Source organism: Callorhinchus milii, unplaced genomic scaffold, assembly GCF_018977255.1.
Source record: "Callorhinchus milii isolate IMCB2004 unplaced genomic scaffold, IMCB_Cmil_1.0 Scaffold21, whole genome shotgun sequence".
Lineage (NCBI taxonomy): Eukaryota > Metazoa > Chordata > Chondrichthyes > Chimaeriformes > Callorhinchidae > Callorhinchus > Callorhinchus milii.
Window position 1 is genome coordinate 5835582 of NW_024704762.1, and position 71516 is coordinate 5907097.

At 40.2% G+C, this 71516-nt stretch overlaps 2 protein-coding genes and 1 long non-coding RNA gene across 3 annotated transcripts; all 3 read right to left on the bottom strand.

Annotated features, from left to right (window-relative positions):
• Positions 1 to 5987: 5987 nt before the first annotated feature.
• On the bottom strand, positions 5988 to 57296 carry LOC103182082 (mucin-16-like). Its single transcript, XM_042342860.1, has 111 exons — positions 57257 to 57296; positions 56484 to 56596; positions 56324 to 56391; positions 55949 to 56118; positions 55755 to 55781; positions 55409 to 55560; positions 55253 to 55320; positions 54886 to 55055; positions 54692 to 54718; positions 54346 to 54497; positions 54190 to 54257; positions 53823 to 53992; positions 53629 to 53655; positions 53283 to 53434; positions 53127 to 53194; positions 52760 to 52929; positions 52566 to 52592; positions 52220 to 52371; positions 52064 to 52131; positions 51697 to 51866; positions 51503 to 51529; positions 51157 to 51308; positions 51001 to 51068; positions 50634 to 50803; positions 50440 to 50466; positions 50094 to 50245; positions 49938 to 50005; positions 49571 to 49740; positions 49377 to 49403; positions 49031 to 49182; positions 48875 to 48942; positions 48508 to 48677; positions 48314 to 48340; positions 47396 to 47547; positions 46877 to 46944; positions 46504 to 46673; positions 46294 to 46320; positions 45383 to 45534; positions 44864 to 44931; positions 44491 to 44660; positions 44281 to 44307; positions 43370 to 43521; positions 42851 to 42918; positions 42478 to 42647; positions 42268 to 42294; positions 41568 to 41728; positions 41407 to 41474; positions 41086 to 41255; positions 40876 to 40902; positions 39952 to 40103; positions 39433 to 39500; positions 39061 to 39230; positions 38850 to 38876; positions 37939 to 38090; positions 37420 to 37487; positions 37048 to 37217; positions 36839 to 36865; positions 35930 to 36081; positions 35412 to 35479; positions 35039 to 35208; positions 34829 to 34855; positions 33918 to 34069; positions 33399 to 33466; positions 33026 to 33195; positions 32816 to 32842; positions 31905 to 32056; positions 31386 to 31453; positions 31013 to 31182; positions 30803 to 30829; positions 29893 to 30044; positions 29374 to 29441; positions 29001 to 29170; positions 28790 to 28816; positions 28090 to 28250; positions 27929 to 27996; positions 27608 to 27777; positions 27398 to 27424; positions 26469 to 26620; positions 25950 to 26017; positions 25577 to 25746; positions 25368 to 25394; positions 24451 to 24602; positions 23932 to 23999; positions 23559 to 23728; positions 23348 to 23374; positions 22422 to 22573; positions 21904 to 21971; positions 21532 to 21701; positions 19518 to 19541; positions 18584 to 18744; positions 18424 to 18491; positions 17411 to 17580; positions 17231 to 17257; positions 15842 to 15996; positions 15686 to 15744; positions 15042 to 15211; positions 14912 to 14935; positions 13815 to 13963; positions 13664 to 13722; positions 13377 to 13546; positions 12866 to 13029; positions 12664 to 12731; positions 11789 to 11946; positions 11382 to 11494; positions 11219 to 11286; positions 10536 to 10696; positions 9822 to 10003; positions 8886 to 8953; positions 8518 to 8666; positions 7750 to 7862; positions 5988 to 7179 (listed from the first exon to the last, which is right to left on the bottom strand). The coding sequence occupies exons 1-111, from the start codon at positions 57294 to 57296 to the stop codon at positions 7078 to 7080; spliced, it is 11748 nt and encodes a 3915-aa protein (XP_042198794.1). The 3' UTR covers positions 5988 to 7077.
• A 79-nt stretch (positions 57297 to 57375) lies between these two features.
• On the bottom strand, positions 57376 to 58619 carry LOC121850546. Its single transcript, XR_006085647.1, has 4 exons — positions 58587 to 58619; positions 58241 to 58267; positions 57801 to 57899; positions 57376 to 57421 (listed from the first exon to the last, which is right to left on the bottom strand). It is a non-coding gene; the product is annotated as an uncharacterized LOC121850546 (long non-coding RNA).
• A 1665-nt stretch (positions 58620 to 60284) lies between these two features.
• LOC103173848 (mucin-17-like) lies at positions 60285 to 66588 on the bottom strand. Its single transcript, XM_042342861.1, has 16 exons — positions 66536 to 66588; positions 66181 to 66263; positions 65749 to 65901; positions 65331 to 65483; positions 64899 to 65051; positions 64482 to 64634; positions 64050 to 64202; positions 63633 to 63785; positions 63201 to 63353; positions 62783 to 62935; positions 62351 to 62503; positions 61933 to 62085; positions 61501 to 61653; positions 61083 to 61235; positions 60464 to 60627; positions 60285 to 60356 (listed from the first exon to the last, which is right to left on the bottom strand). The coding sequence occupies exons 1-16, from the start codon at positions 66586 to 66588 to the stop codon at positions 60285 to 60287; spliced, it is 2208 nt and encodes a 735-aa protein (XP_042198795.1).
• Between the last annotated feature and the right edge of the window lie 4928 nt (positions 66589 to 71516).

A 71516-nucleotide genomic window follows, 5' to 3' on the forward strand; every position in this document is an offset into this window, starting at 1 on the left:
ACAACAACAACAAGATTCCATTTATAAAGCGCCTTTCACGTCAGGAGGACGTCCCAAGGCGCTGCACAGTTGGGTCATGACCCGAGCAGGGGGGAAATGGTCAGGGTGAGGGGAGGGAAGGGAGGGAGCGAGGAGGGGGAAATGGTCAGGGTGAGGGGAGGGAAGGGAGGGAGCGAGGAGGGGGAAGAGAGTCGAGAGGGGAGCTGAAGGCTCGGTCAAAGAGAAAGGTTTTGAGACCGGCCTTGAAGGAGGAGAGGGTGGAAGCAAGGCGAAGGCACTGGGGGATGGAGTTCCAGAGCATGGGGGCTGAGAGGCTGAAGGCCCGACCACCGATGGTAGGGCGGTTGGGGCGGGGGACGTGGAGCAGACCGGAGCCAGAGGAACGGAGGGTACGGGCAGGTAGGTAGGGGGATAGTAGGTTGGAGAGGTAGGAGGGAGCAAGGCCGTGAATGGCCTTGTAGGTGAGGATGAGGATCTTGAAATCAATCCTCTGGGGGACGGGGAGCCAGTGGAGGCGAGCGAGGGTGGGAGTGATGTGGTCCCGAAGCCTGGTGCGGGACAGTACACGAGCTGCAGATTTCTGAATGACCTGCAGCTTGTGGAGAGAGGTGGCGGGAAGGCCGGCGAGGAGAGAGTTCCCATAGTCCAGCCTTGAGGTGACAAAGGCGTGAACCAGGGTTTCAGCAGCGTGAGGGGTGAGGTAGTGCCGTAGTCTGGCGATGTTCCGGAGGTGATGGAAGGCGGTGCCAGTTGTGGTGCGGATGTGAGGGAGAAAGGACAGCTCAGGGTCGAACAAAACGCCGAGGTTCCTGACTGGCTTTGAGAGGTGGAGAGTGCAGCCTTGGATGCTGATGGTGTCAGCGCCTGAGGTGCGGAGGCGCTGACGTGAGCCAATCAGGAGGGCCTCGGTTTTTCGCACGTTGAGCTGAAGAAAGTTGTCTCTCGTCCAGGACTCGATGTCGGACAGGCAGCTGTCAGGACATCGGTGGTCGTGGAGTTGAGAGTAGAGGAGGAAAGTTAGAGTTGGGTGTCATCCGCATACATGTGGAAGTTAACTCCATGTCTGCGGATGATGTCACCAAGGGGGAGCATATAGAGGGTGAAGAGGAGGGGACCAAGGACAGAGCCCTGAGGGACACCACATGAGACAGTGCGGGGGGTGGAGGAGAAGCCATTCGTCGAGACAAAGTGAAGACGGTGAGAAAGGTACGACCTAAACCATTCAAGGACAGTGCCTTGAAGGTTGAGGTGGGAGGACAAGCGCTGGAGTAGGATAGCGTGGTCGACCATATCGAATGCTGCCGATAGGTCGAGGAGGACGAGGAGACAGAGGGAGCCCTGGTCACAGATGGTCAGGATATCATTGGTGACCTTGACCAGGGCAGTTTCTGTGCTATGGGCAGCACGGAAACCTGACTGAAGGGGTTCGAAAAGAGAGTGGGTGGAAAGGAAAGAGCGCAGTTGGGAGGCGACGACTCTTTCCAAGACCTTGGAGAGAAATAATAATAATAATAATAATCCTTGCATTTGATATAGCGCTTTTCACGTCAGGAGGACGTCCCAAAGCGCTTCACAGAACACACTGTAAAGTGAATTGACTGTATATTTGTGGGCGAACGCGGCAGCCAATTGCGCACAGCAATGTCCCACAAACAGTCGTAGATTGAAAATGACCAATTTAATTATTGTTTTTGGTTTTTTGGAGGGATTATTATTAGGCGTGTGGAGTAAGGAAACTTGCCCAAGGTTTCGCCCTGCCTGGAATTGAACTCAGGTCTCTCACCTGCAAAGCGAGTGCTCTAACCACTGAGCTACAGGACTCCAAAAGGGGAGGTTGGAGATGGGCCGGTAGCTTGATAGCTGCGACGCATCAAGGGAGGGTTTTTTCAGGGTGGGCGTGATGATGGCAGTTTTTAATGGAATGGGGACAGAGCCAGAGGAGAGGGACAGGTTGATGATGTCAGTGATATGTGGGGCAAGAAAGTGGAGCTGGGAGATAAGGAGTGGAGTGGGGATGGGGTCAAGGGAGCAGGTGGTTGGTTTTAGGGATAGGATGAGTTCAGTGACAGAGGGTGGGGAAACGGGTACGAAGGTGTGTAGGGGAGGATGGGTAGGAGTCGGAGTGTGGGAGGGAAGGGGTGGGTGGTGGGTGGAAGTTGGAGGGGAAGTGACCGCGGAGCGGATTCCCTTGATCTTGGATTCAAGGAAATCCAGCATCTCCTCGCAGTGAAGGTTGGAGGAGATGACCTGCGCGGGGTGGCGGGGGGGACGGAGGAGTCGGGTTGTGGTGGAAAACAGTAGCCTGGGGTTGTTCTTCGCCTCCAGGATTATCCTGGAGTAGAAGGACGACTTGGCCGAGGCTAGAGTGGAGCGGTAAATTTTGAGGAGGTCCAGCCAGATTTGTCGGTGGACCGTTAGGCCAGATTTGACACAGGTGCGTTCAGCAGCCCGCACCTGGCTTTTCAGTGAGCGGAGGTGGGTGGTGTACCAGGGGGAGGAGCGGGAGTAGGAGACAGTGCGGGAAGTGATGGGGGCAAGAGTATCGAGTGTGGAGGAGAGGGTATTGTGGAGGAGGGAGAGAGGAGAAGAGGGGTCGGTGAGGGTTGAAGGCCAGAGGGAGAGGAGTTCAGAGGACTCCAAGGCATCGGTTAGGGATTGTGGGGGTAACTTCTTCCAAGGGCGGTAGAAGATGGTGGTGGGTCTGGTGGAGGTGGGGAGGGGGGTGGAGGTGGTGAAGGAGATGAAGTGGTGGTCAGAGATGGCCTTGTCGGTAATAGTGACATCCGAGACACTGAGGCCCCGGGTGATCACCAAATCGAGTGGGTGGCCGTGACTGTGAGTGGGGGAGTTTATGTGTAAGGAGAGGTTGAGTGAGGAGAGCAGGGAAGAGAAGTCTGTGGAGATGGAGCAGGAGGGGGTGAAGTGTAGGTTAAAGTCGCCCAGGATGATGAGGCGATCAGAGCAGAGGCAAAGAGATGTGAGGAGTGTTGAAATGTCAGAGATGAAGGTGGGAGAGGTTTTAGGGGGCCGGTAGAGGAGGAGGATTTTAAGGGAGAGGAATGAGGGGTGGGAGAGGGTGAGGTGCTCAAAGGAGGGGAAAGAGCCAGTGGAGTAGGGGGATAGGGCAAGTGGTGTCCTTGAGATAAGGGCAACACCACCGCCACGGCGGTTGGGGCGGGGGATGTGGTGGGAGGTGTAGCCGGGTGGCGTGGCCTCCGTGAGGGGGAAGGTGTCGCCTGGGGTGAGCCAGGTTTCTGTTAAGGCCATGATATCAACGTTCTCATCAAGGATGAGATCGTTGATGACCAGGGCCTTGTTGCAGAGGGAGCGGACATTTTGCAGTCCGATGTGGAGGGAGCGGTTGACAGAAGGGTGTGTGGGAGGGGAGGGGGTCCAGGTTGTGAGGCAGGGGTGGGGGGAATGGGGATGAGGGAGGAGAGGTTGACTCCCCGGGTCTGTGTCCGGGGTGGGTGGCGAGTGTGGTGGGGAATGGGGCAGTCGGTGTGGCTGCTGCTGGACAGCCAACGCCGAGTGCCGCGGTGAGCCCGGCGGAGGATTCCCAGACTGGAGCAGAGGGAGGTTGTGGGAGGGTCAAGTGGGGATAGAAGACGAGAGGGACGGAGAGAGAGGAGGAGAGAGCGGGAGAGATGCAGAGGGGGGAGGGTTTGGGGGAGAGAGGAGGGGGGCGGGAGGGAGGGGGTGAGGGGGCTCGGGTCAAAGCGGCAGCCATAGTGCGCACGCGGGGACCGGGAGCGAGCGGTCAGGTGGATGGCATTATCCCGTAGATTGGGGCAGCGAACCCAACAGGACCATAGTGGGCTCTGATGTGAGCCCTGGGGGGGGGGGGGGGCGCAGAGGTTTTTTTTTTTTTTTTTTTTTTGTGCGCGCGCACTCACCTGAAAACTAATCTATGACGTCGCAGTTCCCCCGCTCCGCCCCCACACCTCCCTCCCCTCCCCCTGGCTGAACTCGTTCCGGCGTCGAGTTTAAGTACCTGGGTCAGTAGGCCCAGGCTCCTCCCCGCGCTGTCCTGCCCCCGCTCCCCGACTGGCTGAACTCGCTCCGGCGTCCCAAAACGCTTCACAGAACACACTGTAACGTGAATTGACTGTATATTTGTGGGCGAACGCGGCAGCCAATTGCGCACAGCAATGTCCCACAAGCAGTTGTAGATTAAAATGTGGAGTCCTGTAGCTCAGTGGTTAGAGCACTCGCTTTGCAAGTGAGAGACCTGAGTTCAATTCCAGGCAGGGCGAAACCTTGGGCAAGTTTCCTTACTCCACACGCCTAATAATAATCCCTTCAAAACAAAAAAACAATAATAAATTGGTCATTTTCAATCTACGACTGTTTGTGGGACATTGCTGTGCGCAATTGGCTGCCGCGTTCGCCCACAAATATACAGTCAATTCACTTTACAGTCTATTCTGTGAAGCGCTTTGGGACGTCCTCCCGACGTGAAAAGCGCTATATCAAATGCAAGGATTATTATTATTATTAAAAATGACCAATTTTGTTATTGTTTTTGGTTTTGGAGGGAATATTATTAGGCTCTGTGTGGAGTAAGGAAACTTGCCCAAGGTTTCGCCCTCTGCCTGGAATTGAACTCAGGTCTCTCACTTGCAAAGCGAGTGCCCTAACCACTGAGCTACAGGACTCCACTGAGTTCTATCATTCCACCACAATCAATCGTGATAGTTCAATATGTAAAATGGCATTGTGCATTTTTCAGAGGTCACCTACATCTTAAGGCAGTTGATTATAGCCAAAGGGGAAAATTTTCAGGTGGAACTTGAAAAAGGGGAGGGAGTAGGCAAGGCGGATGGATTGAGGGAGAACATTCCAGAGTTTGGGGGCATAGTAGCTGGAAGCGCGACCTCTGATAGTGGGGCGGAGGGTGCGAGGGAGAAGCAGGAGGCCGGTGCCAGTCGAGTGGAGGCACCGGGTGGTGGATTGGGAGTGAGGAGGTCAGAGAGGTAGGGAGATGCCAGAGGGTGAAGGGATTTTTCAGAATGTGGGGCTGTTCAAAGTTGCTCTTACATCCTCCTCCTCGTTTCCAATCCACTGTTGACATGAATAGCTGCATTTAGGATCCTTTATAAGGGTTTTAATCTGAATGTTGTATTGTTCCTGCTGCTTTTAGGTCCCCTGTACTTCCTGCCCCATCATTGGCGGTCGGCCATTCAGCATCTATGCCCCCACACTCTGGAACTCTATCCCGCAATCCCTCCACCTCAACCCCTTGCTTGCTTCTTTCAAATCCCATCTAAAGACCTTCCTCTTCGACCGTGCCTTCAGCCACCTTCCCGCCTGCACCTGCCTGCCCGCCCCCCCACCCATCCTGACCCAAACTCCCAACTCAGGTACAAAAAACCCTGACTGTTCAGCACCCCGGGACGTCTTTCCGACATGAAGGGGCGCTATCCGAGGATGGAGATAGAAGGAGTCAAATTGTGATTGATTGACAGCAGACTTTAGCCATTCACAAGCGGATTCGAACTGCTTGTTTGGGTGGGGGGGGGAACGGGAAGAAACCAAAGGAGGGAATGGGAGGAGTCAAATCCCGATTGAAGAGCTCTGAGACGCCGCCCGGCATGGAGGGTGCTATATCAATCCAAGTTGTTGCTGTTGTTGTTGTAGCCTTGAGCCGTTTGTGAATAATTGGAAGGCCCGTCCATTGACAAGTGGCTGAGGGCTGTCAATCACCTTGGAGCCGGTGCTAATTGGTCCCCTTCCTGTCCAGTGGGAATGGTAATGGGAGGGAGGAGCCTTGGCCACTGCTCCTCTGCTGGGCTGGAAGAGGTAAGGCTAATGCTGTTAGCCTCGGACGCCATTTAAGCTGGATATACCCAATAATAATCATAATCCTTGCATTTGATGTTGTGTCCGGCTTAAGCGGCTTTCACTGTATTATTTGTTATGATGATGAGGCACTGTGGACTTCCCTTAGCCATAAATCAAACAGAAAAAAGCCTAAGACAACGGGATAGATTCATCATTAAATAATTTATTTGATTGCATTCAAGTATTAAGCGGATATATGGCACCACTGCATTTAAAGTAGACGCGGAACAAAGATTACAAAAATAAAGCAGATATAATTTCATATGTCAGAATTTTAAAAATGCTATAAATATGTCGATGTAGCAAAACTATATTTCTCGTTGTTAAACCACAGCAGTTAGAAGTTGATGCAAAAAAAATTTAATCAAGTGCCTCATTAAAGTGCCTCTCTCTATGTAAATTAACGTTGCAGAGATTTCAAAGCCGTATGCGTGCAATGTCATAACATGTTCGACACAAAATAACAGCAAGTCCTGCAGTGTTAATTTAAAAGAGTATTCATTGCGTTGTTCATTACTGAAGAAGATTAATTGACCTTAACTCTGCACTTATGCAAATGTGAAGATTAAAGGTTCCCTAATAGCTCCTTTAACATTTTGTCACATCAGGACTTGAAGTAAATGTGCACAAACAGTCTAAATAAATTAAACACGACTCAAAGTAAATCAATGCAAATATATCACACATACATGTCTCTTGAGAATTTTTTCTTAAATGCATTTGTTTCTAAAGTTACTACAATAAGTTACATTCATTGAGGAGTCCATAAATATCTTTGAGCAAAAATATAAGTTTCATTTTCTAATATGAAGATCATTTTAAATTTTAAAATATTTCAAAAATGTCAAGCTTTAGCTTTCCTGGTTATGCTTAGCGTAATAACATGCGGGAAGATATCCTACTCTGGGTCCTTTTGTGCAGTGCTTCAGACGATCTACAAGTTTTTCAAATTCTTAAATACAGCTTTAACTCTGAAGTTGGTTTTCTGTAAGATCTTTTAAGAATCGCAGCAAAGCGACTTCAGAGTTGAGACCGATTCCAACAATTTGTCAAATTCTGGACACGATTAAATAGAGTAAACAGAGATCCAACTGGAATGCTTCCCAATGATGATTCGTTACATTTTGTCCCCCCCCCATCCCCTTCATTTTCCCAACCTAAGTGCTGATGCGTTTTTCCCAGTTGCGCTTTACAAATGTAATCCGTTGTCGTTTGTTGCTGCTGTCGGAGTATTCAGAACAATTTCCTCCAGTTCATATGTGGAAAGTAGACACCGATAGGAGTTTGCATGATATTATAGGAACCCTGGATCTTGCTTCGCGTGCAAAGTGTTATCTGTAAGGAAAGAAGAGACTTTAACTGAATTGTTCTGTCAATCTATTAACGCATCTCTCAGTTACTGGGTGGAAATTCTACCAGTATTTGCATTTACCCTATTGACTGAAAGCAAAGCACAGTTGTTGAGATAGGTCTTAAAGACAGGTAGGAAGGGAGCAAGGCAGAGGGAGTTCCAGAGAGCAGGGATATAATGGCTGAAAGCTCGCCCATAAAAGATGGGGCAGGAGACATAAAGCAGGCTGATATTTGCTGAGGGGAGGGAGAGACTGGGTCACAAGAAGATGTTGAGGTAGGTAGGGTGGCGCAAACAGGAACCAGCCGGAAAAAGGGTTTGAAAACCATCTGTTTTAGATTCCAGGATGCTCTTTCGGGTTAAGCGATGGATAAAATGGGGAATGGTGCACACAGTAGGCTTGAGCTGTAATGCTATGGCAGATGACTGGATTCAGTGTTTGAGAAAATGAGCTGATAGCACAAGTCTTAGAATGGTTCGCAATTGATAGTTACTTATATATAATCTTGTCTTGAGAGAAAAAAGTTTATTGGGCTTTCCTTGGGTGCACTTACCACATAGCCCAAGAGGAAGAGCAGGAACACGGCAAACACACAGGCCAGTGCAATAACTATGATGGCCCAATATGGTAAACGTGAGCTGGAATTAAGGTCTGGTGTTTGAGATTCTGTAGTAAAAAGCAACACAAGACATTTATAAATGATAAAGTTCAACATAATGAATATTAAATCCAATTGTATTTGTGATTCACAATTATATATTCCTACAACGCATTGTTTATAGTTTTGGAACCAAGTCGATTTTGCTTCCCGCAGTGGCGCACTCTCGAGCGGTAAACCTGATATGTATTTCCGATCTTCATCATCGCTGCCTGGCAACTGTTAAAAAACGGATATCCGGCAGATGGGGCCACCGTTTAATGTCTCATCCGAAGGATAGCACCTCCCAAGAATGCAGCACTCCCCCCCCCCCCCCCCCAGAGCTGCACTATCCCCAGGACTATAAAATAATATAGCACTAATACAGGCCAACTAAATTGTACCACTATTTATACTCCACACAAGCCTCCACCAACTCCCAATCCGTCTTCTACACCCCTCTCTCAATTCCTTTCTCCCTATTTACTCGAATTTTGAAGTATAAAGTCACTGAACAAAAGTACTAATTGATTTACCCTGCAGATTGAACAATTTCATTTATACCCCACAAATATTCATTTTAACATCACTGAAAAATAATTTGCAGGTTTTGTTACATTCCGAGCGAGAATTTCCTTGAAAAGATGTGGAAATGAAATCAAATGCATTGCTGCCACCACGTACCTACTGACAGGCTGTCATTTTTCAGCTGAAATCCATCAAGCCAGGTCGTACTGTTTGTTCCAGCAACAAATTCGTTTTGGATTGCGACTGTACTCACGGTTTCATTTGGTTTGAAGTAGCAATTGCAGGTAACTTTGATGGATCCGAGTCTTCAGGGATAAGGAGAAAAGGTCAGAATTAATTATCTGGTATAGGTAAATTGGAGACACAGATTGTATAATTTTATTTAAAAAAGTAGAATTAATCAAATAATAATCCACGATACAGCACGTAGGAATTCCTTCCTTAATTAAGCAACTGGGGTAAATTTGAAATTTGCCAATAAAAACATTTTTGAACATCACCGCTTTAGAAACTCTTGCCCTTACCTCAAACCTGTTACTTTGCAGATTTTGTAGTTGTCCTTCAAGGTGCTTTTCTTAAACAACTTTGTGAGCTGCCAGAAAAGAAAAGCAATCACAGTGATTTTTGGTTGGAGAATAGAAATCTTGTCGCATTTAATCGAGGCGAAAGAAAGTCGCTTAACCGAGTAGGAGGAAAAATATTACGATGAAACCCACGCCTCTATAGCCCCAGTCATTTGAAAGTGGATTCAAATCGGAAACCAGCATTGTGTGTTTATTAAATTTCCATTTGATGGAGTGCCTTTCACGTCTGGAGAGCATGAAAGGATTTACTTGTGAAGTGTAATGATTGTAGATTGTATAGAGTCATAGAATTATATAGCACAGAAAGAAGTCATTCAGCCCCTTGTGTCTGTGCCAGCTCTCTAAAAAGAGCTATCCAATTCAATCCCACTCCCCCGCTCTCTCCCCATAGCCCTGCACACCTGTCCTCCTCAAATAATTATCCAATTCATTGTAGATAAATATAATAATAATAATCCTTGAATTTGATCCTTGTACCTTATCGCATCTTTGAGATGTCTGAAAGCTCTTCACAGAATGTACTGTAAAGTGAATTGACTATATTTTGTGGGCCAAATGCGGCAGCCAATTACCACAGTCGTGGATTGAGTGACCAATTATATATATTTTTTGAAGGAAATATTATCCCCAGAAAAGCGATCCATCAATCGACTAACAACCAGGTTCCTACTTACTGCTAGGTGAACAGGGGTATGTGGAGTGAGGAAACTTGCCCAACATTTCACCCTTCCTGGGAATCGAACCCAGATCTCTCGCTTGCGAGGTGAGTTCTCTAACCACTGAGCTACACGACTCCGAATTAACATGGCATGTAATTAAGTTTAATGAAATGTTGTGGGGCTTCGGTTTAAATTGGTCAACTTTAAAAAACCTCACCGTAATAGAGATTTGGTTCACAAACTGCTGATATGCAGCAGAGTTTGTATCTTGAAGCTCTGGGTCAAAATTTCGGTTTATTATTGTGAATTCAAGTTTATATCTTGAGTCGCCAAACTCTACTGTCGCTGTAGGTGAGACGAGACCCACAGTTGTAACTGTTGTTGTCACTTCTTCATAGCCTAAATCAAGGACAAAAGTAAAATTAATATAGTAATGAATCGATTGTCACCATTTAAAAATTGTACTTGGTTGGGCATTATTGCTTGCAGTTGATGTTGCATCTTTTATGTTGGGAGGTCACCTTTAAGTGCTTCACTTTACTGTAAAGTGTAGTGATTGTATATATTTAGGCGAATATGACAGCCAATTTGCACACAAGGATTGGAGTGTCAGCTGAGACCATGTGGATTCAAAGCCCTGGCTTGAATCCACATGCTTGACCTGCAACCTTCCAAATCACAGGCAAAAGGCTACCAATTGAGCCAAGCTCCAAACAATTGACAAATAAATCAGTTGTAAATCAGACTGCTTGGCCCTAAGTTTGTTATCGATGTATCTGTTTATAAACGCTGAAAGAAAACTCCCTCTCTGAGCCTTGTCACAAGGTTTTGGCCTAACTGAGTATAGATTGCTTTCAACTTGGATAAGTTTGTTTCATTTAGGCACTTGTAGACCTGTGGTTAGCTACTTCAAATTGAAGAATGAATTTACCTTCTACGGAAAGGGCGCTCAGTTGATATGGCCCCAGCTTATTCAGGTTTAAGTTGCTTTTGAACTCGCGGAATACAGCAACTTTGTCTATTTCTTGATCAGTCGAAACATTCTTGAAAGAACAGACGGATTCAATTGTAGTCCTCTCTGAATCCACGGAGCTGTCAAATTAAACAAGGAAACGCCAAGAATTAATTAAAGAGAGTCCGAGAAGCAAGAATTGCTATGGTTTCCGAGGCATTATTCACAACTTCATTTTGACAGTTACCCAAACAAGACTTCAAGTCCTAGAACCTATGTGGGTACAGCCATGAAGTGAATGTCCAACTGTATCTGGAGGAATGATGGCCAAGATTACAAAGTACTGTCCCTGTACTATAATCACACAAGGTAACATCTTGATGCACTTCACAATGGCAGAGTTAGGGGCTAAGCTACAGAGAAGAAGCCTGGCAAGGTGTCCGTAGGAGTGGTCAAAGAGATAAGTTTGAAGGTGGGGTTTGAAGATAGATAGTATAAGTATATTTTATAATAAACTCACAAAGCCAAGGTTGATAAATATAATGGCCCATGAAAGGTCAGCCTTACATTTTCAGTAGCAGTACTGAGAAGACTGAAAAAATAACAGTTTTATTATTTTAATATTTGCAAAGATAAGAGTGTCCTTGAAAGGTATTTCTTACCTGAGAGAAGTAACATTGCAATTTATGAAGGTTTCATTGAATTTGCTGTTTTCATAGAGATTGTTGAGCTGCAGGATATTAAAAAAAGTGTTTTATAATGGCAAATAACACAGACATAATAACATCTCATTGTTTCTCAAATAACTGTGCTGTGTCAGCTTACCTTATCATTAATAAGAGTCGTGTTGATATTGTTTGTGTTAATTGTATCTCTGGCAGGTAGCGGGTTGAATATAGTGAATCGCATCTTGAAAGTAAGTGGGCTTCTTTCTGGGGCTGTTTGGAAATATCAGTAAAATATCTTAAACTGAGAACGCAGAACATGGAAGAAAAGTACTACAGAGTTCACAAGGTCGCAAGACTGGTCTGGATAAAGGCCCATTTGATCTCATCCTTCCAGAACACCCCTCCTCCCATCACAGCATCAAGTTGTTTCAGGCTATTTCACTAAATTATTTTGCTTCACATTTAGAAAAATATTTTTTCATGTTCTGTTCCAGTAACTGAGCAATAATGAGCACTTTTTTAAACATTCAAATCTTTAGGTAAAAAATGTGTTCTAAAACTTACCAACATTCAGGTCGTTCCTTTTCAGTTGGAATTTTCCAAGCTGTTTAATGCCATTTGTTCCCTTAGAAAATGATGTTCTAACTGTGCCTGAGTTCACGGGTGTGTTTATCTTCTTTTCCGTGAAGAAGCATTTGCTCGCGACTTTGACTGATCCACGACTGCTCAAAGAAAGGATTCCAAAATCGAAAAACAAAAGAAAATTTGAGTTGATATTCATTAATAACTTAATGTTAGGTAAAGGCAAGTCCTCAATATATATTTGCAATTAACTCTGCTAATCCACAACTCTCCGTGACAATCTTGGTAGTCCCATTCCTGAGCCAGTGAGGTCCACAGTAATCCAAGGCTCTGCTGATGAAAAAAACGGCCAGCGTGGCTCGTCAGCAAGAATTTAAGGGACAAATTAGGGGCAGTGATTTTTCCTACTCAGCTCTTGTTAGCCCCACAATTCAAAGCCCGAATGGGAAGGTGGTCCAAGATGGACAGCAGCGGAAAGCTTGGCAAGATATATGATTTTATTGCAGTACTCCCCAAGCCTTGACTCTTGCCAACCAGCAATTAATACTTTCTGGAATTAGGTAAGCAGAGGGCATCCCTCCAGACGTAAAGTATGCATTGTGTTACAGACACAGGGAAATTGTTCTGGCGCTGTATCATTCCATGTAATTCCTTGTGAAATGGTTTGTATGTTTGTCCTATTGATTATTGCAAGCTTAACATCAATTCAGCTTTCCAGCCTATGTATCCTGTAATGTTAAACCACTATAGCGACACTATTCCATTACATCTTTTGATATACATTCTCTCAATAATGTGCTTTTCAGTCACATACCATAAAGCATGCCTCCACCCCCACCCCTGAAAAATAACATTACCTTAATCCAGTAATCTCACAGTATTTGAAGTTGTCCTTTAGTGCGCTCTGTTTAAATAACTCTGCAAGCTGCAAAATAATAGAGTAGTAAATATCAATCTCTTCTTATTTTAACATGAATTATCTTTTGGGACTTATGCCCAGATTATATAATGCAATTGCTTTTTATAGAATCAAAGCAGCTGAAAAAAAAATGTCCTTACCGAGGTAATGATATCGGTTTCTAGGCTTTTATAGTCACGTGAATCTTTGTTTGCAAGTTCTTCTGTGAACTGCCTGCTTGATATTGTAAAGTCGAGATCAAATGATTCAAGGGGAACAGAGGCTGTAACTGGCGGCTGTGTGGTTGGTTTGAATTGCTGGTAGCCTAAAATAAAAATATACATTGTACTTAACTCAGTTCCCCGCAAATAGATTTTGACAATAATTTCGCCCACAAAATACAGTCAATTCACATTACAGTATATTCTGTGAAACGTTTTGAGGCATCTCGAAGACATGTTAAGATGCTATATCAAATGCAAGGATTATTATTATTAGATGTGATGGGGTGCTAATTCTTTTTTATGCCTTTGAGGAAGCACTAAATTTTTCCAACATCTTGCTTAGTTTAAAAGCAACAGAGCAACATATTTTGTAAATATGGTAAATGTTGAAATACAAAAATATATACTTTTTGAAACCAGAGAATAATGAACTTGAACGCATAGTTACCATTCACATAGAGGCTGTTGCTGTCCAGTTTGTACATTCCTAAGGTTGAAATCTGCTCCGTGTTTTGCTTGAACTTCTCATAAACTGTGTCTCTTGTGACTTGCTGAGCAATGGGTTTTTTGTCGAAAATGCAGACCCCATTTACTGAAGTGTTGTCAACATTTGCTCGACTGTCAAAAAGGAAAAAGTTTACTTAATCACAGGAAAGACAAGAGGAAGGGAGGGGAATGTGGGTTGGATGCCAGAACACTGCGACTCATTTCAATTTTGGACCCAAAGGCTCTTACCTGAGAGATCTTATTGTACAATGTGAGAACTCCGGGCTGGTGTGGTATATATTATCAAGCTGCAGGCATTAAAAAAAAACATATTTTAGAAGAAGTGATGTTTTACAAAATGAGGGATCGCTTAACAATAATAGTGCTCGTCTAAGCTTACCCGGTTAGTAATAATGGCTAAGGCAGATTTGTGGAGTTGAGAATTTGGGTTTTGGAGGTATCGTGTGAAGGGCAGGTTGATGATGATGAAGCTCACATTGAAAATAGGCAATTCCGGCTCGGGAGTTGGTGTTACAATCGGATCTCCGCCTGCAAAGAAACTCCGTTAAAGCATTAAACTAAAAAGACATTGCAAGCCTACTTTCTTTCAATTGGCTTTGTTTTAAGTCAGGGGGATTTGTCCAAAGAGTAGCCAGAAACTAAAGCATTCCATTGATTTGTTGATCTTACATGAAAATCGTCATCTCTGCTGGCTAATGGGTGCGATCGATTCTGGTGACCTTCGAAATTCAGGTCTTTTATATCACACTGTTTTACTGTGTTATTTGTCTTGCCTCATTCAAGACACATCTCAAGACCCTCCTTTTCGACCGTGCTTTCGATCACCCTGCTTCACCCCTGCCCTCCATCCTCCCCAATCCCGACCCCCAGCTCGGGTTTGAAACACTGATTGTCCAGCCGCTTGGGACATGGAGGGCTCTATACAAATGTAATTTTATTCTTCTTGTTATTTTAAGCCTGATAAATGGGCCAGACTATCCCAAACAGCTCAGTGGGGAAATGTTGCTGAATGACTCAGAGTAGGTAAAACCCTCTTTAAATAGTATTTTCTAATGTAAAATGTCATGATTTACAATGGAGTGTAAACTCCATAATAACTAATGATAATAAGTATTGTTTGACATTGCGCCTTATGACATTGTGACGTCTCTAAACGCTACATTGGATTTACAGTAAAGTTTAGTGACTTGTGCATTTAAACACTCCAGGATGCTACCCCGTGTGAACGGCCCTATATAAATGTCGTTGCTGTTGTGTAGGTGAACAAAGCAGCCAATTTACACACAGCATTATGCCACTAACAGTCATGAAGTCAATGACTAATTTTATCCAGGACACCAGGAGAAACCTTCCTATTTTGAGAGCATTAAGATATTCTTTCGAATGCACGGTGCCACATATTATAAGTATAAAGATTGCTATGCAAATACAAAGCATGTTTTAAATATCAAAGAAAACGGACAATTTTAGACTTACCGGATGAAGTGGTTTCGTGATAATCTAAAGGAATAAAAAAGATATTTTTGGTTGATTTATTCAGTTTACTATTTCCCTTGAAATATAATCCAATTTGTAAACTTTCACTGAAGTGAAAATGTGCATTTACCGTTTACATAGAGGCTATTGCTGTCCAGTGAGTATGTTCCCAAGATTGAGATCTGCGTTGTGTTTTCCTTGAACATCTTGTAAACCATAACTTTTGTCAGGTTTGCAACAGCAGGGTTTTTGTCGAACACACAGATTGCTTCCACTGAAGTGTTGTCAACATTTGCACGACTGTCAAATAGAGAGAATAATGAGACTCTCGAATAAAATTTGCAGCCCTCACCGCTCCCCCAGAATGGATCCATTTTGTGAAAGAAGTAAGATTTGCAGATGGTAGAAAAATAGAGCTATTCAGTGATAGATCTTTATAATTCCAATTACAGAACTGTCTCTCCCACTCCATTCCCACCATTAAAATCTACCAGAAGTTGGAATTATTGAAGAAGCAGTTTGATGCTGTGATGGGAGGACATTAGGGTGTGGCATCTGGAAGGACAAGGTCAAATTGGCTTCATCCAAACTTCTCTTGTGATCCTTGCAAGATCCGTATCTTGTATACTTGTAAACACAAGTCTCAGCTATGCGGTGGATGCACATAAGATGTTTTCACAGCTGCCTAACTCTGGCAAACTTCTCTGAAGCTAGTTCATGCCTTGAAAATATCAGTGGACAATGCAGATCCTGAACTATGTGGCAATGACTTACTTGAGAGATCTTATTGTACATCCTGTGAACTTCGGGCTGCCCTTGAATACATGCTTAAGCTGCGGGGATTAAAAACAAACCTATTTTAGAACAAATGATTCGACATAAAAGGCTGAAATATTTTTTTAACCAAGCAGGGTGCTGGTTTAAGCTTACCCTATTGGTAATAATGGCTGAGGCAGATCTGAAGAGCTGAGAATTGCTGTTTTGGAGGTATAGTGTGAAGGGCAGGTTGGTGATGATGAAGGTTAGATTGAACGTAGATGTTGGCAGTTCCTGGTCTGGATTTTGTGTCACAATTGGTGCTTCCGCTGCAAAGAAACTCTGTTAAAGCTTTAAACCCCAAACACAATGCAAACCTACTTACTCTTCAAGCGCTTCAAATGCGAGGATTATTATTATTTTACATAATGGAAAAGATTGTTTTTTTTTCTTAGTCACCATGCTTAAGAGCTTCTAAAGCAGACTGAGCTTTCCAGATATGTATGCCTCCTACACGTATGAATTTCCCTGTGTCTGGAAGGGGAGTGCACACTCTCTGCCCGGAGTGAAGCATCCTGCTTGCTTAAACCCGGAAAGCATTCAGGCAAGTTAGCAAGAGCCAAGGAAAGGAAAACTCGTTCACTTTACGGCTGTTTGCTACGTGCAAATGGGCAGCCTATTTTACCTACAAATATAATGTGACCTAATTTACAGAAAAGTCTGTGAGGCACTTGGAGATATTTTGACACAATGAGGAACTGTATCAAATGTATAGATTATAATAATAATCCTTGCATCTGATTTAGCGAGTCTTCGAGACGTCTCAAAGCACTTCACAGAATATACTGCAAAGTGAACTGACTATATTTTGTGGACGAAACACGGCAGACAATTGCGCACAACAGCGTCCCACAACCAGTTGTGGATTGAGTGACTAAATTATTTTTATTTTATTACTTTTTTGGATGGATTATTACCCCGGGGAAAAGCGATCCACCAATCAACTAACAACCGCATTCCCATTTATGGCTGGCTAAACAGAAGCGTGTGGAGTAAGGAAACTTGCCTAACGCTTCGTTCTGCCTGGGCATTGAACCCAGGTCCTCTCCCTTGCGAGGCGAGTGCTCTAACCACTTAGCTCAGGACTCCATTATGTATAAAATTATAGAATAAAGGCATTTCATCAACTCTTTTTTAGTTTAAATTAAAACAATGGACTTCTGCTTCCTAACGGGTATGATCAATTTTAGTGTCCTTTAAAAACAGTGAAAGATCTCTATAGCGCACCATTTACCGTTCTGTATTAAAACTGATGTACTAAGCACTAAACTTCTATGGCAGTTCAGTGGTTGGGCATAAAGTATGATGCTCTATGCTCTGAAACTATCATAAAGATTTGAGTCAATTCCACCATTCCATTGCCAAGCACATCATCTTGGACGCAGCTCAGTTCCAAGGACACCCTGCTTACCACCTCCCTCGCCCCCTTCCAAGCAGTTCAGTCACGACCTTAAGGTGCAATGAACATTGACACACGTTTTATAAAAAAAAGGTCAGACTTACTGGGTAAAGCAGCTGATTCGTGATAATCTGAGGAATAAAGAAATTCTCTTTAGGATAATTTATCACAGTTAAGTATTTATTTTGAAAGCATTCTAAATGTTTTTGGCTCCACGCTTCTCAATCACCGGAGACTCCAGACAATTTATTGAATGCCGAGTATAATTTAACCTGAACAATTACCATTCACATAGAGGCTGTTGCTGTCCAGATCGTATCTTGCCAAGGCAGAAATATGGTTTGTCTTCTCACTGAAGGTCTTGTAAACGGTGATTCTATCCACGTCCTGAACAGTGGGGTCCTTTTTGAAAGTGCATATTGCATGCACTGAAGTGTTGTCAATATTTGCACGGCTGTCAAATAAAATGAATCAATTAACGAGAGAGCTCATGGGTGACCACAGGAACATAGAAGCAGGAGAAAGCCATTCTCCGAGGCTCTTTGAAATGTCTCAAAGACATGATCAGGCGCAATATCAAATGCAAGGATTATTTATTATGATTATTATTATTATTCAGTCTCTTGAGCCTGTTTCGCTGTTTTATTAGATCTTGGCTGATCTATACCTCAACTCCAAATACCTGTCTTTTGCCCCACGTCCCTTGATACCCTGACCTAACAAAAATCTATCCACCATATTTGAACCATTCATTCAAACATGAACAATTACAAAATGGAAACTCCAGGCTGGTGTTGACAGGTTATCGAACAGGCAGATTTGTGGAAAAATTGCTAATAATTATTACTTAATTTTATTTGGGCACCTTTTAAGTGAGAAGGGCTTCTCAAAGCACCTCAGAGGATATGTACTATAAGGAGTAGTGACTATGTAGTTCGAGATTCATTTTTGTGGTTGTGAAAATGAATCATTTCAAATAATAACCAATGTGTTCAGCCATTGAAACAAAATGAGTTTCAATCTGATAACATAATGTAATCTGAAAACTGGTGTGATGTGCATCCACTTTGCTTCCATTAGCCGAATGCATACTGTGCAGTGTAATTATCCAAAACATGTTTTCTACGACCAAGGTGGCATTATCTGAATTTATCATTTAGAAAACTACCTAAAAAATACACAATGCTTTACCACAAATCGCGAGAAGTGCTTTGAGACATCCTCCCGACATGAAGGGCGCTGTCTAAAATGCTGTCTAAACAGTTTATTTTCTTGAATTGGTGAAGAAAATTCTTACCTGAGGCTTTGTACATTGCAATTGGAAAATGTTTTGTTGATGATGCTATTGTTATACAAATTGTCGAGCTGAATGAAAGAAAACATATTACTTTAGAAGAAATAAATAACTGAATTATTTAGTATTCTTTGGTGTTGAATTGTTGCTATGACAAGCATACCCTATTAGCAATAATAGCCGATGCAGAAAGGTAGAGAACAGTGTCGGGATTTTGTAGTTGAGATGTGAATGGCAGGTTGGTGACAATGAAGGTCACATTAAACTGCAGTGTTGGTGCTCCCTGGTTTGGATTTTGTGTTACCACCACGATTGGTTCTTCCGCTGTAAGAAAAAAGGGAAATCCATTTTTATATTTGGAACAGAGAAAGATCATTTCATCCAAAATCACTCTACTTTTCTCATTTTCAAATCCCTTCACTCTCTGGCACCATATCCACTACCTCTCCCACCTCATCACTCCCCTCTACCACCCAGCACCTCAGCTCGACTGGCACCGACCTCCTGCATGTTCCTCGCGACTTTCGCTCCACCATTGTAGGTCGCGCATTCAGCCGCTACTCCCCGAAACTCTAGAACACTCTCCCTCAATCCTTCCTCCTTGCCCCCTCTCTCCCCTTTTTCGAGTCCTGCCTGAAAAGTTTCCTTTTCGACCGTGCTTACGGTCACCTTCCCCCCAACCCGGCTCGGAGTCAGGCCCTTCCACTATGAAGCTCTGAGACGCTACCATACATGCAAGACGCCATATATGTGCAAGTTGTTGTACACCATTCCTTGACACTGCTTAAAACTATTTCCGCTAATTAGCCTGGCTCGGTTAGTAGCACTCTTGCCTCTGAGGCAGATGGTGATGGGTGCCGTCTGGCTGTTCAGGTGGAAGTTAAAGATTCCATGACAATATATGAAATGGGAAGGCAGCTTCTCTCAGTATCCTGGCCAACACTCATCCGAAATTAATTCAATGACCAATTCAACTCGGGTCATTCCAAGCTATATTTAGTTAAAATATATAGTTTCAGATTTAGTTTAAATCTCCGGCAAGAACCACAATTTGTGGTGTACCCTGCATTGCAACACAAAGACAAGTCCTCACTTACTTGGCAAAGCTTCTTTGTGGAAACCTGAGAAAACAACAAAAAACAGTTAACTTGTGCTAACAAGTGCAACAGAAAGTAAACATTAAATTAACTTTTCATAATAACATCAGATGAACAAAAGTCTTCCAATACAAAATTAAGAATATTCCAATCATTTGCACGATTACCATTTACGTAGAGACTGTTGGTGTCCAGTGTATATGTTCCCAGGAGAGAGATCTGGTTTGTTTTTTCACTGAACTTCTTGTAAATGATCACCTTATCGACATTCCCAATCTCGGGGTTGTTTTTGAAAGTACAGAGAGCGTACACTGATGTGTGGTCAACCTTTGCACGACTGTCAAATAAAAAAATTAATTAATGTGGCAGGACTGAAAAGAGATTACACATTAATTAATTACTATTATGAGAAAGGGACCATTGTATAAATGTGATTTTAAAGAAAGCATTAGAATATCCACTTGAAGATGTGCTCATGAAAAGGAAAACATATTTCCAATCTAACAATGGCTGTTTGGGACTGAGAAACAAATTCTTACCTGAACGATTCTACATTGCAATGTGAGAATGCTGGGCTGATGTTGCTGTTATTAAAAATATTATCAAGCTGCAGGAAATCAAACAAAAGATTAGAAGAAATCACCAAAAAGAGTACATTCCTGATATCTCAGCGCTGTGTTAACTTGTCACTTCCCCTTAAGTCATCCTACTGTCGATGACAACATCTTCAACTTGCACTTAATAACGCCCTTCATACCGGACCTGAGAACATGAGAAATGCTACACGAAAAAAGACCAAGTTCCATCAAGTTTGCCTTCCAACTTCCTGTTACATTTTCAACAAATCTCCACATATTTACAAACTGCCATCTTACCCGATTAGCAATAACCTTTGCTGCAGAATTGTGCAGTTGAGATCCTGAATTTTCCAGCTCTGGTGTCAATGGCAGGTTGGTGATAATGAAGGTCACATTGAACGCTTCTTCCAGAGGTGGATTTGGAGTTACCTTCACAGTTGGTCCTTGTGCTGCAAAGACACACACAGATAATGTATGAGACTGATAATACAATGTCAATGTGTAACTTGATATACTTTATGCTAATGATGGGTAAAAAGTTAATATATCTGATGATGAATATCAAAGATACTTCATTGGCTTATTGTACTTAATTGAAACTAATGATCGTCTATTGAGTATTTAATACAAAATAACATTTGTAAAGCGCCTTTCATGTCGAGAGGACGTCCCAAGGCGCTGAGCAGTCAGGGATTAGGACGCAAGTTGGGATCACAGAGGGTGGAGGGAAGAGAGGGTAGGAGGGAGGCTGGAGATGCTGCCAAAGAGGAGGGTCTTGAGGCGTGTGTTGAAGGAGGCAAGGGAAGGAGCGTGCCGAAAGGGATGTCTAGTGTATATGTTTCCAAGAGAGAGATCTGGTTTGAGTTTCCACTGACATCCATTTATCCCCATCCAGAGGGTGGGGCAGAGAGGCTCAAGGCCTGACGCCGATGGTGAGGTGGGCCGGTGGGGTACATCGAGCGGGCATTTGAAATTCTGGAGGCTCTCAACATGAGGCTGACTATGTTATCCTGAGAAACTGAGCACGAATGTCGCCTAATTTCTTAGAGGATAAATGCACATTAAGCTGCACAGCCGAGACACACAAACTGTTTACTGAATTGTTAAAGTTCCCATCTCAGTTGATAAACACATATTATTGTCGTTCCGTCGAGGCAATGAAACTGTTTGCTGATTTATTTAAGACCCCATTTCCCGAAACTGCACAAAAACAGGTCAGACTTACTCGTTAAAGGAGTTGTTTCGTGATAATCTGAGGAAACAAGAAAATGCACTTAGAATGATTGAAATCAATGAAACAATCTCCTTGATATTTTCAAACACCACAATACAATTAGCTTTTTCCGTAATTTATTAAATTACACTCGATCACAAGGTTTCATATACACCCAACACAGTTTGATATAATAGAAGATTTCTTCAGAATTCATCATTACCATTTACGTAGAGACTGTTGGTGTCCAGTGTATATGTTCCCAGGAGAGAGATCTGGTTTGTTTTTTCACTGAACTTCTTGTAAATGATAACCTTATCGACATTCCCAATCTCGGGGTTGTTTTTGAAAGTACAGAGAGCGTACACTGATGTGTGGTCAACCTTTGCACGGCTGTCAAATAAAAAAATCAATTAATGCGGCAAGAATGAAAAGAGATTACACATTAATTAATTACTATTATGAGAAAGGGACTACTGTGTAAATGTGATTTTAAAGAAAGCATTAGAATGTCCACTTCAAGATGTGCTCATGAAAAGGAAAACATATTTCCAATCTAACAATGGCTGTTTGGGACTGAGAAACAAATTCTTACCTGAACGATTCTACATTGCAATGTGAGAATGCTGGGCTGATGTTGCTGTTATTAAAAATATTATCAAGCTGCAGGAAACCAAACAAAAGATGAGAAAAATCACCAAAAAGAGTACATTCCTGATATCTCAGCGCTGTGTTAACTTGTCACTTCCCCTTAAGTCATCCTACTGTCGATGACAACATCTTCAACTTGCACTTAATAACGCCCTTCATACCGGACATAAGAACATGAGAAATGCTACATGAAAAAAGACCAAGTTCCATCTAGTTTGCCTTCCAACTTCCTGCCGGTCATATACACATATGTCCCGAACTCCCTCTGTACTAAATCCCATAATGTTATTTCCTAAAAGAAAGAAATATTTGCTGCATTTATTTATTTATAACCAAAGCCTAATTTGCTACTCTGGACGGCTCATTACTGAGCCTCATCACCTGTCACTGATACAAGTTATCAGAAGTTTATTCTATTACGTTTTCAACAAATCTCTACATATTTACAAACTGCCATCTTACCCGATTAGCAATAACCTTTGCTGCAGAATTGTGCAGTTGAGATCCTGAATTTTCCAGCTCTGGTGTGAATGGCAGGTTGGTGATAATGAAGGTCACATTGAACGCTTCTTCCAGAGGTGGATTTGGAGTTACCTTCACAGTTGGTCCTTGTGCTGCAAAGACACACAGATAATGTACGAGACTGAAAATACAATGTCAATGTGTAACTTGATATACTTTACGCTAATGATGGGTAAAAAGTTAAGATATCTGATGATGAATATCAAAGATACTTCATTGGCTTATTGTACTTCATTGTAACTAATGATCGTCTATTGAGTATTTAACACAAAATAACGTTTGTAAAGCGCCTTTCACGTCGGGTGGACGTCCCAAGGCGCTGAGCAGTCAGGGATTAGGACGCAAGTTGGGATCACTGAGGGTGGAGGGTAGAGAGGGTAGGAGGGAGGCTGGAGATGCTGCCAAAGAGGAGGGTCTTGAGGCGTGTGTTGAAGGAGGCAAGGGAAGGAGCGTGCCGAAAGGGATGTCCAGTGTATATGTTTCCAAGAGAGAGATCTGGTTTGCGTTTCCACTGACATCCATTTATCCCCATCCAGAGGGTGGGGCAGAGAGGCTGAAGGCCCGACCGCCGATGGTGAGGTGGGGCGGTGGGGGACACAGAGGGGGCATTTGAAATTCTGGAGGCTCTCAACATGAGGCTGACTATGTTATCCTGAGAAACTGAACATGAATGTCGTTTGATTTCTTAGAGGATAAACGCATATTAAGCTGCACAGCCGAGACCCACAAACTGTTTACTGAATTGTTAAAGACCCCATCTCAGTTGATAAACTCATATTATTATCATTCCGTCGAGGCAATGAAACTGTTTACTGATTTATTTAAGACCCCTTCCCCGAAACTGCACAAAAACAGGTCAGACTTACTCGTGAAAGGAGTTGTTTCGTGATAACCTGATGAAACAAGAAAATGCACTTAGAATGATTGAAATCAATTAAATAATCTCCTTGATATTTTCAAACACCACAATACAATTAGCTTTTTCCGTAACTTATTAAATTACACTCGAACACAAGGTTTCATATACACCCAACACAGTTTGATACAATAGAATATTTCTTCAGACTTCATCGTTACCATTTACGTAGAGACTGTTGGTGTCCAGTGTATATGTTCCCAGGAGAGAGATCTGGTTTGTTTTTTCACTGAACTTCTTGTAAATGATAACCTTATCGACATTCCCAATTTCGGTGTTGTTTTTGAAAGTACAGAGAGCGTACACTGATGTGTGGTCAACCTTTGCACGACTGTCAAATAAAAAAATCAATTAATTTGGCAGGAATGAAAAGAGATTACACATTAAGGTTATTAGTATTATGAGAAAGGGACTATTGTGTAAATATGATTTTAAAGAAAGCATTAGAATATCCACTTGAAGTTGTGCTCATGAAAAAGAAAACATATTTCCAATCTAACAATGTCTATTTGGGACTGAGAAACAAATTCTTACCTGAGCGATTCTACTTTGCAATGTGAGAATGCTGGGCTGATGTTGCTGTTATTAAAAATATTATCAAGCTGCAGGAAATCAAACAAAAGATTAGGAGAAATCACCAAATAGAGTAAATTCCTGATATCTCAGCCCTGTCTTAACTTGTCACTTCCCCTTAAGTCATCCGACTGTCGATGACAACATCTTCAACTTGCACTTAATAACGCCCTTCATACCGGACCTGAGAACATGAGAAATGCTACACGAAAAAAGACCAAGTTCCATCTAGTTTGCCTTCCAACTTCCTGCCGGTCACATACACATATGTCCCGAACTCCCTCTGTACTAAATCCCATAATGTTATTTCCTAAAAAAAAGAAATATCTGCTGTATTTATTTATTTATAACAGAAGCTTAATTTGCGACTCTGGACGGCTCATGACTGAGCCTGATCACCTGTCACTGATACAAGTTATCAGGAATTTATTGTATTACTTTTTCAACACATCTCTACATAATTACATACTGCCATCTTACCCGATTAGCAATAACATTTGCTGCAGAATTGTACAGTTGAGATCCTGAATTTTCCAGCTCTGGTGTGAATGGCAGGTTGGTGATAATGAAGGTCACATTGAACGCTTCTTCCAGAGGTGGATTTGGAGTTACCTTCATAGTTGGTCCTTGTGCTGCAAAGACACACAGATAATGTACGAGACTGAAAATACAATGTCAATGTGTAACACTTGATATACTTTATGCTAATGATGGGTACAAAGTTAATATATCTGATCCTGAATATCAAAGATACTTCATTGGCTTATTGTATTTAATGATGGTCTATTGAGTATTTAACACAAAATAACGTTTGTAAAGCGCCTTTCACGTCGAGAGGACGTCCCAAGGCGCTGAGCAGTCAGGGGTTAGCACCCAAGTTGGGATCACTGAGGGTGGAGGGTACAGAGGGTAGGAGGGAGGCTGGAGACGCTGCCAAAGAGGAGGGTTTTGAGGCATGTGTTGAAGGAGGCAAGGGAAGGAGCGAGGCGAAAGGGATATCTAGTTTATATGTTTCCAAAAGAGAGATCTGATTTGGGTATCCGCTGACATCCATTTATCCCCATCCAGAAGGTGGGGCAGAGAGGCTGAAGGCTCGACCGCCGATGGTGAGGTGGGCCGGTGGGGGTCACAGAGAAGGCCTTTGAAATTCTGGAGGCTCTCATCATGATGCTGACTATGTTATCCTGAGAAACTGAACACGAATGTCGCTCGATTTCTTAGAGGATAAACGCAAATTAAGCTGCACAGCCGAGACACACAAAGTGTTTACTGAATTGTTAAAGACCTCATCTCAGTTGATAAACTCATATTATTTGTTCTGTCGAGGCACCGAACCTGTAAGCTGATTTATTTAAGACCTCATTCCCCGAAACTGCACAAAAACAGGTCAGACTTACTCGTTAAAGGAGTTGTTTCGTGATAACCTGAGGAAACAAGAAAATGCACTGAGAATGATTGAAATCAATGAAATAATCTCCTTGATATTTTCAAACACAAATACAATAAGTGTTTTCCGTAACTTATTAAATTACGCTCGAACACAAGGTTTCATATACACCCAACACAGTTTGATACAATAGAATATTTCTTCAGAATTCATCATTACCATTTACGTAGAGACTGTTGGTGTCCAGTGTATATGTTCCCAGGAGAGAGATCTGGTTTGTTTTTTCACTGAACTTCTTGTAAATGATAACCTTATCGACATTCCCAATTTCGGTGTTGTTTTTGAAAGTACAGAGAGCGTACACTGATGTGTGGTCAACCTTTGCACGACTGTCAAATACAAAAATCAATTAATTTGGCAGGAATGAAAAGAGATTACACATTAAGGTTATTAGTATTATGAGAAAGTGACTATTGTGTAAATGTGATGTTAAGGAAAGCATTAGAATATCCACTTGAAGGTGTGTTCGTGAAAAAGAAAACATATTTCCAATCTAACAATGTCTATTTGCGGCTGAGAAACAAATTCTTACCTGAGCGATTCTACTTTGCAATGTGAGAATGCTGGGCTGATGTTGCTGTTATTAAAAATATTATCAAGCTGCAGGAAATCAAACAAAAGATTAGAAGAAATCACCAAAAAGAGTAAATTCCCGATATCTCAGCCCTGTCTTAACTTGTCACGTCCCCTTAAGTCATCCTACTGTCGATGACAACATCTTCAACTTGCACTTAATAACGCCCTTCATACCGGACCTGAGAACATGAGAAATGCTACATGAAAAAAGACCAAGTTCCATCTAGTTTGCTTTCCAACTTCCTGCCGGTCACATACACATATGTCCCGAACTCCCTCTGTCCTAAATCCCATCATGTTATTTCCTAAAAAAAAGAAATATCTGCTGCATTTATTTATTTATAACAGAAGCTTAATTTGCTACTCTGGACGGCTCATTACTGAGCCTGATCACCTGTCACTGATACAAGTTATCAGAAGTTTATTCTATTACGTTTTCAACAAATCTCTATATATTTACAAACTGCCATCTTACCCGATTAGCAATAACCTTTGCTGCAGAATTGTGCAGTTGAGATCCTGAATTTTCCAGCTCTGGTGTGAATGGCAGGTTGGTGATAATGAAGGTCACATTGAATGCTTCTTCCAGAGGTGGATTTGGAGTTACCTCCACAGTTGGTCCTTGTGCTGCAAACACACACAGATAATGTACGAGACTGAAAATACAATGTCAATGTATAACACTTCATATACTTTATGCTAATGATGGGTAAAAGGTTAACATATCTGGTGATGAATATCAAAGATACTTCATTGGCTTATTGTATTTAATTGAAACTAATGATCGTCTATTGAGTATTTATTACAAAATAACGTTTGTAAAGCGCCTTTCACGTCGGGTGGACGTCCCAAGGCGCTGAGCAGTCAGGGGTGAGGACCCAAGTTGGGATCACTGAGGGTGGAGGTTAGAGAGGGTAGGAGGGAGGCTGGAGATGCTGCCAAAGAGGAGGGTCTTGAGGCGTGTGTTGAAGGTGGCAAGGGAAGGAGCGTGCCGAAAGGGATGACTAGTGTATATGTTTCCAAGAAAGAGATCTGGTTTGAGTTTCCACTGACATCCATTTATCCCCATCCAGAGGGTGGGGCAGAGAGGCTGAAGGCTCGACCGCCGATGGTGAGGTGGGCCGGTGGGGGACATAGAGCGTGTCTTTGAAATTCTGGAGGCTCTCATCATGATGCTGATTATGTTATCCTGAGAAACTGAACACGAATGTCGCCTGATTTCTTAGAGGATAAACGCACATTAAGCTGCACAGCCGAGACACACAAACTGTTTACTGAATTCTTAAAGTTCCCATCTCAGTTGATAAACTCATATTATTGTCGTTGCGTCGAGGCAATGAAACTGTAAGCTGATTTATTCAAGACCCCATTCCCCGAAACTGCACGAAAACAGGTCAGACTTACTTGTTAAAGGAGTTGTTTCGTGGTAACCTGAGGAAGCAAGAAAATGCACTTAGGATGTTTGAACTCAATGAAATCATTCTCCTTGATATTTGTAAACACCATAATTCAATTAGCTTGTTTTTACTTATTAAATTACATTCGAACAAAAGCTTTCACGTATATAATACACAGTGGATACAATAGAATATTTCCATCAGAATTCATCATTACCATTTACATAGAGACTGTTGGTGTCCAGTGTATATGTTCCCAGGAGAGAGATCTGGTTTGTTTTTTCACTGAATGTCTTGTAAACGGTAACCTTATCGACATTCCCAATCCCGGTGGTGTTTTTGAAAGTACAGAGAGCGTACACTGATGTCTGGTCATCATTTACACGACTGTCAAATAAACAATCAATTAAATCGGCATTAATGAAGAGAGATTGCACATTAACAATATGAGCATCATAGCAAACGGACCTGTCCACAATACAAAAATTGACATGGAATCTAAAAAAGTATATTTTGTGCAAAGAACAACATTGCTTACCTGAGCGATTTTAGTTTGCAACGTGAGAATGTTGGACTGATGTTGCTGTTATTAAAGATGTTGTCAAGCTGTGGGATTTAAAACAAAGCATTAGCAGAAATGATCGACTTTGGCATTTTAGACTCATTTAGAAATATTTGCGTATTAGTGCACAAGCTTACCCTATCATTAATAACACTTGCTGCAGAATGGTAGAGTGGAGACTCAGGATTTCCCAGCTCTGATGTGAATGCCAGGCTGGTGATAATGAAGGTCACATTGAACGGAAGTGCAGGTGCTCCCTGGTTTGGAATTTGTGTTACCACCACAACTGGTGCTTCCGCTGCAAAGGTACACAAATAATGTATTAGACTCAAAATACAATGAAAAAAATCTGCTCCACTAGATGCACTTCGTTTTAATGATGGTAAAAGGAAATGGATCTAATTCAGGACTGAACAAAAACACAACTTGGTGTATTGAGTTGAATTGAATCCAATGATCTTCAGATTTGCTACTCAGTTTTCAATTCAGTGCTTGATCATCAAGCCTGAGGTGGATAGCTATTTGCTAGATCAAGGTATTAAGGGATACGGGCCAAAGGCAGGTAATTGGACGTAAAAATGGTGGAAGAGGCTCGAGGGCTGAATAGCCAACTCCAGTGTCCATGTTTATGCATTTCAAACAGTTTGTGACTTTTCAAATTCTTGATGCTCTCACCATGATCTTGACTATACACTGAGAAACTGAACACAAACGTGGCCTGATTTTTTTTAGAGGATGAGCACATGAATTGTGCCGGGCTACTGAAACACACAAACTATTTACTGATTTGTTTAAGGCTCCATTCCCCAAAACTGCACACAAACAGGTCAGACTTACTGGTTAAAGGAGTTGTTTCGTGATAACCTGAGGAAGCAAGAAAATGCACTTAGAATGATTGAAATCAATGAAATAATCTCCTTGATATTTTCAAACACCACAATACAATTAGCTTTTTCCGTAACTTATTAAATTACACTCGAACACAAGGTTTCATATACACCCAACACAGTTTGATACAATAGAATATTTCTTCAGACTTCATCGTTACCATTTACGTAGAGACTGTTGGTGTCCAGTGTATATGTTCCCAGGAGAGAGATCTGGTTTGTTTCTTCACTGAACTTCTTGTAAATGAGAACCTTATCGACATTCCCAATTTCGGTGTTGTTTTTGAAAGTACAGAGAGCGTACACTGATGTGTGGTCAACCTTTGCACGACTGTCAAATACAAAAATCAATTAATTTGGCAGGAATGAAAAGAGATCACACATTAAGGTTATTAGTATTATGAGAAAGTGACTATTGTGTAAATGTGATGTTAAGGAAAGCATTAGAATATCCACTTGAAGGTGTGTTCGTGAAAAAGAAAACATATTTCCAATCTAACAATGTCTATTTGCGGCTGAGAAACAAATTCTTACCTGAGCGATTCTACTTTGCAATGTGAGAATGCTGGGCTGATGTTGCTGTTATTAAAAATATTATCAAGCTGCAGGAAATCAAACAAAAGATTAGAAGAAATCACCAAAAAGAGTAAATTCCCGATATCTCAGCCCTGTCTTAACTTGTCACTTCCCCTTAAGTCATCCTACTGTCGATGACAACATCTTCAACTTGCACTTAATAACGCCCTTCATACCGGACCTGAGAACATGAGAAATGCTACATGAAAAAAGACCAAGTTCCATCTAGTTTGCCTTCCAACTTCCTGCCGGTCACATACACATATGTCCCGAACTCCCTCTGTACTAAATCCCATAATGTTATTTCCTAAAAAAAAGAAATATCTGCTGCATTTATTTATTTATAACAGACGCCTAATTTGCTACTCTGGACGGCTCATTACTGAGCCTGATCACCTGTCACTGATACAAGTTATCAGGAATTTATTGTATTACGTTTTCAATAAATCTCTACATATTTACATACTGCCATCTTACCCGATCAGCAATAACATTTGCTGCAGAATTGTACAGTTGAGATCCTGAATTTTCCAGCTCTGGTGTGAATGGCAGGTTGGTGATAATGAAGGTCACATTGAATGCTTCTTCCAGCGGTGGATTTGAAGTTACCTCCACAGTTGGTCCTTGTGCTGCAAAGACACACAGATAATGTACGAGACTGAAAATACAATGTCAATGTGTAACACTTGATATACTTTCTGCTAATGATGGGTACAAAGTTAATATATCTGATGATGAATATCAAAGGTACTTCATTGGCTTATTGTATTTAATGATGATCTATTGAGTATTTAATGCAAAATAAAATTTGTGAAGCGCCTTTCACGTCGAGAGGACGTCCCAAGGCGCTGAGCAGTCAGGGGTTAGGACCAAGTTGGGATCACTGAGGGTGGAGGAAAGAGAGGGTAGGAGGGAGGCTGGAGATGCTGCCAAAGAGGAGGGTCTTGAGGAGTTTGTTGAAGGAGGCAAGGGAAGGTGCGAAGAGAAAGGGATGTCCAGTGTATATGTTTCCAAGAGAGAGATCTGGTTTGAGTTTCCACTGATATCCATTTATCCCCATCCAGAGGGTGGGGCAGAGAAGCTGAAGGCCCGACCGCTGATGGTGAGGTGGGCCGGTGGGGCACAATGAGCGTGTCTTTGAAACTCTGGAGGCTCTCATCATGATGCTGACTATGTTATCCTGAGAAACTGAACACGAATGTCGCTTGATTTCTTAGAGGATAAACGCACATTAAGCTGCACAGCCGAGACACACAAACTGAATTGTTAAAAAACCCATCTCAGTTGATAAACTCATATTATTTGTTCTGTCGAGGCATCGAACCTGCAAGCTGATTTATTTAAGACCCCATTTCCCCAAAACTGCACAAAAACAGGTCAGACTTACTCGTTAGAGGAGTTGTTTCGTGATAACCTGAGGAAACAAGAAAATGCACTGAGAATGATTGAAATCAGTGAGATAATCTCCTTGATATTTTCAAACACCGCAATACAATTATCTTTTCCATAACTTATTAAATTACACTCGAACACAAGGTTTCATATACACCCAACACAGTTTGATACAATAGAATATTTCTTCAGAATTCATCGTTACCATTTACGTAGAGACTGTTGGTGTCCAGTGTATATGTTCCCAGGAGAGAGATCTGGTTTGTTTCTTCACTGAACTTCTTGTAAATGAGAACCTTATCGACATTCCCAATTTCGGTGTTGTTTTTGAAAGTACAGAGAGCGTACACTGATGTGTGGTCAACCTTTGCACGACTGTCAAATACAAAAAACAATTAATTTGGCAGGAATGAAAAGAGATTACACATTAAGGTTATTAGTATTATGAGAAAGGGACTATTGTGTAGATGTGATTTTAAGGAAAGCATTAGAATATCCACTTGAAGGTGTGTTCATGAAAAAGAAAACATATTTCCAATCTAACAATGTCTATTTGCGGCTGAGAAACAAATTCTTACCTGAGCGATTCTACTTTGCAATGTGAGAATGCTGGGCTGATGTTGCTGTTATTAAAAATATTATCAAGCTGCAGGAAATCAAACAAAAGATTAGAAGAAATCACCAAAAAGAGTAAATTCCCGATATCTCAGCCCTGTCTTAACTTGTCACTTCCCCTTAAGTCATCCTACTGTCGATGACAACATCTTCAACTTGCACTTAATAACGCCCTTCATACCGGACCTGAGAACATGAGAAATGCTACATGAAAAAAGACCAAGTTCCATCTAGTTTGCCTTCCAACTTCCTGCCGGTCACATACACATATGTCCCGAACTCCCTCTGTACTAAATCCCATAATGTTATTTCCTAAAAAAAAGAAATATCTGCTGCATTTATTTATTTATAACAGACGCCTAATTTGCTACTCTGGACGGCTCATTACTGAGCCTGATCACCTGTCACTGATACAAGTTATCAGGAATTTATTGTATTACGTTTTCAATAAATCTCTACATATTTACATACTGCCATCTTACCCGATCAGCAATAACATTTGCTGCAGAATTGTACAGTTGAGATCCTGAATTTTCCAGCTCTGGTGTGAATGGCAGGTTGGTGATAATGAAGGTCACATTGAATGCTTCTTCCAGCGGTGGATTTGAAGTTACCTCCACAGTTGGTCCTTGTGCTGCAAAGATACACAGATAATGTACGAGACTGAAAATACAATGTCAATGTGTAACACTTGATATACTTTCTGCTAATGATGGGTACAAAGTTAATATATCTGATGATGAATATCAAAGGTACTTCATTGGCTTATTGTATTTAATGATGATCTATTGAGTATTTAATGCAAAATAAAATTTGTGAAGCGCCTTTCACGTCGAGAGGACGTCCCAAGGCGCTGAGCAGTCAGGGGTTAGGACCCAAGTTGGGATCACTGAGGGTGGAGGAAAGAGAGGGTAGGAGGGAGGCTGGAGATGCTGCCAAAGAGGAGGGCCTTGAGGAGTTTGTTGAAGGAGGCAAGGGAAGGTGCGAAGAGAAAGGGATGTCCAGTGTATATGTTTCCAAGAGAGAGATCTGGTTTGAGTTTCCACTGATATCCATTTATCCCCATCCAGAGGGTGGGGCAGAGAAGCTGAAGGCCCGACCGCTGATGGTGAGGTGGGCCGGTGGGGCACAATGAGCGTGTCTTTGAAACTCTGGAGGCTCTCATCATGATGCTGACTATGTTATCCTGAGAAACTGAACACGAATGTCGCTTGATTTCTTAGAGGATAAACGCACATTAAGCTGCACAGCCGAGACACACAAACTGAATTGTTAAAAAACCCATCTCAGTTGATAAACTCATATTATTTGTTCTGTCGAGGCATCGAACCTGTAAGCTGATTTATTTAAGACCCCATTTCCCCAAAACTGCACAAAAACAGGTCAGACTTACTCGTTAGAGGAGTTGTTTCGTGATAACCTGAGGAAACAAGAAAATGCACTGAGAATGATTGAAATCAGTGAGATAATCTCCTTGATATTTTCAAACACCACAATACAATTATCTTTTCCATAACTTATTAAATTACACTCGAACACAAGGTTTCATATACACCCAACACAGTTTGATACAATAGAATATTTCTTCAGAATTCATCGTTACCATTTACGTAGAGACTGTTGGTGTCCAGTGTATATGTTCCCAGGAGAGAGATCTGGTTTGTTTCTTCACTGAACTTCTTGTAAATGAGAACCTTATCGACATTCCCAATTTCGGTGTTGTTTTTGAAAGTACAGAGAGCGTACACTGATGTGTGGTCAACCTTTGCACGACTGTCAAATACAAAAAACAATTAATTTGGCAGGAATGAAAAGAGATTACACATTAAGGTTATTAGTATTATGAGAAAGGGACTATTGTGTAGATGTGATTTTAAGGAAAGCATTAGAATATCCACTTGAAGGTGTGTTCATGAAAAAGAAAACATATTTCCAATCTAACAATGTCTATTTGCGGCTGAGAAACAAATTCTTACCTGAGCGATTCTACTTTGCAATGTGAGAATGCTGGGCTGATGTTGCTGTTATTAAAAATATTATCAAGCTGCAGGAAATCAAACAAAAGATTAGAAGAAATCACCAAAAAGAGTAAATTCCCGATATCTCAGCCCTGTCTTAACTTGTCACTTCCCCTTAAGTCATCCTACTGTCGATGACAACATCTTCAACTTGCACTTAATAACGCCCTTCATACCGGACCTGAGAACATGAGAAATGCTACATGAAAAAAGACCAAGTTCCATCTAGTTTGCCTTCCAACTTCCTGCCGGTCACATACACATATGTCCCGAACTCCCTCTGTACTAAATCCCATAATGTTATTTCCTAAAAAAAAGAAATATCTGCTGCATTTATTTATTTATAACAGACGCCTAATTTGCTACTCTGGACGGCTCATTACTGAGCCTGATCACCTGTCACTGATACAAGTTATCAGGAATTTATTGTATTACGTTTTCAATAAATCTCTACATATTTACATACTGCCATCTTACCCGATCAGCAATAACATTTGCTGCAGAATTGTACAGTTGAGATCCTGAATTTTCCAGCTCTGGTGTGAATGGCAGGTTGGTGATAATGAAGGTCACATTGAATGCTTCTTCCAGCGGTGGATTTGAAGTTACCTCCACAGTTGGTCCTTGTGCTGCAAAGATACACAGATAATGTACGAGACTGAAAATACAATGTCAATGTGTAACACTTGATATACTTTCTGCTAATGATGGGTACAAAGTTAATATATCTGATGATGAATATCAAAGGTACTTCATTGGCTTATTGTATTTAATGATGATCTATTGAGTATTTAATGCAAAATAAAATTTGTGAAGCGCCTTTCACGTCGAGAGGACGTCCCAAGGCGCTGAGCAGTCAGGGGTTAGGACCCAAGTTGGGATCACTGAGGGTGGAGGAAAGAGAGGGTAGGAGGGAGGCTGGAGATGCTGCCAAAGAGGAGGGCCTTGAGGAGTTTGTTGAAGGAGGCAAGGGAAGGTGCGAAGAGAAAGGGATGTCCAGTGTATATGTTTCCAAGAGAGAGATCTGGTTTGAGTTTCCACTGATATCCATTTATCCCCATCCAGAGGGTGGGGCAGAGAAGCTGAAGGCCCGACCGCTGATGGTGAGGTGGGCCGGTGGGGCACAATGAGCGTGTCTTTGAAACTCTGGAGGCTCTCATCATGATGCTGACTATGTTATCCTGAGAAACTGAACACGAATGTCGCTTGATTTCTTAGAGGATAAACGCACATTAAGCTGCACAGCCGAGACACACAAACTGAATTGTTAAAAAACCCATCTCAGTTGATAAACTCATATTATTTGTTCTGTCGAGGCATCGAACCTGTAAGCTGATTTATTTAAGACCCCATTTCCCCAAAACTGCACAAAAACAGGTCAGACTTACTCGTTAGAGGAGTTGTTTCGTGATAACCTGAGGAAACAAGAAAATGCACTGAGAATGATTGAAATCAGTGAGATAATCTCCTTGATATTTTCAAACACCACAATACAATTATCTTTTCCATAACTTATTAAATTACACTCGAACACAAGGTTTCATATACACCCAACACAGTTTGATACAATAGAATATTTCTTCAGAATTCATCGTTACCATTTACGTAGAGACTGTTGGTGTCCAGTGTATATGTTCCCAGGAGAGAGATCTGGTTTGTTTCTTCACTGAACTTCTTGTAAATGAGAACCTTATCGACATTCCCAATTTCGGTGTTGTTTTTGAAAGTACAGAGAGCGTACACTGATGTGTGGTCAACCTTTGCACGACTGTCAAATACAAAAAACAATTAATTTGGCAGGAATGAAAAGAGATTACACATTAAGGTTATTAGTATTATGAGAAAGGGACTATTGTGTAGATGTGATTTTAAGGAAAGCATTAGAATATCCACTTGAAGGTGTGTTCATGAAAAAGAAAACATATTTCCAATCTAACAATGTCTATTTGCGGCTGAGAAACAAATTCTTACCTGAGCGATTCTACTTTGCAATGTGAGAATGCTGGGCTGATGTTGCTGTTATTAAAAATATTATCAAGCTGCAGGAAATCAAACAAAAGATTAGAAGAAATCACCAAAAAGAGTAAATTCCCGATATCTCAGCCCTGTCTTAACTTGTCACTTCCCCTTAAGTCATCCTACTGTCGATGACAACATCTTCAACTTGCACTTAATAACGCCCTTCATACCGGACCTGAGAACATGAGAAATGCTACATGAAAAAAGACCAAGTTCCATCTAGTTTGCCTTCCAACTTCCTGCCGGTCACATACACATATGTCCCGAACTCCCTCTGTACTAAATCCCATAATGTTATTTCCTAAAAAAAGAAATATCTGCTGCATTTATTTATTTATAACAGACGCCTAATTTGCTACTCTGGACGGCTCATTACTGAGCCTGATCACCTGTCACTGATACAAGTTATCAGGAATTTATTGTATTACGTTTTCAATAAATCTCTACATATTTACATACTGCCATCTTACCCGATCAGCAATAACATTTGCTGCAGAATTGTACAGTTGAGATCCTGAATTTTCCAGCTCTGGTGTGAATGGCAGGTTGGTGATAATGAAGGTCACATTGAATGCTTCTTCCAGCGGTGGATTTGAAGTTACCTCCACAGTTGGTCCTTGTGCTGCAAAGATACACAGATAATGTACGAGACTGAAAATACAATGTCAATGTGTAACACTTGATATACTTTCTGCTAATGATGGGTACAAAGTTAATATATCTGATGATGAATATCAAAGGTACTTCATTGGCTTATTGTATTTAATGATGATCTATTGAGTATTTAATGCAAAATAAAATTTGTAAAGCGCCTTTCACGTCGAGAGGACGTCCCAAGGCGCTGAGCAGTCAGGGGTTAGGACCCAAGTTGGGATCACTGAGGGTGGAGGAAGAGAGGGTAGGAGGGAGGCTGGAGATGCTGCCAAAGAGGAGGGTCTTGAGGAGTTTGTTGAAGGAGGCAAGGGAAGGTGCGAAGAGAAAGGGATGTCCAGTGTATATGTTTCCAAGAGAGAGATCTGGTTTGGGTTTCCACTGATATCCATTTATCCCCATCCAGAGGGTGGGGCAGAGAAGCTGAAGGCCCGACCGCTGATGGTGAGGTGGGCCGGTGGGGCACAATGAGCGTGTCTTTGAAACTCTGGAGGCTCTCATCATGATGCTGACTATGTTATCCTGAGAAACTGAACACGAATGTCGCTTGATTTCTTAGAGGATAAACGCACATTAAGCTGCACAGCCGAGACACACAAACTGAATTGTTAAAAAACCCATCTCAGTTGATAAACTCATATTATTTGTTCTGTCGAGGCATCGAACCTGTAAGCTGATTTATTTAAGACCCCATTTCCCCAAAACTGCACAAAACAGGTCAGACTTACTCGTTAGAGGAGTTGTTTCGTGATAACCTGAGGAAACAAGAAAATGCACTGAGAATGATTGAAATCAATGAATAATCTCCTTGATATTTTCAAACACCACAATACAATTACTTTTTCCGTAACTTATTAAATTACACTCGAACACAAGGTTTCATATACACCCAACACAGTTTGATACAATAGAATATTTCTTCAGAATTCATCGTTACCATTTACGTAGAGACTGTTGGTGTCCAGTGTATATGTTCCCAGGAGAGAGATCTGGTTTGTTTCTTCACTGAACTTCTTGTAAATGAGAACCTTATCGACATTCCCAATTTCGGTGTTGTTTTTGAAAGTACAGAGAGCGTACACTGATGTGTGGTCAACCTTTGCACGACTGTCAAATACAAAAACAATTAATTTGGCAGGAATGAAAAGAGATTACACATTAAGGTTATTAGTATTATGAGAAAGGGACTATTGTGTAAATGTGATTTTAAGGAAAGCATTAGAATATCCACTTGAAGGTGTGTTCATGAAAAAGAAAACATATTTCCAATCTAACAATGTCTATTTGCGGCTGAGAAACAAATTCTTACCTGAGCGATTCTACTTTGCAATGTGAGAATGCTGGGCTGATGTTGCTGTTATTAAAAATATTATCAAGCTGCAGGAAATCAAACAAAAGATTAGAAGAAATCACCAAAAAGAGTAAATTCCCGATATCTCAGCCCTGTCTTAACTTGTCACTTCCCCTTAAGTCATCCTACTGTCGATGACAACATCTTCAACTTGCACTTAATAACGCCCTTCATACCGGACCTGAGAACATGAGAAATGCTACATGAAAAAAGACCAAGTTCCATCTAGTTTGCCTTCCAACTTCCTGCCGGTCACATACACATATGTCCCGAACTCCCTCTGTACTAAATCCCATAATGTTATTTCCTAAAAAAAAGAAATATCTGCTGCATTTATTTATTTATAACAGACGCCTAATTTGCTACTCTGGACGGCTCATTACTGAGCCTGATCACCTGTCACTGATACAAGTTATCAGGAATTTATTGTATTACGTTTTCAATAAATCTCTACATATTTACATACTGCCATCTTACCCGATCAGCAATAACATTTGCTGCAGAATTGTACAGTTGAGATCCTGAATTTTCCAGCTCTGGTGTGAATGGCAGGTTGGTGATAATGAAGGTCACATTGAATGCTTCTTCCAGCGGTGGATTTGAAGTTACCTCCACAGTTGGTCCTTGTGCTGCAAAGATACACAGATAATGTACGAGACTGAAAATACAATGTCAATGTGTAACACTTGATATACTTTCTGCTAATGATGGGTACAAAGTTAATATATCTGATGATGAATATCAAAGGTACTTCATTGGCTTATTGTATTTAATGATGATCTATTGAGTATTTAATGCAAAATAAAATTTGTGAAGCGCCTTTCACGTCGAGAGGACGTCCCAAGGCGCTGAGCAGTCAGGGGTTAGGACCCAAGTTGGGATCACTGAGGGTGGAGGAAAGAGAGGGTAGGAGGGAGGCTGGAGATGCTGCCAAAGAGGAGGGCCTTGAGGAGTTTGTTGAAGGAGGCAAGGGAAGGTGCGAAGAGAAAGGGATGTCCAGTGTATATGTTTCCAAGAGAGAGATCTGGTTTGAGTTTCCACTGATATCCATTTATCCCCATCCAGAGGGTGGGGCAGAGAAGCTGAAGGCCCGACCGCTGATGGTGAGGTGGGCCGGTGGGGCACAATGAGCGTGTCTTTGAAACTCTGGAGGCTCTCATCATGATGCTGACTATGTTATCCTGAGAAACTGAACACGAATGTCGCTTGATTTCTTAGAGGATAAACGCACATTAAGCTGCACAGCCGAGACACACAAACTGAATTGTTAAAAAACCCATCTCAGTTGATAAACTCATATTATTTGTTCTGTCGAGGCATCGAACCTGTAAGCTGATTTATTTAAGACCCCAATTCCCCAAAACTGCACACAAACAGGTCAGACTTACTGGTTAAAGGAGTTGTTTCGTGATAACCTGAGGAAGCAAGAAAATGCACTTAGAATGATTGAAATCAATGAAATAATCTCCTTGATATTTTCAAACACCACAATACAATTAGCTTTTTCCGTAACTTATTAAATTACACTCGAACACAAGGTTTCATATGCACCCAACACAGTTTGATACAATAGAATATTTCTTCAGAATTCATCGTTACCATTTACGTAGAGACTGTTGGTGTCCAGTGTATATGTTCCCAGGAGAGAGATCTGGTTTGTTTCTTCACTGAACTTCTTGTAAATGATAACCTTATCGACATTCCCAATTTCGGTGTTGTTTTTGAAAGTACAGAGAGCGTACACTGATGTGTGGTCAACCTTTGCACGACTGTCAAATACAAAAACAATTAATTTGGCAGGAATGAAAAGAGATTACACATTAAGGTTATTAGTATTATGAGAAAGTGACTATTGTGTAAATGTGATGTTAAGGAAAGCATTAGAATATCCACTTGAAGGTGTGTTCGTGAAAAAGAAAACATATTTCCAATCTAACAATGTCTATTTGCGGCTGAGAAACAAATTCTTACCTGAGCGATTCTACTTTGCAATGTGAGAATGCTGGGCTGATGTTGCTGTTATTAAAAATATTATCAAGCTGCAGGAAATCAAACAAAAGATTAGAAGAAATCACCAAAAAGAGTAAATTCCCGATATCTCAGCCCTGTCTTAACTTGTCACGTCCCCTTAAGTCATCCGACTGTCGATGACAGCATCTTCAACTTGCACTTAATAACGCCCTTCATACCGGACCTGAGAACATGAGAAATGCTACATGAAAAAAGACCAAGTTCCATGTAGTTTGCTTTCCAACTTCCTGCCGGTCACATACACATATGTCCCGAACTCCCTCTGTACTAAATCCCATCATGTTATTTCCTAAAAAAAAGAAATATCTGCTGCATTTATTTATTTATAACAGACGCCTAATTTGCTACTCTGGACGGCTCATTACTGAGCCTGATCACCTGTCACTGATACAAGTTATCAGGAATTTATTGTATTACTTTTTCAACAAATCTCTACATATTTACATACTGCCATCTTACCCGATCAGCAATAACATTTGCTGCAGAATTGTACAGTTGAGATCCTGAATTTTCCAGCTCTGGTGTGAATGGCAGGTTGGTGATAATGAAGGTCACATTGAACGCTTCTTCCAGCGGTGGATTTGGAGTTACCTCCACAGTTGGTCCTTGTGCTGCAAACACACACAGATAATGTACGAGACTGAAAATACAATGTCAATGTATAACACTTCATATACTTTATGATAATGATGGGTACAAAGTTGGTATATCTGATCATGAATATCAAAGATATTTCATTGGCTTATTGTATTCAATTGAAACTACTGATCGTCTATCGAGTATTTAACACAAAATAACATTTGTAAAGCGCCTTTTACACTGGACGTCCCAAGGCGCTGAGCAGTCAGGGGTTAGGACCGAAGTTAGGATCACTGAGGGTGGAGGGTAGAGAGGGTAGGAGGGAGGCTGGAGATGCTGCCAAAGAGGAGGGTCTTGAGGCGTTTGTTGAAGGAGGCAAGGGAAGGAGCGAAGAGAAAGGGATGACTAGTGTATATGTTTCCAAGAAAGAGATCTGGTTTGAGTTTCCACTGACATCCATTTATCCCCATCCAGAGGGTGGGGCAGAGAGGCTGAAGGCTCGACCGCCGATGGTGAGGTGGGCCGGTGGGGGACATAGAGCGTGTCTTTGAAATTCTGGAGGTCTCATCATGATGCTGATTATGTTATCCTGAGAAACTGAACACGAATGTCGCCTGATTTCTTAGAGGATAAATGCACATTAAGCTGCACAGCCGAGACACACAAACTGTTTACTGAATTCTTAAAGTTCCCATCTCAGTTGATAAACTCATATTATTGTCGTTGCATCGAGGCAATGAAACTGTAAGCTGATTTATTCAAGACCCCATTCCCCGAAACTGCACGAAAACAGGTCAGACTTACTTGTTAAAGGAGTTGTTTCGTGGTAACCTGAGGAAGCAAGAAAATGCACTTAGGATGTTTGAACTCAATGAAATCATTCTCCTTGATATTTGTAAACACCATAATTCAATTAGCTTGTTTTTACTTATTAAATTACATTCGAACAAAAGCTTTCACGTATATAATACACAGTGGATACAATAGAATATTTCCATCAGAATTCATCATTACCATTTACATAGAGACTGTTGGTGTCCAGTGTATATGTTCCCAGGAGAGAGATCTGGTTTGTTTTTTCACTGAATGTCTTGTAAACGGTAACCTTATCGACATTCCCAATCCCGGTGGTGTTTTTGAAAGTACAGAGAGCGTACACTGATGTCTGGTCATCATTTACACGACTGTCAAATAAACAATCAATTAAATCGGCATTAATGAAGAGAGATTGCACATTAACAATATGAGCATCATAGCAAACGGACCTGTCCACAATACAAAAATTGACATGGAATCTAAAAAAGTATATTTTGTGCAAAGAACAACATTGCTTACCTGAGCGATTTTAGTTTGCAACGTGAGAATGTTGGACTGATGTTGCTGTTATTAAAGATGTTGTCAAGCTGTGGGATTTAAAACAAAGCATTAGCAGAAATGATCGACTTTGGCATTTTAGACTCATTTAGAAATATTTGCGTATTAGTGCACAAGCTTACCCTATCATTAATAACACTTGCTGCAGAATGGTAGAGTGGAGACTCAGGATTTCCCAGCTCTGATGTGAATGCCAGGCTGGTGATAATGAAGGTCACATTGAACGGAAGTGCAGGTGCTCCCTGGTTTGGAATTTGTGTTACCACCACAACTGGTGCTTCCGCTGCAAAGGTACACAAATAATGTATTAGACTCAAAATACAATGAAAAAAATCTGCTCCACTAGATGCACTTCGTTTTAATGATGGTAAAAGGAAATGGATCTAATTCAGGACTGAACAAAAACACAACTTGGTGTATTGAGTTGAATTGAATCCAATGATCTTCAGATTTGCTACTCAGTTTTCAATTCAGTGCTTGATCATCAAGCCTGAGGTGGATAGCTATTTGCTAGATCAAGGTATTAAGGGATACGGGCCAAAGGCAGGTAATTGGACGTAAAAATGGTGGAAGAGGCTCGAGGGCTGAATAGCCAACTCCAGTTTCCATGTTTATGCATTTCAAACAGTTTGTGACTTTTCAAATTCTTGATGCTCTCACCATGATCTTGACTATACACTGAGAAACTGAACACAAACGTGGCCTGATTTTTTTTAGAGGATGAGCACATGAATTGTGCCGGGCTACTGAAACACACAAACTATTTACTGATTTGTTTAAGGCTCCATTCCCCAAAACTGCACACAAACAGGTCAGACTTACTGGTTAAAGGAGTTGTTTCGTGATAACCTGAGGAAACAAGAAAATGCACTGAGAATGATTGAAATCAGTGAGATAATCTCCTTGATATTTTCAAACACCACAATACAATTATCTTTTCCATAACTTATTAAATTACACTCGAACACAAGGTTTCATATACACCCAACACAGTTTGATACAATAGAATATTTCTTCAGAATTCATCGTTACCATTTACGTAGAGACTGTTGGTGTCCAGTGTATATGTTCCCAGGAGAGAGATCTGGTTTGTTTCTTCACTGAACTTCTTGTAAATGAGAACCTTATCGACATTCCCAATTTCGGTGTTGTTTTTGAAAGTACAGAGAGCGTACACTGATGTGTGGTCAACCTTTGCACGACTGTCAAATACAAAAAACAATTAATTTGGCAGGAATGAAAAGAGATCACACATTAAGGTTATTAGTATTATGAGAAAGGGACTATTGTGTAGATGTGATTTTAAGGAAAGCATTAGAATATCCACTTGAAGGTGTGTTCATGAAAAAGAAAACATATTTCCAATCTAACAATGTCTATTTGCGGCTGAGAAACAAATTCTTACCTGAGCGATTCTACTTTGCAATGTGAGAATGCTGGGCTGATGTTGCTGTTATTAAAAATATTATCAAGCTGCAGGAAATCAAACAAAAGATTAGAAGAAATCACCAAAAAGAGTAAATTCCCGATATCTCAGCCCTGTCTTAACTTGTCACTTCCCCTTAAGTCATCCGACTGTCGATGACAACATCTTCAACTTGCACTTAATAACGCCCTTCATACCGGACCTGAGAACATGAGAAATGCTACATGAAAAAAGACCAAGTTCCATCTAGTTTGCCTTCCAACTTCCTGCCGGTCACATACACATATGTCCCGAACTCCCTCTGTACTAAATCCCATAATGTTATTTCCTAAAAAAAAGAAATATCTGCTGCGTTTATTTATTTATAACAGACGCCTAATTTGCTATTCTGGACGGCTCATTACTGAGCCTGATCACCTGTCACTGATACAAGTTATCAGGAATTTATTGTATTACGTTTTCAATAAATCTCTACATATTTACATACTGCCATCTTACCCGATCAGCAATAACATTTGCTGCAGAATTGTACAGTTGAGATCCTGAATTTTCCAGCTCTGGTGTGAATGGCAGGTTGGTGATAATGAAGGTCACATTGAATGCTTCTTCCAGCGGTGGATTTGGAGTTACCTCCACAGTTGGTCCTTGTGCTGCAAAGATACACAGATAATGTACGAGACTGAAAATACAATGTCAATGTGTAACACTTGATATACTTTCTGCTAATGATGGGTACAAAGTTAATATATCTGATGATGAATATCAAAGGTACTTCATTGGCTTATTGTATTTAATGATGATCTATTGAGTATTTAATGCAAAATAAAATTTGTAAAGCGCCTTTCACGTCGAGAGGACGTCCCAAGGCGCTGAGCAGTCAGGGGTTAGGACCCAAGTTGGGATCACTGAGGGTGGAGGAAAGAGAGGGTAGGAGGGAGGCTGGAGATGCTGCCAAAGAGGAGGGTCTTGAGGCGTTTGTTGAAGGAGGCAAGGGAAGGTGCGAAGAGAAAGGGATGTCCAGTGTATATGTTTCCAAGAGAGAGATCTGGTTTGAGTTTCCACTGATATCCATTTATCCCCATCCAGAGGGTGGGGCAGAGAAGCTGAAGGCCCGACCGCTGATGGTGAGGTGGGCCGGTGGGGCACAATGAGCGTGTCTTTGAAACTCTGGAGGCTCTCATCATGATGCTGACTATGTTATCCTGAGAAACTGAACACGAATGTCGCTTGATTTCTTAGAGGATAAACGCACATTAAGCTGCACAGCCGAGACACACAAACTGAATTGTTAAAAAACCCATCTCAGTTGATAAACTCATATTATTTGTTCTGTCGAGGCATCGAACCTGTAAGCTGATTTATTTAAGACCCCATTTCCCCAAAACTGCACAAAAACAGGTCAGACTTACTCGTTAGAGGAGTTGTTTCGTGATAACCTGAGGAAACAAGAAAATGCACTGAGAATGATTGAAATCAGTGAGATAATCTCCTTGATATTTTCAAACACCACAATACAATTATCTTTTCCATAACTTATTAAATTACACTCGAACACAAGGTTTCATATACACCCAACACAGTTTGATACAATAGAATATTTCTTCAGAATTCATCGTTACCATTTACGTAGAGACTGTTGGTGTCCAGTGTATATGTTCCCAGGAGAGAGATCTGGTTTGTTTCTTCACTGAACTTCTTGTAAATGAGAACCTTATCGACATTCCCAATTTCGGTGTTGTTTTTGAAAGTACAGAGAGCGTACACTGATGTGTGGTCAACCTTTGCACGACTGTCAAATACAAAAAACAATTAATTTGGCAGGAATGAAAAGAGATTACACATTAAGGTTATTAGTATTATGAGAAAGGGACTATTGTGTAGATGTGATTTTAAGGAAAGCATTAGAATATCCACTTGAAGGTGTGTTCATGAAAAAGAAAACATATTTCCAATCTAACAATGTCTATTTGCGGCTGAGAAACAAATTCTTACCTGAGCGATTCTACTTTGCAATGTGAGAATGCTGGGCTGATGTTGCTGTTATTAAAAATATTATCAAGCTGCAGGAAATCAAACAAAAGATTAGAAGAAATCACCAAAAAGAGTAAATTCCCGATATCTCAGCCCTGTCTTAACTTGTCACTTCCCCTTAAGTCATCCGACTGTCGATGACAACATCTTCAACTTGCACTTAATAACGCCCTTCATACCGGACCTGAGAACATGAGAAATGCTACATGAAAAAAGACCAAGTTCCATCTAGTTTGCCTTCCAACTTCCTGCCGGTCACATACACATATGTCCCGAACTCCCTCTGTACTAAATCCCATAATGTTATTTCCTAAAAAAAAGAAATATCTGCTGCATTTATTTATTTATAACAGACGCCTAATTTGCTACTCTGGACGGCTCATTACTGAGCCTGATCACCTGTCACTGATACAAGTTATCAGGAATTTATTGTATTACGTTTTCAATAAATCTCTACATATTTACATACTGCCATCTTACCCGATCAGCAATAACATTTGCTGCAGAATTGTACAGTTGAGATCCTGAATTTTCCAGCTCTGGTGTGAATGGCAGGTTGGTGATAATGAAGGTCACATTGAATGCTTCTTCCAGCGGTGGATTTGAAGTTACCTCCACAGTTGGTCCTTGTGCTGCAAAGATACACAGATAATGTACGAGACTGAAAATACAATGTCAATGTGTAACACTTGATATACTTTCTGCTAATGATGGGTACAAAGTTAATATATCTGATGATGAATATCAAAGGTACTTCATTGGCTTATTGTATTTAATGATGATCTATTGAGTATTTAATGCAAAATAAAATTTGTAAAGCGCCTTTCACGTCGAGAGGACGTCCCAAGGCGCTGAGCAGTCAGGGGTTAGGACCCAAGTTGGGATCACTGAGGGTGGAGGAAAGAGAGGGTAGGAGGGAGGCTGGAGATGCTGCCAAAGAGGAGGGCCTTGAGGAGTTTGTTGAAGGAGGCAAGGGAAGGTGCGAAGAGAAAGGGATGTCCAGTGTATATGTTTCCAAGAGAGAGATCTGGTTTGAGTTTCCACTGATATCCATTTATCCCCATCCAGAGGGTGGGGCAGAGAAGCTGAAGGCCCGACCGCTGATGGTGAGGTGGGCCGGTGGGGCACAATGAGCGTGTCTTTGAAACTCTGGAGGCTCTCATCATGATGCTGACTATGTTATCCTGAGAAACTGAACACGAATGTCGCTTGATTTCTTAGAGGATAAACGCACATTAAGCTGCACAGCCGAGACACACAAACTGAATTGTTAAAAAACCCATCTCAGTTGATAAACTCATATTATTTGTTCTGTCGAGGCATCGAACCTGTAAGCTGATTTATTTAAGACCCCATTTCCCCAAAACTGCACAAAAACAGGTCAGACTTACTCGTTAGAGGAGTTGTTTCGTGATAACCTGAGGAAACAAGAAAATGCACTGAGAATGATTGAAATCAGTGAGATAATCTCCTTGATATTTTCAAACACCACAATACAATTATCTTTTCCATAACTTATTAAATTACACTCGAACACAAGGTTTCATATACACCCAACACAGTTTGATACAATAGAATATTTCTTCAGAATTCATCGTTACCATTTACGTAGAGACTGTTGGTGTCCAGTGTATATGTTCCCAGGAGAGAGATCTGGTTTGTTTCTTCACTGAACTTCTTGTAAATGAGAACCTTATCGACATTCCCAATTTCGGTGTTGTTTTTGAAAGTACAGAGAGCGTACACTGATGTGTGGTCAACCTTTGCACGACTGTCAAATACAAAAAACAATTAATTTGGCAGGAATGAAAAGAGATTACACATTAAGGTTATTAGTATTATGAGAAAGGGACTATTGTGTAGATGTGATTTTAAGGAAAGCATTAGAATATCCACTTGAAGGTGTGTTCATGAAAAAGAAAACATATTTCCAATCTAACAATGTCTATTTGCGGCTGAGAAACAAATTCTTACCTGAGCGATTCTACTTTGCAATGTGAGAATGCTGGGCTGATGTTGCTGTTATTAAAAATATTATCAAGCTGCAGGAAATCAAACAAAAGATTAGAAGAAATCACCAAAAAGAGTAAATTCCCGATATCTCAGCCCTGTCTTAACTTGTCACTTCCCCTTAAGTCATCCTACTGTCGATGACAACATCTTCAACTTGCACTTAATAACGCCCTTCATACCGGACCTGAGAACATGAGAAATGCTACATGAAAAAAGACCAAGTTCCATCTAGTTTGCCTTCCAACTTCCTGCCGGTCACATACACATATGTCCCGAACTCCCTCTGTACTAAATCCCATAATGTTATTTCCTAAAAAAAAGAAATATCTGCTGCGTTTATTTATTTATAACAGACGCCTAATTTGCTATTCTGGACGGCTCATTACTGAGCCTGATCACCTGTCACTGATACAAGTTATCAGGAATTTATTGTATTACGTTTTCAATAAATCTCTACATATTTACATACTGCCATCTTACCCGATCAGCAATAACATTTGCTGCAGAATTGTACAGTTGAGATCCTGAATTTTCCAGCTCTGGTGTGAATGGCAGGTTGGTGATAATGAAGGTCACATTGAATGCTTCTTCCAGCGGTGGATTTGAAGTTACCTCCACAGTTGGTCCTTGTGCTGCAAAGATACACAGATAATGTACGAGACTGAAAATACAATGTCAATGTGTAACACTTGATATACTTTCTGCTAATGATGGGTACAAAGTTAATATATCTGATGATGAATATCAAAGATACTTCATTGGCTTATTGTATTTAATGATGGTCTATTGAGTATTTAACACAAAATAACGTTTGTAAAGCGCTTTCACGTCGGGAGGACGTCCCAAGCCGCTGAGCAGTCAGGGGTTAGCACCCAAGTTGGGATCACTGAGGGTGGAGGGTAGAGAGGGTAGGAGGGAGGCTGGAGATGCTGCCAAAGAGGAGGGTCTTGAGGTGTGTGTTGAAGGAGGCAAGGGAAGGAGCGAGGCGAAAGGGATGTCTAGTGTATATGTTTCCAAGAGAGAGATCTGGTTTGGACTTCCACTGACATCCATTTATCCCCATCCAGAGGGTGGGGCAGAGAGGCTGAAGGCTCGACCGCTGATGGTGAGGTGGGGCGGTGGGGGACATAGAGCATATCTTTGAAATTCTGCAGGCTCTCATCATGATGCTGACTATGTTATCCTGAGAAACTGAACTCGAATGTCGTTTGATTTCTTAGAGGATAAACGCACATTAAGCTGCACAGCCGAGACACACAAACTGTTTACTGAATTGTTAAAGACCCCATCTTGGTGAACAAATACATATTATTGTCATTCCGTCGAGGCACTGAAACTGTAAGCTGATTTATTCAAGATCCCATTCCCCGAAACTGCACGAAAACAGGTCAGACTTACTGGTTAAAGGAGTTGTTTCGTGATAACCTGAGGAAGCAAGAAAATGCACTTAGAATGATTGAACTGAATAAAATAATTCTCCTTGATATTTATAAACACCATAATACAATATTAAGTTACAATTGGACACAAGGTTTCACTTACACACAACACATTCTGATACAATAGAATATTTAATCGGAATCTGTACTTACCATTTACATAGAGGCTGTTGGTGTCCAATGTATATGTTCCCAAGACAGAGATCTGGTTTGTGTTTTCACTGAACGTCCTGTAGACGATAACCTTATCAACGTTCTCAAGCTCGGTGGTGTTTTGGAAAGTACACAGAGCGTACACTGATGTCTGGTCAAAATTTGCAAGACTGTCAAATAGAAAATCAATTAGATTGGCAGTAATGGAAAGAGGTTACATATTGACAATTAATGATAGCAGCATAACAAGCAACGAACTGTTGTGTCATTGTTTTCAGTCAATATTCTCTTAAAGTTAGGCTTATGAAAAGGAAAACCTATTTGCAATGTAACAAGGTCTATTTGGTGCTAAGAAAACAATTCTTACCTGAGCGATTTTACTTTGCAATGTGAGAATGCTGGGCTGATGTCGCTGTTATTAAACATATTGTCAAGCTGCAGGAAATAAATGCAAGTTTGAGAAGATATCTTCTAACATTACACTGTAAACAGATCTATATATATTTGCAAACCGCAAGCTTACCCGATTAGCAATATCACTTGTTCTAGACTTGTAGAGATCAGATTGTGGATCTTCGAGCTCTTGTATGAATGTCAGGTTGGTGATGATGAAGGTGACATTAAATGCTTCTTTGACAGTTGGAATTGGGGTTACCTTCACAGTTGGTCCTGGTGCTGCAAAGACACACAGATAATGTGTTAGACTGAATATACAACGTCTATCCTTTACACTTGACATAAGTTAAATGTCGCCTGATCTCTCAGTGGATAAACAGATATTATTGTTGTTCGGTCGAGACCCACAAACTATTTACTGATTTGGTTAAGGCTCAGTTCCCCCAAACTGCACGCAAACAGGTCAGACTTACTGGTTAAAGGAGTTGTTTCGTGATAACCTGAGGAAGCAAGAAAATGCACTTAGAATGATTGAACTGAATAAAATAATTCTCCTTGATATTTATAAACACCATAATACAATATTAAGTTACAATTGGACACAAGGTTTCACTTACACACAACACATTCTGATACAATAGAATATTTAATCGGAATCTGTACTTACCATTTACATAGAGGCTGTTGGTGTCCAATGTATATGTTCCCAAGACAGAGATCTGGTTTGTGTTTTCACTGAACGTCCTGTAGACGATAACCTTATCAACGTTCTCAAGCTCGGTGGTGTTTTGGAAAGTACACAGAGCGTACACTGATGTCTGTTCAAAATTTGCAAGACTGTCAAATAGAAAATCAATTAGATTGGCAGTAATGGAAAGAGGTTACATATTGACAATTAATGATAGCAGCATAACAAGCAACGAACTGTTGTGTCATTGTTTTCAGTCAATATTCTCTTAAAGTTAGGCTTATGAAAAGGAAAACCTATTTGCAATGTAACAAGGTCTATTTGGTGCTAAGAAAACAATTCTTACCTGAGCGATTTTACTTTGCAATGTGAGAATGCTGGGCTGATGTCGCTGTTATTAAACATATTGTCAAGCTGCAGGAAATAAATGCAAGTTTGAGAAGATATTTTCTAACATTACACTGTAAACAGATCTATATATATTTGCAAACCGCAAGCTTACCCGATTAGCAATATCACTTGTTCTAGACTTGTAGAGATCAGATTGTGGATCTTCGAGCTCTTGTATGAATGTCAGGTTGGTGATGATGAAGGTGACATTAAATGCTTCTTCGACAGTTGGAGTTGGGGTTACCTTCACAGTTGGTCCTGGTGCTGCAAAGACACACAGATAATGTGTTAGACTGAATATACAACGTCTATCCTTTACACTTGACATACGTTAAATGTCGCCTGATCTCTCAGTGGATAAACAGATATTATTGTTGTTCGGTCGAGACCCACAAACTATTTACTGATTTGGTTAAGGCTCAGTTCCCCCAAACTGCACGCAAACAGGTCAGACTTACTGGTTAAAGGAGTTGTTTCGTGATAACCTGAGGAAGCAAGAAAATGCACTTAGAATGATTGAACTGAATAAAATAATTCTCCTTGATATTTATAAACACCATAATACAATATTAAGTTACAATTGGACACAAGGTTTCACTTACACACAACACATTCTGATACAATAGAATATTTAATCGGAATCTGTACTTACCATTTACATAGAGGCTGTTGGTGTCCAATGTATATGTTCCCAAGACAGAGATCTGGTTTGTGTTTTCACTGAACGTCCTGTAGACGATAACCTTATCAACGTTCTCAAGCTCGGTGGTGTTTTGGAAAGTACACAGAGCGTACACTGATGTCTGTTCAAAATTTGCAAGACTGTCAAATAGAAAATCAATTAGATTGGCAGTAATGGAAAGAGGTTACATATTGACAATTAATGATAGCAGCATAACAAGCAACGAACTGTTGTGTCATTGTTTTCAGTCAATATTCTCTTAAAGTTAGGCTTATGAAAAGGAAAACCTATTTGCAATGTAACAAGGTCTATTTGGTGCTAAGAAAACAATTCTTACCTGAGCGATTTTACTTTGCAATGTGAGAATGCTGGGCTGATGTCGCTGTTATTAAACATATTGTCAAGCTGCAGGAAATAAATGCAAGTTTGAGAAGATATTTTCTAACATTACACTGTAAACAGATCTATATATATTTGCAAACCGCAAGCTTACCCGATTAGCAATATCACTTGTTCTAGACTTGTAGAGATCAGATTGTGGATCTTCGAGCTCTTGTATGAATGTCAGGTTGGTGATGATGAAGGTGACATTAAATGCTTCTTCGACAGTTGGAGTTGGGGTTACCTTCACAGTTGGTCCTGGTGCTGCAAAGACACACAGATAATGTGTTAGACTGAATATACAACGTCTATCCTTTACACTTGACATACGTTAAATGTCGCCTGATCTCTCAGTGGATAAACAGATATTATTGTTGTTCGGTCGAGACCCACAAACTATTTACTGATTTGGTTAAGGCTCAGTTCCCCCAAACTGCACGCAAACAGGTCAGACTTACTGGTTAAAGGAGTTGTTTCGTGATAACCTGAGGAAGCAAGAAAATGCACTTAGAATGATTGAACTGAATAAAATAATTCTCCTTGATATTTATAAACACCATAATACAATATTAAGTTACAATTGGACACAAGGTTTCACTTACACACAACACATTCTGATACAATAGAATATTTAATCGGAATCTGTACTTACCATTTACATAGAGGCTGTTGGTGTCCAATGTATATGTTCCCAAGACAGAGATCTGGTTTGTGTTTTCACTGAACGTCCTGTAGACGATAACCTTATCAACGTTCTCAAGCTCGGTGGTGTTTTGGAAAGTACACAGAGCGTACACTGATGTCTGTTCAAAATTTGCAAGACTGTCAAATAGAAAATCAATTAGATTGGCAGTAATGGAAAGAGGTTACATATTGACAATTAATGATAGCAGCATAACAAGCAACGAACTGTTGTGTCATTGTTTTCAGTCAATATTCTCTTAAAGTTAGGCTTATGAAAAGGAAAACCTATTTGCAATGTAACAAGGTCTATTTGGTGCTAAGAAAACAATTCTTACCTGAGCGATTTTACTTTGCAATGTGAGAATGCTGGGCTGATGTCGCTGTTATTAAACATATTGTCAAGCTGCAGGAAATAAATGCAAGTTTGAGAAGATATTTTCTAACATTACACTGTAAACAGATCTATATATATTTGCAAACCGCAAGCTTACCCGATTAGCAATATCACTTGTTCTAGACTTGTAGAGATCAGATTGTGGATCTTCGAGCTCTTGTATGAATGTCAGGTTGGTGATGATGAAGGTGACATTAAATGCTTCTTTGACAGTTGGAATTGGGGTTACCTTCACAGTTGGTCCTGGTGCTGCAAAGACACACAGATAATGTGTTAGACTGAATATACAACGTCTATCCTTTACACTTGACATAAGTTAAATGTCGCCTGATCTCTCAGTGGATAAACAGATATTATTGTTGTTCGGTCGAGACCCACAAACTATTTACTGATTTGGTTAAGGCTCAGTTCCCCCAAACTGCACGCAAACAGGTCAGACTTACTGGTTAAAGGAGTTGTTTCGTGATAACCTGAGGAAGCAAGAAAATGCACTTAGAATGATTGAACTGAATAAAATAATTCTCCTTGATATTTATAAACACCATAATACAATATTAAGTTACAATTGGACACAAGGTTTCACTTACACACAACACATTCTGATACAATAGAATATTTAATCGGAATCTGTACTTACCATTTACATAGAGGCTGTTGGTGTCCAATGTATATGTTCCCAAGACAGAGATCTGGTTTGTGTTTTCACTGAACGTCCTGTAGACGATAACCTTATCAACGTTCTCAAGCTCGGTGGTGTTTTGGAAAGTACACAGAGCGTACACTGATGTCTGTTCAAAATTTGCAAGACTGTCAAATAGAAAATCAATTAGATTGGCAGTAATGGAAAGAGGTTACATATTGACAATTAATGATAGCAGCATAACAAGCAACGAACTGTTGTGTCATTGTTTTCAGTCAATATTCTCTTAAAGTTAGGCTTATGAAAAGGAAAACCTATTTGCAATGTAACAAGGTCTATTTGGTGCTAAGAAAACAATTCTTACCTGAGCGATTTTACTTTGCAATGTGAGAATGCTGGGCTGATGTCGCTGTTATTAAACATATTGTCAAGCTGCAGGAAATAAATGCAAGTTTGAGAAGATATTTTCTAACATTACACTGTAAACAGATCTATATATATTTGCAAACCGCAAGCTTACCCGATTAGCAATATCACTTGTTCTAGACTTGTAGAGATCAGATTGTGGATCTTCGAGCTCTTGTATGAATGTCAGGTTGGTGATGATGAAGGTGACATTAAATGCTTCTTCGACAGTTGGAGTTGGGGTTACCTTCACAGTTGGTCCTGGTGCTGCAAAGACACACAGATAATGTGTTAGACTGAATATACAACGTCTATCCTTTACACTTGACATACGTTAAATGTCGCCTGATCTCTCAGTGGATAAACAGATATTATTGTTGTTCGGTCGAGACCCACAAACTATTTACTGATTTGGTTAAGGCTCAGTTCCCCCAAACTGCACGCAAACAGGTCAGACTTACTGGTTAAAGGAGTTGTTTCGTGATAACCTGAGGAAGCAAGAAAATGCACTTAGAATGATTGAACTGAATAAAATAATTCTCCTTGATATTTATAAACACCATAATACAATATTAAGTTACAATTGGACACAAGGTTTCACTTACACACAACACATTCTGATACAATAGAATATTTAATCGGAATCTGTACTTACCATTTACATAGAGGCTGTTGGTGTCCAATGTATATGTTCCCAAGACAGAGATCTGGTTTGTGTTTTCACTGAACGTCCTGTAGACGATAACCTTATCAACGTTCTCAAGCTCGGTGGTGTTTTGGAAAGTACACAGAGCGTACACTGATGTCTGTTCAAAATTTGCAAGACTGTCAAATAGAAAATCAATTAGATTGGCAGTAATGGAAAGAGGTTACATATTGACAATTAATGATAGCAGCATAACAAGCAACGAACTGTTGTGTCATTGTTTTCAGTCAATATTCTCTTAAAGTTAGGCTTATGAAAAGGAAAACCTATTTGCAATGTAACAAGGTCTATTTGGTGCTAAGAAAACAATTCTTACCTGAGCGATTTTACTTTGCAATGTGAGAATGCTGGGCTGATGTCGCTGTTATTAAACATATTGTCAAGCTGCAGGAAATAAATGCAAGTTTGAGAAGATATTTTCTAACATTACACTGTAAACAGATCTATATATATTTGCAAACCGCAAGCTTACCCGATTAGCAATATCACTTGTTCTAGACTTGTAGAGATCAGATTGTGGATCTTCGAGCTCTTGTATGAATGTCAGGTTGGTGATGATGAAGGTGACATTAAATGCTTCTTCGACAGTTGGAATTGGGGTTACCTTCACAGTTGGTCCTGGTGCTGCAAAGACACACAGATAATGTGTTAGACTGAATATACAACGTCTATCCTTTACACTTGACATAAGTTAAATGTCGCCTGATCTCTCAGTGGATAAACAGATATTATTGTTGTTCGGTCGAGACCCACAAACTATTTACTGATTTGGTTAAGGCTCAGTTCCCCCAAACTGCACGCAAACAGGTCAGACTTACTGGTTAAAGGAGTTGTTTCGTGATAACCTGAGGAAGCAAGAAAATGCACTTAGAATGATTGAACTGAATAAAATAATTCTCCTTGATATTTATAAACACCATAATACAATATTAAGTTACAATTGGACACAAGGTTTCATTTACACACAACACATTCTGATACAATAGAATATTTAATCGGAATCTGTACTTACCATTTACATAGAGGCTGTTGGTGTCCAATGTATATGTTCCCAAGACAGAGATCTGGTTTGTGTTTTCACTGAACGTCCTGTAGACGATAACCTTATCAACGTTCTCAAGCTCGGTGGTGTTTTGGAAAGTACACAGAGCGTACACTGATGTCTGGTCAAAATTTGCAAGACTGTCAAATAGAAAATCAATTAGATTGGCAGTAATGGAAAGAGGTTACATATTGACAATTAATGATAGCAGCATAACAAGCAACGAACTGTTGTGTCATTGTTTTCAGTCAATATTCTCTTAAAGTTAGGCTTATGAAAAGGAAAACCTATTTGCAATGTAACAAGGTCTATTTGGTGCTAAGAAAACAATTCTTACCTGAGCGATTTTACTTTGCAATGTGAGAATGCTGGGCTGATGTCGCTGTTATTAAACATATTGTCAAGCTGCAGGAAATAAATGCAAGTTTGAGAAGATATCTTCTAACATTACACTGTAAACAGATCTATATATATTTGCAAACCGCAAGCTTACCCGATTAGCAATATCACTTGTTCTAGACTTGTAGAGATCAGATTGTGGATCTTCGAGCTCTTGTATGAATGTCAGGTTGGTGATGATGAAGGTGACATTAAATGCTTCTTCGACAGTTGGAATTGGGGTTACCTTCACAGTTGGTCCTGGTGCTGCAAAGACACACAGATAATGTGTTAGACTGAATATACAACGTCTATCCTTTACACTTGACATAAGTTAAATGTCGCCTGATCTCTCAGTGGATAAACAGATATTATTGTTGTTCGGTCGAGACCCACAAACTATTTACTGATTTGGTTAAGGCTCAGTTCCCCCAAACTGCACACAAACAGGTCAGACTTACTGGTTAAAGGAGTTGTTTCGTGATAACCTGAGGAAGCAAGAAAATGCACTTAGAATGATTGAACTCAATAAAATAATTCTCCTTGATATTTATAAACACCATAATACAATATTAAGTTACAATTGGACACAAGGTTTCACTTACACACAACACATTCTGATACAATAGAATATTTAATCGGAATCTGTACTTACCATTTACATAGAGGCTGTTGGTGTCCAATGTATATGTTCCCAAGACAGAGATCTGGTTTGTGTTTTCACTGAACGTCCTGTAGACGATAACCTTATCAACGTTCTCAAGCTCGGTGGTGTTTTGGAAAGTGCACAGAGCGTACACTGATGTCTGGTCAATATTTACAAGACTGTTCCAAAATAAAATCTGAATTAATATCTCTGATAAGAAAATTCAATCCATTCATATCCAAGCTCAAATTTCCAACGCATTTCTCTTGTTAAATATTTTGCATTGAATTTTATTAAAAATATCCCTTCAGTGTGACTTTTGGATGTTTGAATTCTTGCAGCACAAGTCTAGTGTATTCGATGGAAAGTATAAAACTTTTTTACCTGAAAGATTGTACTACGCAACCTGAGAATTTGAATCTGATGTCACTCTCATTGAACACATTGTTGAGCTGAAGGAAAGAAATTTAAAGATTCAGGATCAGTGTTATTTTGTATGTTATTTTCAAAACAGTTTTCAATAAGTCTGGTGGTATTAGCTTACCCTGTTACTAATATTCTTTGCTGTAGCTGGATCTTCTTGTGCTGATGTGAATGGCAGGTTGGTGATAATGAAGGTCACATTGAATCCTTCTCCCTGGCTTGGAGTTGGTTGTCCTATCACACAGATAATACGTTAAATCCCACTTTGCCCTGAAACTCTGGAACGCTTAAAAATCAGATTGCTGCTGTGGTTGGGGGACAAATTGGTGGGTGTTTTACAAGAATGGATCGGATGGGCCGAAGCTCTTTCTTCATCTAATCCAATCTTGTGATCATATAGTCTTGTGAAGAATATCCACATATCTTTGTGGTCAATGCATTTAGTAATAATCATCCTTGCATTTGATATAGCGCTTTTCTCGTTTTCTAGATGTGCCAAAGCAGTTCATAGGATATACTGCAAAGTGAGTTGACTCTATATATTTCTCGGCGAAACGTGGAAGCTAATTGCGCACATTAGTGTCCCCCAACAGTCATGGATTGAAGTGACTAATTTTCTTATTGTTATTTTTTTCTTGAGGAATTATTATCAGATGTGCAGAGAAAGGAAACTTGCCCAAAACTTGCCCTGCTGGGGATCGAACCCAGGTCTCTCGCTGGTGAGGCGAGTCCTCTCACCACTGAGCTACAGGACTCCATTTGCACTCCATTTCACAAGCAAAATATGCTTTGGAGTTCACCTGGCTCTCAGTGAAGCTTGAAAATAATGGTCATATTTTGCGGAACTCTTTTCTGAATTAACAGGGATTCGATTTTAAAATAATTTCAACTCACGTGTGATTATTGTTGGAGTCAAGCTGATGAGTGTGACCATTGAGGTAGTTGATTCAGAAGTTGTGGTCAGTCTTGTTGATGGAGAAGTGGTTCTGTGGGTTGTGCTGGAGTCAAGTGATGGAGTCTCTGTGTCTTGTGAAGCTGTTACACTGACTGTGAATGTAGCTTCAGAAAGAAAACAATCATATATCTCAGTGAAACTTATAATCCAGTGGCAATAAATACGGCAATTCAAATTAATAATCAGCTATGCTTCATCAAGTTTGATATTGTCGCATGAGAATTGTAGGTGACAATATAATATTATAAGCAAAGTTAGAAAAATGTTCTTAAGCCTGGGCTCTTGCCATTGTGCACCTAATACTCTCTCGTATTGTGGAATCAGGGTGCCTCTCTCCATGTAGAAGGTACACATTCCATCCCAGACTTGGGAATTTCCATGTGTTGGTTGGAACACCTGAAATTCTCTCTAATTTGGATACTCTTAAGCATGTAGGTGGAGTTCTGCATGTGCAATACACCCAGCTGACCCAAACATACTTACTAGCAAGCGATGTTACTGTCATGTGTGTTGACGTAGATGAAACTGGTGGTGTCTTTGACTGCGTCAGAGACGACCGGGTGATAGTTGGCGTTGTTGCAGCTTTACAAAGAAACACAATGATTTAGACCTAGAACATTATCTACGAGGTGTGCGTTGAAGCATTGTTGCAAGATAAAATTGCTGAGTGCATCAAAAGGTAAGAATCTAACCCAACATTATAGATGGTGTTTTGGGTGGAAAATGTGGCATCTGAGGTGATGATATCACCAGTGTCATCGGTGAAGGCAGATTCAAATTCTAGCAATTTTGCATTAGCTACGACTCCTAATAATGGATGTGGAGCATCATAAAATGTTGAATTTGACATGAAATAATTTCATAGCAGCCTTACCACCTTGCTCACGAACATAAACACAAAATAGAATAACAGAGATACTCACTGGTTGAAGGAATTCCTTCATGGTAACCTGAGATCAGAATGAAATGACAAGTTAAAGATGTAAAACAACTTATATTTGTGGATTAATTTTAATGTATTTCTTCTCAATGCTGATACCAACAGCAAATCGTAGCATTTACATTGCTGAGGGCAATTTGGCTGCTGCGTTCACCTACAAGTATAACAGTCACTCCACTTGAGAGTAAAATCATGTTAAGCTCTTTTGTCATCCTTCAGACACGCAAAGCGCTGTGCCAAATGTTAGGATCATTACAATTGAGCACTAATCTTTCTTGGAGCGCAATACAACTGAGAAAATAAGATGTTTCACATGAAAGAATGCCTACCATTCACATATAGGCTGTTGCTGTCCAATGAAAATGTTCCTAAAGTGGTTATGTTTTGGGTGTTGTCTCGGAACTCATGATATACAATAATTCTATTAACATCCGGAGCAGTGGCGACATTTTTGAAACGGCAGTCCACTTCCACAACAGTATTTCCATCATTTGCCTCACTGAAAAACACACAAAGATTTTAACAAAGTAATGGTAAATAATCCATATTTATGAAAGTAGATACAACAACAACACAACAAGATTTCATTTAAAGAGCGCCTTTCACGTTGGGAAGACGTCCCAAGGCGCTGGACAGTTGTGTCGGGACCCGAGCAGGGGGCAAATGGTCAGGGTGAGGGGAGGGAAGGGAGGGAGCGAGGAGAGGGTAGAGAGTCGAGAGGGGAGCTGAAGGCACGGTCCAAGAGAAAGATTTTGAGAACAGCCTTGAAGGAGGAAAGGGAGGAAGCGGCGAAGGCACTGGGGGATGGAGATCCAGAACCTAGGGCCTGAGAGGCTAAAGGTCCGATAGGGCGGTTAGGGCGGGGGTCGTGGGGCAGACCGGAGCCGGAGGAACGGAGGGTACGGGCAGGCAGGTAGGGGGAAAATAGGTCGGAGAGGTAGGAGGGAGCAAGGCCGCGAATGGCCTTGTAGGTGAGGATGAGGATCTTGAATTCGATCCTCTGGGGGAAGGGGAGCCAGTGGAGGCGAGCGAGGGCGAGGGCGAGGGTGGGAGTGATGTGGTCCCGAAGCCTGGTGCGGGACAGTACACGAGCTGCAGAGTTCTGAATGACCTGCAGCTTGTGGAGGGAGGTGGCGGGAAGGCCGGCGAGGAGAGAGTTCCCATAGTCCCGCCTTGAGGTGATAAAGGCGTGGACCAGTGTTTCAGCAGCGTGAGGGGTGAGGTAGTGCCGTAGTCTGGCGATATTCCGGAGGTGGTGGAAGGCGGTGCCAATTGTGGCGCGGATATGAGGGAGAAAGGACAGCTCAGGGTCGAACAGTTCCTGACTGGCTTTTAGAGGTGGAGAGTGCAGCCTTGGTTGCTGATGTTGTCAGCAATATTTTATATAAATTTCGAATGATCGATAATTAAAAGATTTTTATTCCTCTGCTTTTTTGTGATTCTCATTTAAATTTCCGAACAGAGAGAAATATAGAAACAGTCCTCCTCACACTTTTCTAAGTCAAGAACTTAACATTTTACGATACTCTATACGTGACAAGGTTGTTTTGGATGAAGAAGGCCCTTCAGCCCACTTGAGTTCAGCCAGCACTTATCATTCTCCGCTGTTCACCACATTTACCAAACTTGATTGTATAATTCCAGGCTTATTATTCGTCTATTCTGCTGCAATCAGATTGATGTCTTGAATGCTTACTGCTGTCTTCTGCAAACTAACTCAATTAATTTTAATTGTTTGAGAGCTAAATATCCTTTGCAACTCCAAGCGCTCTTATTTCTATCCTGCATCCTAATGAAAACTAATGGTAGGTTCACTATGGTACTAGGAAAGCCATGGCAATTGGTATGCCCTTCTAAATATATAATTCCAACATTGCTAAGACAACCATATTGTCAAAATCAAATGGGAAACAAGGTTTTGCAAAATTCTTTGGAGCAGAAGCATTTCCATATTACCAAAAGAAACATTCCTTTTCACGTTTTAGTAAATGCAAACTTACACACAACCCACTTATGCCGAATTATTCTTACCGGAAATATACGTTTGTGCAGCCTTGGAATTTGGAGTTAATGTTGCTGTGATTGTACAGATTGTTGAGCTGTGAAGAGACAAAGTGTTGACATTTCAGAAGGAAAGCGACATTTCACAATAATTCTTTTGAATTTTTTTGTTGTAAAAACAAACAATGCTGCACTGGGAACTTACCAAGCGAATGATGATCTCAGATCTATTGGTATAAAGGTTGGAATTTTGATTTTGTAAATCCGGGTAGAATGGTTGACTTGTTATGGTGAAGGTTACATTAAAAACCTTTGGTGGTAAGGCTTGGTTTGGATTTTCTGTCTTGACAATAATCGGTCCTTCAACTGCTAAGAAATTCATGCAAAGTATTAATCTCAGTATAAGTGCAATTACTGCAAAGTGTTAGATATTTTTTTCTGCACAAACAAGGACCAAATTTATAGCAATAAGACCCTGTGCTCAAATCTGTGGTAACCAGATTCGAGGTTGACTTCTCAGATGTAGAAAAAACTGTTGATTCACCTAATCAAAGAACAGAATAGCAGATATCTGTGATATTCAGAAACTATCATATCTCATTATTAAGCAGATGTGAGTTTGGAAAATGGCAAAGCTACCAATCACCAATGAACAAAGAACAACTTTACTGGAAATGTGATGGCTTTCTGCCTTCGAAAGTTTACCTACTATTTCAAACAAACCAACTATTTAAAAGAAAAAATAATTTCATCCTCTGTGTGCTATGACAATTATGTTGTGTTGAACTATGCAGACGTTACAGTAATTTCAACATCTGTCTTACTTGTCTCTAATGGAGTGGAGATGATTGTTGTGGCTACTGGTGTAGATGATTCAGAAGTTGAGGATGGTGTTGTTGATAGAGATTCTGTGCTCAATTTAGTGGTAACCAGAGTTGAAGTTGACTCCACAGATGTAGAAAGAGTTGTTGATTCACCTAATCAAAAAGTAGAAAAGCAGATATCTGTGACATCTGGAACCTGTCATGTTATTGGCAAACAAATGTGAGTTTGGACAGTGGTAAGGGAAGACCTCATCAATGAAGAAGACCAAAATTACAAGGAATGTGACGGCTTTGTGCTTTCGAAAGTTTTAGTACTATTTCAAATCAACAAAATAGTTGAAAGGAAAATTTAATTTCACCCTCTGTGTATTTGTGTTAAACTGTGCAGATTTTTCAGTAATTTCAATGTCTGTCTTACTTGTCTCTAATGGAGTGGAGATGACTGTTGTGGCTACAGGTGTAGATGATTCAGAAGTTGAGGATGGTGTTGTGGATAGAGATTCTGTGCTCAATTCCGCGGTAACCAGAGTCGAAGTTGACTTCTCAGATGTTGAAACAATTGTTGATTCACCTTTTCAAAGAACAGAATAGCAGATATCTGTGATATTCAGAAACTATCATATCTGATTATTAAGAAAATATGAGTTTGGAAAACGGCAAAGGTACCAATCACCAATGAACAAAGAACAATTCACTGGAAATGTGATGGCTTTCTGTCTTCGAAAGTTTACCTACTATTTCAAATTAACAAACTATTTAAAACAAAAAGTAATTTCATCCTCTGTGTGCTATGACAATTATGTCGTGTTGAACTATGCAGATGTTACAGCAATTTCAACATCTGTCTTACTTGTCTCTAATGGAGTGGAGATGATTGTTGTGGTGACTGGTGTAGATGATTCAGAAGTTGAGGATGGTGTTGTTGATAGAGATGCTGTGCTCAATTTAGTGGTAACCAGAGTCGAAGTTGACTCCTCAGACGTAGAAAGAGTTGTTGATTCACCTAATCAAAAAGTAGAAAAGCAGATATCTGTGACATCTGGAACCTGTCATGTTATTGGCAAACAAATGTGAGTTTGGACAGTGGTAAGGGAAGACCTCATCAATGAAGAAGACCAAAATTACAAGGAATGTGACGGCTTTGTGCTTTCGAAAGTTTTAGTACTATTTCAAATCAACAAAATAGTTGAAAGGAAAATTTAATTTCACCCTCTGTGTATTTGTGTTAAACTGTGCAGATTTTTCAGTAATTTCAATGTCTGTCTTACTTGTCTCTAATGGAGTGGAGATGACTGTTGTGGCTACAGGTGTAGATGATTCAGAAGTTGAGGATGGTGTTGTGGATAGAGATTCTGTGCTCAATTCCGCGGTAACCAGAGTCGAAGTTGACTTCTCAGATGTTGAAACAATTGTTGATTCACCTTTTCAAAGAACAGAATAGCAGATATCTGTGATATTCAGAAACTATCATATCTGATTATTAAGAAAATATGAGTTTGGAAAACGGCAAAGGTACCAATCACCAATGAACAAAGAACAATTCACTGGAAATGTGATGGCTTTCTGTCTTCGAAAGTTTACCTACTATTTCAAATTAACAAACTATTTAAAAGAAAAAGTAATTTCATCCTCTGTGTGCTATGACAATTATGTCGTGTTGAACTATGCAGATGTTACAGCAATTTCAACATCTGTCTTACTTGTCTCTAATGGAGTGGAGATGATTGTTGTGGCTACTGGTGTAGATGATTCAGAAGTTGAGGATGGTGTTGTTGATAAAGATGCTGTGCTCAATTTAGTGGTAACCAGAGTCGAAGTTGACTCCTCAGACGTAGAAAGAGTTGTTGATTCACCTAATCAAAAAGTAGAAAAGCAGATATCTGTGACATCTGGAACCTGTCATGTTATTGGCAAACAAATGTGAGTTTGGACAGTGGTAAGGGAAGACCTCATCAATGAAGAAGACCAAAATTACAAGGAATGTGACGGCTTTGTGCTTTCGAAAGTTTTAGTACTATTTCAAATCAACAAAATAGTTGAAAGGAAAATTTAATTTCACCCTCTGTGTATTTGTGTTAAACTGTGCAGATTTTTCAGTAATTTCAATGTCTGTCTTACTTGTCTCTAATGGAGTGGAGATGACTGTTGTGGCTACAGGTGTAGATGATTCAGAAGTTGAGGATGGTGTTGTGGATAGAGATTCTGTGCTCAATTCCGCGGTAACCAGAGTCGAAGTTGACTTCTCAGATGTTGAAACAATTGTTGATTCACCTTTTCAAAGAACAGAATAGCAGATATCTGTGATATTCAGAAACTATCATATCTGATTATTAAGAAAATATGAGTTTGGAAAACGGCAAAGGTACCAATCACCAATGAACAAAGAACAATTCACTGGAAATGTGATGGCTTTCTGTCTTCGAAAGTTTACCTACTATTTCAAATTAACAAACTATTTAAAACAAAAAGTAATTTCATCCTCTGTGTGCTATGACAATTATGTCGTGTTGAACTATGCAGATGTTACAGCAATTTCAACATCTGTCTTACTTGTCTCTAATGGAGTGGAGATGATTGTTGTGGCGACTGGTGTAGATGATTCAGAAGTTGAGGATGGTGTTGTTGATAGAGATGCTGTGCTCAATTTAGTGGTAACCAGAGTCGAAGTTGACTCCTCAGACGTAGAAAGAGTTGTTGATTCACCTAATCAAAAAGTAGAAAAGCAGATATCTGTGACATCTGGAACCTGTCATGTTATTGGCAAACAAATGTGAGTTTGGACAGTGGTAAGGGAAGACCTCATCAATGAAGAAGACCAAAATTACAAGGAATGTGATGGCTTTTTGGTTTCGAAAGTTTTTGTACTATTTCAAATCAACAAATTAGTTGAAAGGAAAATTTAATTTCACCCTCTGTGTATTTGTGTTAAACTGTGCAGATTTTTCAGTAATTTGAACGTCATCTTACTTGTCTCTAATGGAGTGGAGATGACTGTTGTGGCTACAGGTGTAGATGATTCAGAAGTTGAGGATGGTGTTGTGGATAGAGATTCTGTGCTCAATTCCGCGGTAACCAGAGTCGAAGTTGACTTCTCAGATGTTGAAACAATTGTTGATTCACCTTTTCAAAGAACAGAATAGCAGATATCTGTGATATTCAGAAACTATCATATCTGATTATTAAGAAAATATGAGTTTGGAAAACGGCAAAGGTACCAATCACCAATGAACAAAGAACAATTCACTGGAAATGTGATGGCTTTCTGTCTTCGAAAGTTTACCTACTATTTCAAATTAACAAACTATTTAAAACAAAAAGTAATTTCATCCTCTGTGTGCTATGACAATTATGTCGTGTTGAACTATGCAGATGTTACAGCAATTTCAACATCTGTCTTACTTGTCTCTAATGGAGTGGAGATGATTGTTGTGGCTACTGGTGTAGATGATTCAGAAGTTGAGGATGGTGTTGTTGATAGAGATGCTGTGCTCAATTTAGTGGTAACCAGAGTCGAAGTTGACTCCTCAGACGTAGAAAGAGTTGTTGATTCACCTAATCAAAAAGTAGAAAAGCAGATATCTGTGACATCTGGAACCTGTCATGTTATTGGCAAACAAATGTGAGTTTGGACAGTGGTAAGGGAAGACCTCATCAATGAAGAAGACCAAAATTACAAGGAATGTGATGGCTTTTTGGTTTCGAAAGTTTTTGTACTATTTCAAATCAACAAAATAGTTGAAAGGAAAATTTAATTTCACCCTCTGTGTATTTGTGTTAAACTGTGCAGATTTTTCAGTAATTTCAATGTCATCTTACTTGTCTCTAATGGAGTGTAGATGACTGTTGTGGCTACAGGTGTAGATGATTCAGAAGTTGAGGATGGTGTTGTGGATAGAGATTCTGTGCTCAATTCCGCGGTAACCAGAGTCGAAGTTGACTTCTCAGATGTTGAAACAATTGTTGATTCACCTTTTCAAAGAACAGAATAGCAGATATCTGTGATATTCAGAAACTATCATATCTGATTATTAAGAAAATATGAGTTTGGAAAACGGCAAAGGTACCAATCACCAATGAACAAAGAACAATTCACTGGAAATGTGATGGCTTTCTGTCTTCGAAAGTTTACCTACTATTTCAAATTAACAAACTATTTAAAACAAAAAGTAATTTCATCCTCTGTGTGCTATGACAATTATGTCGTGTTGAACTATGCAGATGTTACAGCAATTTCAACATCTGTCTTACTTGTCTCTAATGGAGTGGAGATGATTGTTGTGGCTACTGGTGTAGATGATTCAGAAGTTGAGGATGGTGTTGTTGATAGAGATGCTGTGCTCAATTTAGTGGTAACCAGAGTCGAAGTTGACTCCTCAGACGTAGAAAGAGTTGTTGATTCACCTAATCAAAAAGTAGAAAAGCAGATATCTGTGACATCTGGAACCTGTCATGTTATTGGCAAACAAATGTGAGTTTGGACAGTGGTAAGGGAAGACCTCATCAATGAAGAAGACCAAAATTACAAGGAATGTGAAGGCTTTGTGCTTTCGAAAGTTTTAGTACTATTTCAAATCAACAAAATAGTTGAAAGGAAAATTTAATTTCACCCTCTGTGTATTTGTGTTAAACTGTGCAGATTTTTCAGTAATTTCAATGTCTGTCTTACTTGTCTCTAATGGAGTGGAGATGACTGTTGTGGCTACAGGTGTAGATGATTCAGAAGTTGAGGATGGTGTTGTGGATAGAGATTCTGTGCTCAATTCCGCGGTAACCAGAGTCGAAGTTGACTTCTCAGATGTTGAAACAATTGTTGATTCACCTTTTCAAAGAACAGAATAGCAGATATCTGTGATATTCAGAAACTATCATATCTGATTATTAAGAAAATATGAGTTTGGAAAACGGCAAAGGTACCAATCACCAATGAACAAAGAACAATTCACTGGAAATGTGATGGCTTTCTGTCTTCGAAAGTTTACCTACTATTTCAAATTAACAAACTATTTAAAACAAAAAGTAATTTCATCCTCTGTGTGCTATGACAATTATGTCGTGTTGAACTATGCAGATGTTACAGCAATTTCAACATCTGTCTTACTTGTCTCTAATGGAGTGGAGATGATTGTTGTGGCTACTGGTGTAGATGATTCAGAAGTTGAGGATGGTGTTGTTGATAAGATGCTGTGCTCAATTTAGTGGTAACCAGAGTCGAAGTTGACTCCTCAGATGTAGAAAGAGTTGTTGATTCACCTAATCAAAAAGTAGAAAAGCAGATATCTGTGACATCTGGAACCTGTCATGTTATTGGCAAACAAATGTGAGTTTGGACAGTGGTAAGGGAAGACCTCATCAATGAAGAAGACCAAAATTACAAGGAATGTGATGGCTTTTGGTTTCGAAAGTTTTGTACTATTTCAAATCAACAAATTAGTTAAAGGAAAATTTAATTTCACCCTCTGTGTATTTGTGTTAAACTGTGCAGATTTTTCAGTAATTTGAACGTCATCTTACTTGTCTCTAATGGAGTGGAGATGACTGTTGTGGCTACAGGTGTAGATGATTCAGAAGTTGAGGATGGTGTTGTGGATAGAGATTCTGTGCTCAATTCCGCGGTAACCAGAGTCGAAGTTGACTTCTCAGATGTTGAAACAATTGTTGATTCACCTTTTCAAAGAACAGAATAGCAGATATCTGTGATATTCAGAAACTATCATATCTGATTATTAAGAAAATATGAGTTTGGAAAACGGCAAAGGTACCAATCACCAATGAACAAAGAACAATTCACTGGAAATGTGATGGCTTTCTGTCTTCGAAAGTTTACCTACTATTTCAAATTAACAAACTATTTAAAACAAAAAGTAATTTCATCCTCTGTGTGCTATGACAATTATGTCGTGTTGAACTATGCAGATGTTACAGCAATTTCAACATCTGTCTTACTTGTCTCTAATGGAGTGGAGATGATTGTTGTGGCTACTGGTGTAGATGATTCAGAAGTTGAGGATGGTGTTGTTGATAAAGATGCTGTGCTCAATTTAGTGGTAACCAGAGTCGAAGTTGACTCCTCAGATGTAGAAAGAGTTGTTGATTCACCTAATCAAAAAGTAGAAAAGCAGATATCTGTGACATCTGGAACCTGTCATGTTATTGGCAAACAAATGTGAGTTTGGACAGTGGTAAGGGAAGACCTCATCAATGAAGAAGACCAAAATTACAAGGAATGTGATGGCTTTTTGGTTTCGAAAGTTTTTGTACTATTTCAAATCAACAAATTAGTTAAAGGGAAAATTTAATTTCACCCTCTGTGTATTTGTGTTAAACTGTGCAGATTTTTCAGTAATTTGAACGTCATCTTACTTGTCTCTAATGGAGTGGAGATGACTGTTGTGGCTACAGGTGTAGATGATTCAGAAGTTGAGGATGGTGTTGTGGATAGAGATTCTGTGCTCAATTCCGCGGTAACCAGAGTCGAAGTTGACTTCTCAGATGTTGAAACAATTGTTGATTCACCTTTTCAAAGAACAGAATAGCAGATATCTGTGATATTCAGAAACTATCATATCTGATTATTAAGAAAATATGAGTTTGGAAAACGGCAAAGGTACCAATCACCAATGAACAAAGAACAATTCACTGGAAATGTGATGGCTTTCTGTCTTCGAAAGTTTACCTACTATTTCAAATTAACAAACTATTTAAAACAAAAAGTAATTTCATCCTCTGTGTGCTATGACAATTATGTCGTGTTGAACTATGCAGATGTTACAGCAATTTCAACATCTGTCTTACTTGTCTCTAATGGAGTGGAGATGATTGTTGTGGCTACTGGTGTAGATGATTCAGAAGTTGAGGATGGTGTTGTTGATAGAGATGCTGTGCTCAATTTAGTGGTAACCAGAGTCGAAGTTGACTCCTCAGACGTAGAAAGAGTTGTTGATTCACCTAATCAAAAAGTAGAAAAGCAGATATCTGTGACATCTGGAACCTGTCATGTTATTGGCAAACAAATGTGAGTTTGGACAGTGGTAAGGGAAGACCTCATCAATGAAGAAGACCAAAATTACAAGGAATGTGATGGCTTTTTGGTTTCGAAAGTTTTTGTACTATTTCAAATCAACAAATTAGTTAAAGGGAAAATTTAATTTCACCCTCTGTGTATTTGTGTTAAACTGTGCAGATTTTTCAGTAATTTGAACGTCATCTTACTTGTCTCTAATGGAGTGGAGATGACTGTTGTGGCTACAGGTGTAGATGATTCAGAAGTTGAGGATGGTGTTGTGGATAGAGATTCTGTGCTCAATTCCGCGGTAACCAGAGTCGAAGTTGACTTCTCAGATGTTGAAACAATTGTTGATTCACCTTTTCAAAGAACAGAATAGCAGATATCTGTGATATTCAGAAACTATCATATCTGATTATTAAGAAAATATGAGTTTGGAAAACGGCAAAGGTACCAATCACCAATGAACAAAGAACAATTCACTGGAAATGTGATGGCTTTCTGTCTTCGAAAGTTTACCTACTATTTCAAATTAACAAACTATTTAAAAGAAAAAGTAATTTCATCCTCTGTGTGCTATAACAATTATGTCGTGTTGAACTATGCAGATGTTACAGCAATTTCAACATCACATCTGAGAGTCAACTTCGACTCTGGTTACCACTGAATTGAGCACAGAGATTCCATCAACAACACCATCCTCAACTTCTGAATCATCTACACCAGTAGCCACAACAGTCATCTCCACTCCATTAGAGACAAGTAAGAGAAACGTTATAATCACTGAAATATTTACATGAGTTCACACAACCTAATTGCATTAATACTAAAGTGGTGATACGCATTTTCTTTTTAGCCATGTTGTTGATTTGGAAAACTTGGCAAAGTTTAACTGTTAGCAAGGAATTACATTTCGCATTAATTTTGTGATTGATTGTTGGTGAATTGCTGCATTGCCACTGTCCAAACCATCGCCTGTTTACCAATGGGCTATCATAGGTTGCAGATATCACAGATATTCCTTATTCTGTTCTTTGAAAAGGTGAAACAACTGTTGTTTCCACATCTGAGGAGTCAACTTCGACTCTGGTTACCACTGAATTGAGCACAGAGATTCCATCAACAACACCATCCTCAACTTCTGAATCATCACACCAGTAGCCACAACAGTCATCTCCACTCCATTAGAGACAAGTAAGAGAAACGTTATAATCACTGAAATATTTACATGAGTTCACACAACCTAATTGCATTAATACTAAAGGTTGGTACACATTTTCTTTAACATGTTGTTGATTTGGAAAACTTGGCAAACTTTCATTGTTAGCAAGGCATCGCACTTCCCATTAATTTTGTCCTTGATTGTTGGTGAATTGTTGCATTGCCACTGTCCAAACCATAGGCTGTTTACCAATGGACTATGATAGGGTCCAGATATCACAGATATTCATTATTCTGTTCTTTGAAAAGGTGAAACAACAGTTGTTTCCACATCTGAGGAGTCAACTTCGACTCTGGTTACCACTGAATTGAGCACAGAGATTCCATCAACAACACCATCCTCAACTTCTGAATCATCTACACCAGTAGCCACAACAGTCATCTCCACTCCATTAGAGACAAGTAAGAGAAACGTTATAATCACTGAAATATTTAAATGAGTCACACAACCTAATTGCATTATACTAAAGGGTGATACCATTTTCTTTTACCATGTTGTTGATTTGGAAAACTTGGCAAACTTTCATTGTTAGCAAGATCGCACATTCCATTAATTTTGTCATTGATTGTTGGTGAATTGTTGCATTGCCACTGTCCAAACCATAGGCTGTTTACCAATGGGCTATCATAGGTTCAGATATCACAGATATTCCTTTTTCTGTTCTTTGAAAAGGTGAAACAACTGTTGTTTCCACATCTGAGGAGTCAACTTCGACTCTGGTTACCACTGAATTGAGCACAGAGATTCCATCAACAACACCATCCTCAACTTCTGAATCATCTACACCAGTAGCCACAACAGTCATCTCCACTCCATTAGAGACAAGTAAGAGAAACGTTATAATCACTGAAATATTTACATGAGTTCACACAACCTAATTGCATTAATACTATAAGGTTGGTACACATTTTCTTTTAACCATGTTGCTGATTTGGAAAACTTGGCAAACTTGCATTGTTAGCAAGCCATCACATTTCCCATTAATTTTGTGATGGATTGTTGGTGAATTGCTGCATTACCACTGTCCAAACCATCGCCTGTTTACCAATGGGCTATCATAGGTTGCAGATATCACAGATATTCATTATTCTGTTCTTTGAAAAGGTGAAACAACTGTTGTTTCCACATCTGAGGAGTCAACTTCGACTCTGGTTACCACTGAATTGAGCACAGAGATTCCATCAACAACACCATCCTCAACTTCTGAATCATCCACACCAGTAGCCACAACAGTCATCTCCACTCCATTAGAGACAAGTAAGAGAAACGTTATAATCACTGAAATATTCACATGAGTTCACACAGCCTAATTGCATTAATACTAAAAGGTTGGTCCACATTTTCTTTTTAGCCATGTTGCTGATTTGGAAAACTTGGTAAACTTTCATTCGTAGCAAGCCATCACACTTCCCATTAATTTTGCCATTGATTATTGGTGAATTGTTGCATTGCCACTGCCGAAACCATAGGCTGTTTACCAATGGGCTATCACAGGTTCCAGATATCACAGATATAAATTATTCTGTTCTTTGAAAAGGTGAAACAACAGTTGTTTCCACATCTGAGGAGTCAACTTCGACTCTGGTTACCACTGAATTGAGCACAGAGATTCCATCAACAACACCATCCTCAACTTCTGAATCATCTACACCAGTAGCCACAACAGTCATCTCCACTCCATTAGAGACAAGTAAGAGAAACGTTATAATCACTGAAATATTTAAATGAGTCACACAACCTAATTGCATTAATACTAAAGGGGTGATACGCATTTTCTTTTAACCATGTTGTTGATTTGGAAAACTTGGCAAAGTTTCACTGTTAGCAAGGAATTACATTTCCCATTAATTTTGCCATTGATTATTGGTGAATTGTTGCTTTGCCACTGTCCAAACCATAGGCTGTTTACTAACGGACTATCATAGGTCCAGATATCACAGATATTCCTTATTCTGTTCTTTGAAAAGGTGAAACAACTGTTGTTTCCACATCTGAGGAGTCAACTTCGACTCTGGTTACCACTGAATTGAGCACAGAGATTCCATCAACAACACCATCCTCAACTTCTGAATCATCTACACCAGTAGCCACAACAGTCATCTCCACTCCATTAGAGACAAGTAAGAGAAACGTTATAATCACTGAAATATTTACATGAGTTCACACAACCTAATTGCATTAATACTAAAAGGTTGGTACACATTTTCTT

Coding starts and splice junctions, on each gene's coding strand:
- LOC103182082 (XM_042342860.1), bottom strand. CDS start 57,296: ATGGTCACACTCATCAGCTTGACTCCAACAATAATCACAC. Junction 54,258..54,345: donor CAAGTGATATTGCTAATCGG/GTAAGCTTGCGG, acceptor TATTTCCTGCAG/CTTGACAATATGTTTAATAA. Junction 51,069..51,156: donor CAAGTGATATTGCTAATCGG/GTAAGCTTGCGG, acceptor TATTTCCTGCAG/CTTGACAATATGTTTAATAA.
- LOC103173848 (XM_042342861.1), bottom strand. CDS start 66,588: ATGACGTTCAAATTACTGAAAAATCTGCACAGTTTAACACAAATACAC. Junction 64,203..64,481: donor CTCCACTCCATTAGAGACAA/GTAAGACAGATG, acceptor TTCTTTGAAAAG/GTGAATCAACAATTGTTTCA. Junction 62,936..63,200: donor CTCCACTCCATTAGAGACAA/GTAAGACAGACA, acceptor CTTTTTGATTAG/GTGAATCAACAACTCTTTCT.